The sequence below is a fragment of the Lactuca saligna genome, chromosome 8 (genome assembly GCF_052625555.1).
Source record: "Lactuca saligna cultivar CGN05327 chromosome 8, ASM5262555v1, whole genome shotgun sequence".
NCBI classification, from domain to species: domain Eukaryota; kingdom Viridiplantae; phylum Streptophyta; class Magnoliopsida; order Asterales; family Asteraceae; genus Lactuca; species Lactuca saligna.
In genome coordinates this window covers 6152582-6224670 of record NC_136424.1, presented here as the reverse complement: position 1 = coordinate 6224670, position 72089 = coordinate 6152582, and the positions used below count along the sequence as shown (strand labels likewise).

At 34.4% G+C, this 72089-nt stretch overlaps 2 protein-coding genes and 1 pseudogene across 3 annotated transcripts; 2 read left to right on the top strand and 1 right to left on the bottom strand.

Annotated features, from left to right (window-relative positions):
• Positions 1-48638: 48638 nt before the first annotated feature.
• LOC145009362 (uncharacterized) lies at positions 48639-49442 on the bottom strand. Its single transcript, XM_078968072.1, has one exon. The coding sequence runs from the start codon at positions 49440-49442 to the stop codon at positions 48639-48641; it is 804 nt and encodes a 267-aa protein (XP_078824198.1).
• A 3719-nt stretch (positions 49443-53161) lies between these two features.
• On the top strand, positions 53162-55841 carry LOC145010393 (S-type anion channel SLAH2-like). Of its 2 annotated transcripts, none has more exons than XM_078968940.1 (5): positions 53162-53294; positions 53541-53659; positions 53747-54217; positions 54308-55078; positions 55173-55841. In XM_078968940.1, exons 2-5 carry the CDS (start codon positions 53555-53557, stop codon positions 55596-55598), a joined length of 1773 nt encoding a protein of 590 aa, XP_078825066.1. In that variant the 5' UTR covers positions 53162-53294; positions 53541-53554; the 3' UTR covers positions 55599-55841. The 2 variants fall into 2 exon arrangements, with proteins under 2 accessions (XP_078825066.1, XP_078825067.1); XM_078968941.1 differs by having other exon boundaries at positions 53538-53659.
• Positions 55842-60211: 4370 nt separating this feature from the next.
• LOC145012541 (uncharacterized) lies at positions 60212-61766 on the top strand (annotated as a pseudogene).
• Positions 61767-72089: the final 10323 nt, after the last annotated feature.

Sequence of the window (72089 nt, the reverse complement as noted above, 5' to 3'; positions counted from 1 at the left end):
AAGGTCCAAGAATTGACCTTAACATGAGTTTACGGCCAAAGGACCATTCATCCACGAGTTTACGGCTGAAAACTCATGGTATTGTGTACTAACTCGAATTTTAATGTCCCTAGTTCATTGGTGGAGGGTTCTAATCCAAGTTTTAAGCATAAGGAAGGAAGTTAGGGAATCAATGCACCCTTATAGGGAGTTTACGTCCTTGGGAGATCCTTGGGCATAAACTCTCATCCAAACCTTAAATCTTGATGCTTCGAAGGCCTAAACATGTTTAATCTAGTACATAACAAGTTAGAACAAGAGTACTTACGATATAGGAGCTTGAAATGGTCGGGTTTGGCCGAGAACACTAGTGTGTGTTCTTGGTGAAACTTGAAGATCTATGAAAACATGATTTTCATGGATGAAATCATGAGAGAATGCTAGATTAAGAGATGTATCAATAATTAAAGGAAGAATACTTACTAGTTTTAAAGATCTAGGGAGAAGATCGGGATGATAGTTGAGAGGATTTGAAGTAAAATCAGCCAAGGAATGGAAAGAATGAGAAAAATGGCCAAGGACCATATATATATATATATATATATATATATATATATATATATATATATATATATATATATATATATATATATACTCTTGAGTTTATGGCCACATGAGTTTAGGACCGTAAAATCATGGTCTTGTGGCCATGAACTCATTTTAAGTGGGTTATGGTCTGATTTGCTACACTGTGGTTCTAGCAGGTACTTTCTAACACTTATTCCTTAGGTGTATTAGGCTCAAAACGCTCAAACAGACTCTAAATTATGCTAAATGATAGCAGGAATGAGTCTGAAATTGAGTTGAGTTGACTAAATGAGCTTTCAAAACATTAGAAAATTTCGGATTGTCACAATTCACAACACCTACAGGTTGCGAGCTTGCTAGTGTTCCACTGGACTGTCTAGAACAGTTCGTGGTTGTCATCCGTACTCTGCTAGATGACGGATCCATCATTTGGGTAAAAGGCTTCTCTCATTGTTCACATCTCACCCTTATCTCATGGTCTATATCACCTCTCATCTCATCATCCGACTCATATCTCATCTACCCATATTTTACCCAACATATTTTGTAGATATAAAATACATATACAATTTAATTCATTTAAAGCATATATAAAATCGTTCATCCAGCATAAACAACAAGTACTCAGATAATATGCACACATAACACGTAATTTATATAAAATACTTCGTATCTATGTGTAAGATAAAATTAACTATGCACTCACCTGATAAGGTGGTGACGCGGTTCACAGACAACACTTCGTTTACTTTAAAACAATTTCCTTCGACAAAACCTAGTACCATTACCACTAGAGTTTAGTCTAACGTTTTACCGAGACGAATTAATAGTCTAGCTATTATTACTATTATATAAGCGTTAAACAATACTCTTCACCCACTATGTACAGATAGGGGCCAGGCATAAAACACCGGAGGCCGGGATCATTTTGGCATATAACACTTCTGAATCCAGTAACCCAAGCGTCCCTCTAAACCAGATTCCCCGTACCGCGAGTGGATAAAAAGAGATTACAACAACACTTATATAACCCATAATAATAGCCTAAATAATTACCATAAGGTCCTAATAATGTTACTATAATTAATTAAAAATTGTATTAAAAATAGCGTAGGCGTAGCTCACTTACAACGGATTTTCTCGAAAACCGGGCTTCGCTTGGAGCACGTTTCCTAACCGAAAGACCCTTTTTCTCGGGACTCCGGGAGCCTCGTGGCTTCCTTCGGGTGCTAGGGGTTTACCTAGGCTTAGGGGGGGGGGGGGGGGGTTAGGGGTCTTAGAGAGAGAAAGTAGAGAGAAAAAAGAGAGAGTGAAAGGTGTGAAAATATGAAGGATTCACCCTTTATTTATAAGGGTTTTATCGTAGAGTAGTCTCTAAGTTTCGTCCGTATCTTCCGCATACGAGCTCCGTTTTCTATGTTCTTTATATCTATACGTTGGTATTTACCAAAGTTCTAAATAACGTAAGGCGTGGCTTGGCGGCAAGGTAAAAGTTAAGCCATGACAAGCCTTGGCGAACCATGATGTTTTTCAAGGCGTGACTATATTATATACATTAAAAGATAAAATCATATAATTATTGAATTTTATCAATTATATGAAGTTTTTAGAAGTGTTATATTAATATCTAATAGAAAAAAGTTAACAAAAACTCATTTATCTTAGGCCCGATAAAAAAACAAAAAAAAAAAACCCGCGTCTTGAAGAAAACTCGCGCCATAACGCGATAAGGCGCGCCTTGGACATTTTCGTAACGGCTACACCACGCCTCGCGCCATGGCACGCCTTGAAGCGTGCTTTTTAGAACCATGGTATTTACAAGTACTACAACTTTCATTTAGACCTCGTCGGCTAATTCTCATTGTAGCTCAGATTTACAAAACTGTATCGAATTCGCCGGGCTTGAAGAGTAGAGACTAAGTTTTGTCCATATCTTTCACATACGAGCTTCGTTTTTTACTGTCTTTTTATCGTTTAACTCCTATTAACGATATCTTCATTTCTAGTTTAGATTATTTTGGCTAAAAATCGACCGATCTAAAATTCGAATTTCCAGGTTGTTTACCGTTATGCTAAATCTTAGAGAAATCATAATTTCCTCATACGAAGTCAAATTTGAACGTTCTTTTTTATGCACACTCTCGGTTTAACATATACTATGACTTTCATTTAAATCGCTAAGGCTAGATAGTATTTTATCGTAAATTCACTTTTTACGATTCCCAGTATTGTGTCGGTTTTGCCGTAAAACTTTGACGGCTCATAACTTCTTCGTTATAACTCGGATTTAGGCGTTCTAAATAATCTTCTATTAAAAAGTCATTTTTGATGCTTATTGTCTCTAAATTGACTAGCACGAATTTACGGGCGTTACACATACTCATGTGTACGCCCTACATACTCACACTAAAGCCAACCATTCCATTAAGTGCTTAAAACAGAAATGCATCACATCCATCTATCAGAATTGGTCTAAATAAGTGTTATGAGTGATAAAGTTCCAAATTGTATGCACATGCATGGCTTATCAAGGCTCAAGAACAAACCCTGATCTTATAACAACTTCTAAGGATCTCAAACTCATGCATTGATGTTTGGATAAGGCCATCACACTATTTTTGTGACTTAATACCCTTAAATACTTCTAGAAATGCACTCAACAAAGTCTAGAGTCGTTCATACTCAAATGGATCCAAATAATTGGACAAAAAGGCATAACTTCAACATCTAAACTAGATCTAAAAATGGAAGCATAAAGGTACAAAATTTATACCTTCTAGAGATGAATGAAGGAGAATAACTTCCAGATCCAAGGTTGATTCAAGCTTCCAAGCACCACCACCGCCTTCTTCTACCTTCAAAAGCACCCAAAGAACATTCTTTAAGCTCACGATGCACCAAAATATGGTTAAGATTTCAAGGGAGATGTTTGGGGAAATGGTGTTGGATATAGTGTCTAAGTTCATAACTATATTTGGTATGTACTTGACCCGACCCGGCATGGTCCATTTAGGTTGCATGGCATCATGCACTTGGATAGACTAAATGAGAGAAATAAGACACTTATGGTTTATTAATATATTATAAGTTCTAATATATTAATAATAAGAAGAATAATATTTAGTTAGTATTGATCAATGATTAATTTAGAATTAATTATGTGATCAAAAGAAGACTAATTAAATATATGGGTTGATTGTGTCAATCATCCATAACTTATATAGTGGGCCAAAGCTCCATGGATTATCAAGTTGGGTTAAACCTACAAGATGCTCCATGGATTCTCCATGGAGGTTACATAACCCATGGGTCATGGAAATGAAAAGTCATGACAATTAGGGCTTACATGGTGTAACCCTAATTGTGACACACTATATAAAGGTTATTCTATTCACCAAAATCGGCCACTAGAAAGAAAGAGGAGGGCAAACCGATTTTGCAAGTGTTCTTATTTTCTTAGAGTTTATTCAAAGTGTACTTGGTGTTGTGTGAGACATTTGAGGCATCACACTTGAGGTGTTAGGCTCACAAGGTTTCAAAGGAATCCAAGCTACAAAGAGGTATGTAATTCTTACTAACTATTAGAATAAAAGATCCCCATGTATGCTAGATAGGATTATGAACCTTGGAAAATCATTTTGCATGTATCTTAGTCAAACATAGATCCAAGGTTTCTTGGGTTGCATGTACACCATAGGAGTGTTAGAATGCTCAAAACCCAACAAATGGAGGTTGAGAATGGAAGGGTTTCATGAAGGTTATGGTCCTTAAATATGGCTCAAAACCCCGAAATTAAGGTTTGGACTCGGGCTACATACGCCCTAAGGGCGTACTTAAGATCTACGACCTGCGTAGATCATTAAAGGCCCGTCTCCAAATTTCCATCTATGCAGGGTGTAGAAGGCTATCTATGCCCTGTATAGATCAAAACTCAATACTTACACAAAACAAATATAGAATAGAAATTTACCTGCAAAGATCAGGTGTTACAATACTAATATGTCAATTTGTCTGGAAAAACAAATAAACATGAAGAACGAAACCAAAGACGAGTCTATGAAGTTGGAGATGAGGCATATGCCAATATATAGTTTCATCATCGAAACCCAGGAACGATGAAAGAGACCGAAGACAAGTGGAGAGGAAATCATAGATGAGGTAGATTTCAAGCAAAAAAGGATTTTTTTTTTTTTTTTTTTTTTTAAATTATAGTGGCAGACGAAACTGAAGATAATGTGACGAAACCGCAAATGAGGAGACAAAACTGAAGGCATGTTTTGCTACATATGACGAAACCAAATACGAGGTGACGAAACTGCATATAAGGTAGCCCCATTTGCGGTTTCAGTGGTTATTTTATATTAAAAAAAAGTTACTTTTTGGCTATTAAATGAAAAGGCATTAAAAAAGTTGGCTAAATTTGCAATTCTTTGGAAAATTAATTTGTTTCTAACAGATATTAAAAGAAAAGAAAATAAGCATATGATTTAAAAAAAAAAAAAAAAAGTAAGCATTTTACAATTATAGAGTCATTTCTGAAATATTAATTAATTTGTTTCAAACTAAATTTATATCAATAATATATTTATTAATATGAGAAAAATACATTTTCAATTTAGGATTTCTGAGAAATATTTTTTCTTGAAATTTCAAGAAAATGCCCAAAATACGAATAACAAATATTAAATTTTAGAAGATGATTCGGTTTTTTACAAAAATTAAGAAAAAATCGAACTAGATTACGATAAAATGACATAAAATGTGTCACTTAGTTGTTGAAAAAAAAACTGTGATAATAAACATTTTGTATTCAGTGGTGAGTTTAAAACACAAAACCATGTAATTCACTTTATAATTGAAAACAATAGATAATAGAAAAAATCAATGGATATTAGTTGGGGGTCTAGGACTCGTCCTTGAATGAAAAGAAACCTAATGTATGTCACTAAGGAAGCTGTTGTCGGCGGTGACGGAGGGTCTACAAACGGTTTTGGACGGTAGTAACACTCAACATGTAGTCCATTATGAGTTGAATTGTTGGTCGGTGATTTCCGATTTGTACAATTATGCATATTAATGTATGATGTGAAGCGGGAAAAGAAACGACATGATAAAAACATATTTTTTTCCTTTTTTTCTTTAATTATTTAATTATCTTTAACTTAAGTAATTTCTTATTGTAGAATACCTTAAATGTGGGTATTTGGCATATTAACATATAAGTTGTGAGCATTAAAAATATTAATTTATACATATTTCTTTTGGCAAACAGTAGTTTACTTTAAGGTAGATCACAATTATTATTTTTGTATAACTTTTTATATTAAAACAAAATAGGTAGGTCATGCACTTTCATTATATGTAGTATTCTATAAATCAAGTACATGAAATATAACAAAAGTAAAAAAAAAAACATATAAAGAATCTATGAGTTGAATCGTTGGTCGGTGATTTCCGATTTGTACAATTATGCGTATTAATGTGTGATGTGAAGCGGGAAAAGAAACGACATGATAAAAACATATTTTTTTCATTTTTTTCTTTAATTATTTAATTATATCCTTAACTTGAGTAATTTCTTATTGTAGAATACCTTAAATGTGGGTATTTGGCATATTAAAATATAAGTTGTGAGCATTAAAAATATTAATTTATACATATTTCTTTTGGCAAACAATAGTTTACTTTAAGGTAGGTCACAATTATTATTTTTTGTATAAATTTTTATATTAAAAAAAAATAGGTAGGTCATGCTATTTCATTATATGTAGTATTCTATAAATCAAGTACATGAAATATAACAAAAGTAAAAAAAAAAACATATAAACATAGTAGATTGTTATAAAAATATATCATTTAGTTGAAAACCCGGTGATTGTTAACATTTTGGATTCAAGACAAGAGATATTTTATTGCAAGTATTTTGTATAAATGAAAGTAAAATCCGTCTTTTATGGATCTGAAATCCGAAATTGCCAATTTTAGACTTAGTGATTATTTCAATAAATAAAGAAAAAAAATTAATCAATTTCCATGTATTTCCTAAGATGATACAATTATTTTAGTAATTATCTTTTTGGTACTGAAAAAATGCGTTTAAAACTATGTTTGACAGATTGTAAGCTGATAAAAAGAATGATGTATGTTAAAATTAGCTGATAAGTTAGTGAAATATATAAAATGATATAAAATTGCATGTAGATCAATGAGTTTTTAATAATTAACAAAGAAGATATTATAGAGAATTTTTAAAAATCTCAATAATCTCTTTGAAACACTAGTATGAGTAGCTTCATAAAGAGTTTGTTTATAGTTTTTAAGTTACTTTTTAGTTTTTCAAACATATAAACCTAAAAATCTCAAAAAATAACTAGATTGTAAGCTAGTTATGGCGTGCCAAACATTTCCTAAGAATCAAAGTAAAAATTACACTTATAATCAAAAAAATGTTTAGCTATGGATGAAAAACAAATTTTATTTTATGAAATGATGTTTTATTTGTGTTTAAAAAAAATACATGAATCGTTTATGTGGTTTTAGTTGATCCGGGTATTTCGTCTCTATCGTTTGTTTCACTTGGGTAGTCTGTATGATTTGATTTTGTTGTTGTTTTTAGTCTCGGACCGAATTCAAATAACCATTATGCCCTTATAGGTTTTGTTTTAATAATTTATTAATATTATATGAATTAAATATAAAAAAATCCTAAAGTAAAGTCCCCTCTCCCATGTCTTCGTCCATATCCATGCCTCCCCTCTCATTACTTTCATTCAGTAGTGGTGGTGGTTTTGAAAATCATGAAACGAATGTCTGAAAACTATGAAACAATATATAAAACTCAACATTGATATAGAACTAAGAGCATCTACACTGCAAGTAGTATAATAGTTGAATATCTTGATAATTAGGATTGAATAAGAGTTTAATAGAGTGTGGGTGATGACATGGATAAGAGTTGAATAGAGGAGTTAAATGATCATTGAATGGTTCAATAGAAGGAATAAAATGGTGATTAGGATTGTGTAGGTGTTTAATGGGTTGTGGGTGGTGTTGTATATATGTTTATTTGATGATGTGGCAATCCATTGAACTCCATAGAGTTCAGTGGATTATGGATGACCTTATGTACAACAAAACCCTTATACCCCTTACACCATGATTGATCCAACGCTCGCCAGATTTTCAAAAACATCGATATAAGTGCTTTGCAATTTCAACTTTATTTGTTAGGCCACCAGGTATGGGGGTGTTTTCTGCTCGTAAGGATCTACGTAGGGGATGTCCATGCATGAACAACGCCCCCAGTGGGTGTAATTATGATACGGATTGGAGCCGACATAGGTTGTCACGACCAATAGCTTTCTTTCCCTCTCCCAAACGGTCAAGAACCTTTGCTTTTGATCATCTATACGACATAATAGGAGAATGTTGAACAAAGAAGAAGAAAGAAGCAGTTGGGAAAATCTTAGAACAAAGAAGAAGGAGAAGTAGGCATGGTTGAAAGCTGCAAATGAAACATAAGATATGCACAAGTAAAAACCTAATTTTTAACATTGGTTTAAAAGTTAGGCTAAGAAAAAAACTTGATGGGCTAGTAAAAATTTGATACTAGTAATATATATATATATATATATATATATATATATATATATATATATATAAAGTTTTATTAGTAAAATATTTTTTATGTTTAATAAGTAAGCTTTTTATTTAATCTAATATCAACATAAATAAAATAAAAAAGTAAAAGAATAAATAATGTGGAGTAGTGACCATTTTCAAGAAATATTAATATAATAGTGAACATGTAGTAAAGATGACGTGATGTAGATGTGACAACAATTTTTTAGTGAGGATGTAGTGACTATACCTCTAGCCTTATAGGATCTATTAATCGCCATAAACATGTCTACAAATGATGTGCTCTAGCCTTATAGGATCTATTAATCGCCATAAACATGTCTACAAATGATGTTGGGCACGAAATTGTTGCAAATGGAGAAAAAGGGTTCCAGAGAAAGTAGAAGAAATATAAATATCATTTTTCAAAGAGATTAAAAAAATGGAGCCCAACAATTAAATCCCAATTTGAAACATTAAAAGGGTAGTGTCAAGTTTAAAAAACTAAAATTATTTAAATTTCAATGTTAAAAACTCTTTTAAATTTATAAAATCAATTTAATTTAACAGTCTGTAAAAACTAAAAAAATAAATAGTTTTTTTTTTTTTTTTTTTTGCATACTGCAAATATTTAGTCAATCACTTTTTCTATAGATGTTTTCAGATATGATCATAGACTATAAATTTTTTACATTTAAAAAAACAAACAACAATTTGTAGTTATAAGTTATAACCATTTTATGTATGAATAAAACCACAGGAAAATCAAATGAGTTTTATGCGGAAAAATCTCATTATTTTGGATTTTTTTATTTATTTATAAAGTCCTAAAAGTTATTATTATTATTATTATTATTATTATTATTATTTTTAAGCAGAAAAATCTCATTATTTTGAGAAAATAACATAATTTGTCATTTTTTGTTCAAATAGAAAAAAAATGATTTTTTTTGTTAGTTTGAGCAAAATATTAAATAATTTAGATTTTTCTATTAATTTTTTTAAATGATTTTATTAATTTTTTTTCCAAAATAATAAAAATTTTCTGCATAATACCAAAAATCAAACCACTAAAATGATCCCACTCAAATAAAGATATATGAACGAAATGAGATTTGTGCATTAATTTAAACTAGATAGACAAATCATGTAATCTATTCTTAGAAAAATATATCACAAGCCCTTAAAACTTTATTTTGAAGTTATTTACTTTTTACGTCACAACCTAGTAATTTGGATTAGAACTCCATGCATAAAAGAAATTTTATATTTCTTCTAGGACAAAATTTAGAGGTTTATTTAACTTGACGACATAATACAATAGAATTAATTAATCTATGATAAAATCACTATTGTTAACATAAATAAGTTTTATAAATGGATTTTGTTTTTTAGTAATTTAAATAAGGGAATATTATATTTACTTTTTATAGATTGATGATTAAAGCAAGCATATCTAGGAACCATGTGATACTTTGAAATGCGAGTAGCCCCATGCGTACGATTGAAACCACTTGCGTTGCATGGTGATGTTGCGGTTGCCATTAAATCCCCCACAAAGCATTGAAAGTTGATCACATCGTCACTGAATTAGGAGAAAGTTAGGTAAATCTTTTGATATTGATTTGGTCACTTTGCACACAATTGTACGGAATTTAAATTTATCATAGGTTCCACAGATTTGTGATAGTGATTCTAAATTTCTAATTTTGTTTGTAGAGAAAAAAAACATATTAATATTTGATTTTTTTTATCATGCTTATTTTAAAAAAAACTTATTTTCTTTAATGTGCTTATTAATTTATTCGGTGTAAAATTGAGTTTTATAACACCCCCTCTATTACGTTGTTATTTACTATATAACGTATAACGTCGTTGATTCTGTCACATCCATGCAATATGAAGAAGAAATCCAAATATATCGTATGATAAATTTATTTTGTTTTCTTTTATGTGTTTGAATATTTGTGGAAAACATATTTCAAGATAAAAGTAGGTAAGAGAATATAGATATTATGTTTACAAAACTTCAAAGTATAAAAAATAAACATCGCAATTACAAAACAATGAAAATTTTGAGATGTTTATTACAAACACGATCTGGTTAAGGATGTTCTTTTCGATATATTTAGGCGAGCTGAGATTTCTGCCAAGAAAGAGGCCCCTGTGAACTTTTTAACCAACCCATTGGAAGGAAGATCAACACTTAGACCGGCTAATGTTTTAGTGTTTGGATGAGTCGGAGGAAAACATGCATGCGCGGATCTAACAGGGGTTTCCCCTCTTGTGGGCTTGGGGAGTGGAGTTTTACCGTGAGGAAAGCTGCTTTAAAAGTTGCATCAAGCAAAGTGGCAAAACATGAGAAAACGTACATGAAAAATCAATACACGTTTATACTCTTTGCATTTGATACTTTCGGTTTCCTTGCCCCAGAAGTTGTGGAGCTACTCAATAGAGTCCAATGGGTCATGCATAGTAATGTTATGACTCCTAGATCAATAGATATTATTTTTAAAAGAATTAGTTTTGTCATCCAAAAAAAGATTGCGGCACAGCTTATTGATCGTTTACCCACACTTCTATGTAAATATTTCTTATGAATTTTGTAATTCTATCATTAATTGTTAAAAATTATAATCCACTAAATTATCTTTATATTGGAAATACTTTGGTTGTTTATTATTATTATTATTATTATTATTATTATTATTATTATTATTATTATTATGGAACCGGCAAGAAATATCATTAAAACCCAAAGCCTAGCAAGACACTAGGCCATGGCAAAGTACAAGAGAGGAATAAAGAGGTGTTTATACACAATTAAATGGAGAGCTACACTAGCGCCTTGTTTCCGAATTTTACTTAAGGAGGAAAATGGAAGGATACAGAGAGAAAGTGAGGGGTATCGAAGAAAAATCGTGTTCCCGAGTTTCATTAATGGAAGGAAAGTGAAGGGAGGGGAAAGATTTTGGAGTCATATTTTCCTTCCAAATTGGGCGGATTTGGGAAGAAAGTGAGGGAAACGAAAATTTCAAGTTTTATTTTCTTTGTCCTCCTAACTCGGGAACACGAAAACATAAAATTTTCCTCTTATTTCTTTTCATTTCCTTCGAGCTCGGGAACACGGTATAATGAATATTTTCCTTCTCCTCCTTTTCTTTAGGTCAAAATTTTCCTTCCCTTTCCTTTGATGAATTTACAAAAAAAACTGTGGAACAAGGCGTAGTGGTCCGATGAATTTGGACATTTTTTTACCCCTTTATTTTCTCCAAACATAAATTGTAGAGACAATGCTATCGACAATATTAGAAATAAAGACACGTTTCCTATTTAATACTTTGGTTGGTTAGTTGTGTTATTGGAAAACAGTAGCGTTAATTTTAATTACTATTTTTAGAAAATGTCGGGTGTTATACTGTTGTGAAGTTATATAAACGATTTCAATGAATTGATAAGGAGTCTCTCTACTCAAATCGTGTAAACCACATTAATTATTGTTTTCTTTGTTTTTTTGGCATCTTTAAAATATGTGTTTGTCATGAATAACAATAATATTATATGATATAGAGCGACAAGACGTGTATGGCAACGGGCTTTCAAAAGATTATAAAAATTATTTTTTAAAAACACAAATTAATGGGAAAAGAAATCATTGGCACGAGTTTTTTGCTTTTATTTTTAAACAAAATCTTCATGATCTAAAAGCTACTCCAAATGGTTTTTAGTGTCTTTTTGGAATTTTTAGCTTTAAGCTTTTATGTTTTATGTAATTTAAACATTTAAAAAAAAACTAACAATTAATTTTTTCAAACATAATTAAAAGTTACAACTTTCGGCTATTATCTATTTATACCAAACATACATATCATCTATACGAAAAGAAGTGATCATTGTTCACTCGGCATCACATAGTGTCCAATCCAAGTATTGTCAAAGCTATAGTGTTTAATAGAATTTTAGGTAATTAAAACGGACCCGTTTAATAAAAGCTTATATTTGTTCGGATAATTTTTTATAACCTTATAAATCAAATCACACGATTTACATACAACATGATTTGATTGGATACAAGAAAGTGAATGAGAATAATGGAAGATCGAGTAGACAATCTAGTGGCACTACTTAGGTACAATATGTACATCATCATTCATTCCTTGGATCCACCCACGACTTCTTAACAATTCCAATTACTTATAAAGTGACCTACTTAGGTACATATTTGGCCCTATTATCCCACTCTTCGCCTCCAAACACACCCCCACCAAATTTTCATTTTCACTTTTTATCTCATACTAAATATCATAAGATAATGCATATGTATATCATGAACCAAAGTTTAAACAAACTTCCAACTTTGAAATATAATATCTAATTAACTAAGGCATGTTTGTTTTTCTACAAAGGCGGGTAGACGTTTCTCAAAGGCAAGTCTTCTTTCGCAAACATGAAAAAAAAAAAAAAAAAAACATTTAACCACTTTCAAAACAAATAACATCTAAATATGTCAAAATTGTCACGGTTTATCACTTTATCTATTCTTACCAAAAAAGAAGGTATGCTAATGGTAGTATGCTACATAATACATATGTACGTGTATTCCAGAAGGAAGCAGATGTGCTGTACAATATACACGTTTCCATATTTTACTAACAATGCATGTATAATTTTTTTACAAAAAATGTGCAATTTGAGAGTGGGCGCAGGTGTGAACGAAGCTTCTTGATAAACGATGAGCGTGTGAAAAAGCTATGGCAATTGGCCAATGGAATACAGCTGGGAATGGGATTTGTGCATGCACATATTAAAATTTATTTTATATATATATATATATATATATATATATATATATATATATATATATATATATATATATATATATATATATATATATATATATAGAGAGAGAGAGAGAGAGAGAGAGAGAGAAGTGGGTTTAATTGAGAAAATAAAAAATATTGAGAGTGGGGGAATCATTCTCAGCCACTCATTTTATCTAAGCATAAAAAGATACGGTGGCAAACTTGTAAATATGATAACAACTTTCAATCTCAAATACGTATGTGTAGAGAATTAGATTACAGTTCAGACTCATTCATCGTTCATCATCAAAATTTGTTCTCCAACTTTCAACAATCATCAAGATTTCTTCAATTAAACCATTATCAACATCATCCAGTGCTAATCAATCATTGATCTTCGTCAATAATCAACACGATTCAACAGTTAACAACAAAAATTCGTTTTTGGTTCTTTTAATTCAACATTCAATTGTGCTTGAACACGATCAGATCTTCAACATCTATGATTAATTATACTCCCAACGTTATTAGATCAACATCATCGATAATCAACAAAAATCCACTTCATATCATTCATTCATCATCGATTATCAAATAAAACTTCAAAATTGAGGTTAGAAAAAGATCAAATCGTTTTTTTTTTTTGAAAAATTTCATATAATTCTCTATCAATCTACTCTTTTGTAAGATTTAAATAGTCAATATATCATGTTTTTAACATTTTTAAAAAAAGTTAAATTGTATACACTCTAACTGTTTGATGAGATGCATAAACTAAATTACCACGTTATATTCATATATGAATATGTTTTCTCAGTATATGATTATTAAAACAAAATAATAAATATGCAAGTCTGTATGTTATTCATATGTGAATAACATATAAAAATTATATATATTTTGTGAAAATACCTTGTAATATTCATATATGAATATATTGTGTAATATTCATATGTGAATATACTGTGTAATATTCATAAGTGAATATATCATCTAATATTCACAAATGAATATACTATGTAATATCCACATGTGATATACCATATAATACTATGTAATATTCTGATATGAAAATATTATCTAATATTCATAAGTGAATATACTATCTAATATTCACAAGTGAATTAGTATGGAATATTCATAAGTGAATGCATCGTCTAATATTTAAATATGAATATACTATGTTTATTATATGCTATATTCATATATAAATGATACTTAAATTGTAAAAGAAAATTAATCATAGTTTTTACTCATAACTGAATAACGAATATACTGTAGTAAAAACCTTATTCCTTTTTATTCACTTATGAATAACGATAGCTGAAAATATAAAAAAAATATATTTTTTATTTTATCTTAAAACTATATCAATATGGATGTGTATTTGTAGAGAATAAAAAATCATGAATTTTGGTATATTTAAAATCATTTTTCGATAAAAATAGCTTCTTAAAAATTAAAAAAAAAAAAGCCGAAAAAACTATGTTTTTGTATATATTAAGATAATGATTAACATAGTTTAAGGAAACATGTTTTGTTGGAAAACACATGTCTATTCTTTTCCCATTTCTGATGTACGATGGAGGCTTTTACGGCAAAAATAAATTAATATGATGTCACTTGTCATTCTATTAATTCTCTATTTTAAATTCATTAAACCTCCTAATTAATGTGATGTTAGTTGTTAATCTATTTATTCTTTACTAGTTTATAACCCGTGGGAACCACGGTTATAAAATTAATCAAACTTTTATAGTAAAAAGTCAAAATTATTAATAACTTATTTTATATAAATTATTAATTTAAGAGATATTTTTACTAGTTATGTGAAATTATAATCATTGATTCAAATAAATATATAAAATTAATTTTTAATATATATTAGATATTTTTTATTTGTGAATTAATGAAAACAATAATTTAAAATTTAAAATAGAACCACATTAATTAGGATGTCTAATAAATTTAAAATGAAAAAATAATAAATTGACAAGTGGCAACACGTTAATTAAAATATCTAATATGATGACAAATGGTAAAATAGCTACTCTTTTATTAGTATAAGGATTTTAAATTTTAAATTTTATATTATTGTTTTCATTAATTCACAAATAAAAAGAGTCTAATATATATGATAAATTAATTCTACATATTTATTTGAATCAATAATTATAATTTTACATAAGTAATAAAAAAATCTCTTAATTAATAATGTATTTAAAATTTTATATAAAATAATTAATAATTTTGCATTTTTTACTATGAATATTTAATTAGTTTTGTAACCGTGGTTTCCACGGTTATAAACTAATATATATATATATATATATATATATATATATATATATATATATATATATATATATATATATATAAACGGTTTTATTGTCATGGTAAATGAATACTCTAATTTATTTTGTTTCTATGATCATAAAGAGAATGTCCCTGTTTAGTTTTCATTGTTACTCCAGCTTGCATCATAACTCTCCAAATCTAATACTTTATACGTCTACTATTAGGTCGAGGTAATTGGTTCACTTTTGAAACAGATTGTCACTTAAGACTATTTTTATTAGCCGAAAAGATATGAAAAGATAATTGATAGCTGATAACTAAAAATGCTAACTGATAATAAATATATTATGAAAAACTATTTGAATAACTTTTTAAAAAACTAGTTTATAATTTTTTTTTTATTTTCAAACATAATAACTTAAAAAAAAAATCAAAAACAAATTAGTACAGCCTAATTATCTTAACCTAATCTACTTTTAGTTACATATTCTTTAAGAAAGTATTTCATATTTAACTGTAGTTTACTTTTTATTACATATTCTTTACGACAGTATTTATTTTAAAATTATATTTAATACATCTTTTTACTCACGAAGTAGAAAGTTTGAAATAGACGTTGTTTAAGCTGTCTAACCTAATCATGACCCACCATTATTGTTCTTAAATCTTTAACTGACATTCTAAAGTCGTACACTGGGGAAACGTCGTCGCATCATTATTTACCAAAGCAATTTATTTACCAAAAACTTTATGAATATATATGAATTTTATCATATGTAAAGGTGAGGTTGCTTAAGATGGTATAGCCTTAAAACATGGTTTTTCTGGTCTGCAATAGTACGAAATATTAAACTTTTAAGGAATAAAAGTTTTGGATTTTATTAAAAATATTTTACAATATTATATTAATTTATGTAAAGAAATACATGTATACGGGGATGTTCCATGTGGTCTCAACCAACACGCATACGATTATAAATTTAAATTGAGAAATCAAATCAAAATTCCTCACCAAATATGCATACTGGGTATGACCTGGATCTTAAAAATCAATAGAATACGATGTATCTTCCAGCAATGCAGTCAAACGTTTGACTTTTCTATTATTTTTTGTTTCGTGTTTTTTAAGTTTGTCATTAGTCATAACTATTTTGATTAACAATAATATATATAAGGCAAAATTAACTATTAGTTGAAAATATCTTTTACTATAATAAATAAAAATAATTTTTAGTAAATATCAGTTTCTTATTGAATTTTACATGTCATTTTTTGAAAATTTTGGAATTACTTTTTCCAATTGCATTTTTGTGTTTTTCTTATTCTAATTTCACCTATTAAATTTCATCACATATTAATTAATTTTTATTAATATTATAATTAATGTATATAAATGTAGATAATAATATTCTATTTTTGAATTCCATATTTTAGGTTTAGAACAAAAATGAAAAAGTGTACTACAAAATACATATTTGAACTAGAATAAAAGAAAATAATGTCGATTTTAAAATCAAAATTATAATATAAACGAGTTAAATTCTAAAGTTGAAATTATTATTATTATTATTATTATTATTATTATTATTATTATTATTATCAAGGTTCTAATCGAAACTTGTGTCCATCAATATTAGAGATGCAAATGGGGGCGGACATAGGCGGAACTGCAATACTCGTCCTCGTACCCGAACTCCAATTCGCAAACCTATACTCGCCCCCATCCTGCCTAATCCCCAACGGATTCGCGTGAAAACATAATCTTCGGATACGGTGAACCCGATAGATACTCATTTACTAAATAAAGCACAAAAAGAGTAATAATCTTTTAATATATGAAAGCTATAAATAATTATCATTTAATGTGCTGCCATGAACAAACAAAATAATGTTAAATCAGAAGTGTAGCCAAAATTTACACAACCACCAAAAAATTCATAAAGAATTACACAACAAATACAAACTTTGATTATACACATTCGGACACAAGTATACAACCAATACAAACTTCACATATACACAATCAGAAATAACCAATTGTTTATACATTATACATACACTCAAAAGAAATATTGTAAAGAAACATGAATAGGTAATTCAATTATAAAGTTTTATAAATTTTTATATTTATACATTTTGATTATATATAATGATATTTTGTTTGAATCAAATAAATTAAGCATTTATATAATGTTAGTTTATTTAATTTAAAAACTAAATAACAGTTATGTAACATCCCAAATAAAAAAAGTAAAATTTTTATTTTTCAGAACCAAATAAAAAACCATAAATGTTTACAAAACATAGTTTCCTAAGGTCAAATCATAAATCAGAGTGTCCCAAATTAAATCTCATAAAAACTGAAGGATGTACATGATCAAGCATCCATCTTGCCCCGATCATCTGAAATGCCCGAAACATAAAACTTAAACTGTAAGTCAAAGCTTAGTGAGTTCTCCCAAAATACGACACACAACCAAACAAATATACATATTGTATGTTGGGTCCACAGTCTCCCGACTGGATTACCCTGGCCCATAATCTCCCGATTGGATTGCCACTCTGGCCCACAATCTCCCGAGTGGATTGTCACTGGCCCATAATATCCCAATTGGATTGCTCGGGTTTGTTTGCCGACAACACAAAGCAGTATAACCTCAACTCATCCACACTATGTCGATATATGTAACATATAAACATATAACTAGCAAATTCAACTAATCATACAGATCTACCGATCTAACATATAATCAACATAGCATCATCCTATATACCAGGATACATAACCTAGTAAGTCGGTATTGGTGCCTTCGACCCACAAGTACAGTGATGAGAAACTCACCTCACAGTCTAAAATATAGCTGAACAGATCATGTGACAACCGTTAATTTCCAGTCAAGTCAAAGTTAAATAAAGTCAACAAGTCAAACCGATCAACTCATCTAACCCTTGTATATTAGGGTTTACATTATGTTGCTATTGTACAACTCGCTATTTTAATAAGAAGTTATCACTTGGAAAGTTCGTATATTCAGAAATTCTAAGCCACTAATCGGGTAAGTGATGAAACTATTCGATAAAACATTATTCCATACCCCTCGGGGACGTATAACAATCATAACGAGGCTTAACGGGGTGTACGAACCTTGCGTTGTGATGCTAAACATCCATAAAGGTCACAAACGAAGTCTCCCTCAATCTCTCTTTATCTCTCTCTCTCTCTCTCTCTCAAATCTCTCTCATAACATCCCTCAACTTTTTATAATCATTTGGGGGCATCCTGACCCTTAACTTAGCCAAAAACCGCGCAAAACGGAGAGTTTATGCGAAAAACAACTTTATAGGGCCGAAACCCAAAGAAGCGAAAACCCTAAGAGGCGAGACTAAGGAACCGAAGCCGAAACCATGAAGAACCGAAAGTAATAGGACCGAAGTCGAAGACCACGGAACTGAAAGCTGCTTAGGACCAAACCTCGCCTGGACCGGAACCGAGCTTCGCTTTCGCTTCTTTCCCGACTCTCGCCTTCGCACCTTCCCTGCTCGCCTGCGAGATTTCCCGGAACCGAACCTCCTCTCGGTCCTCAACCTTCCAAGGCCGAACCTACCTTCGGTTCCCAACCCCTGAAGACCGAACCCTCGACTCCCATTTCCGAACTTCGCAAATTTCGCTTTTTTTCCCGGTTTTCGACCACTTTCGCATTTTAAGCCCGTTTTTCATGATTTTGACGTGGGATTTTCACCCAAACGCATATTTTGACATATAAGACCCCAAATATTCATAATTTAAATACATTTTAAGGGAAATATTTGCCTAAGAATAAAATCTAGTGGGTAAGATATTGAGGTGGAGTGTTGACTTTACCTTTAAGTCATGACACAAGCAACCCTCCACACCCACTCCAGAGCCATACTCAGTCACTATTCCCCCATACTTAGTCAACTAGTTGTACTTTCACCCCCTTTCACTAGCCATAATCAGATCAAAGGGCTGGAAATCTTACTTCTCCTCCCCATATTCTTCACACTTTCACCAAGAATCAAACTCATTTCTCTCTCTAAAAACTCAAATTTGAAGGCTATTCTTGAGAACTTCCATTAAATTTTGGTATCTAAATTCATCTTACATTTGATTATCTTTCATCATTTCACTCAAATCAAGGATTCCTTACACAAATATCATCATAATTGTTACCAGATCTTCAAATCCTCAAGTATCTCCCAAGTGTTCTTGACTTGGAAACTCCTTTTCTTCATCATCCATCTACTGAAATCACTCAAGGTGAGTTCATATCCCCACATTTTCATGTTTTCTCCAAGTTTTAGGGGGAGAATACAAGTTAAAACACCAACAACATAACTAAACTCAAACATTAGCTTTCAACAGAAAAGTTAATGTTCATTCATGAACTCTTTTAAACATCTTAAACTTTTTAGTTTTCAAATATGAATTAGGTGCAAATATTTGAGTTTTATACCTTTAAAATTACTACTTTCACATGTCCATACTATTTTTCTACAATTTATGGTGATTTTTACAAAACTGCGTATCACTGTAGCTAGGAATTCGGTCCTGTCTGTGAATATGAACATTTTCACACTAGTTAGGGGATTCTAAAAATCATAATAAAATTTGTGAACAAACTAGACACATTTTATAGACTCTCAGAGTTTACGAATCTAGTTTTCGATTTCGTATGATTTTTCTGTGATTTTTCTAAATCAGTGCAGAAATGGTAAAAACGAATTTACAGATTACAACTTTAATAACACTTTGTAACATGTTGAGCAAAGTATAAATCTTTTATGGCTTCATATTTTGCATGTGCATGTTTTCTGTTGGGATATAACTATATTACAGAAAAATGTTCACTAAATTGTAAGAACTCTTTATTGTTACAATTAATGCATGAGGAGGCATAGTAAACATAGTTATGTTTTGCTACATATATATATATATATATATATATATATATATATATATATATATATATATATATATATATATATATATACTACTTACATAGAAAAAGAATACTACACATTACAAACATTTTGATAAACTATAATAGGTATAGTTTATGTTACATATACATTACGAAAGAGTACATTCCTACAAAAAGGGGTTTTCAATTTCATACTATGTAAATCTGTTAATGAATAAGTTTCTGAGACATTCGCTTCACGTTACTTCCAAAGTAGCGCAACAAAAGTCCTGTAATTATAACCAGAATCTCTTGTAGGGAGAACTTGATAGTTGTGTATAAATCTATATTGGGTCTGACAAACCCACACCTTAGCTGCATGCAACAGCTAGACCGACAGGTCTGGGGTGACAAATGCCATTAACATTCCGACGCCTGAATAACGTCGTATACAAGGCCAACTACGTTATAGTAGGGTTATAATAACTCACATGGGGTATTAACAAAACATAAGATTTACGGGATTTCCATTTAAATTAACAAGTTTATGTCGATTTAAACTTGCATGATTTACAATTTTATGTGGAAAAATAGTAGTACATTATTAGTCTTGACATTTAAGACTACAATACGTTTTAAAAAGGAAAAATATTGGATTTTTCTGGAACAAAAATTACTTTTACAAGAAAGGATTTCAATATTTCATTCAAAAGCTTATGAACTCACCAACTAAATTGTTGACACTTTTTCAAAATTACTTGTATTTTCAGGGAATCAGTAAAATAGGTAATCGGCCGCTTTTGAGGAAGGAACGCTAAGGCGTTAAACATTGTATTTTTGTCAAAATAATGTAATTGATTTAGAAACATGTAAACTTATACTATTATGTAACCTTTTCAATTATATTTAGGTTGGTTGTTTGTACTTTGAGCATTATTATACTCGTTGTTGTGATACTATACATGAAGTCCTTCACCCCGAACATTTCCGTCATCCTTGGTTTGGGGGTGTGATAGATCACAACCCTAACTGTTGAGTCTACATGTCAGCTATACAACAAACAGTGACCTAGCCTCAAACTTCTACTCAAAATACCTAAAATACTCGTAAGTCAAACTTGCTCAAAATCCTGGTCAAAGTCAAGGACAAAAAGTCAAAGATTCCACCTAGACTGAGTACTCCCTACATACTCCCTACTACACCCAATGTAGAGGGTGTCTTTCCAGCTACGGGCTCCAAACCTGGTACGTGTAGTGTACCAATGTTGAATCCATATTTATATGTTAAGTCCTTATTTCATTAAGCCAAAGCACCAAACTTCAAATCCATGTAAAAAGGGACATCTTAATGGATAAAGTCTCTGACTTTATCCATTTGCATGCATATAAGAGGGTATAAACTCAAATCGTTGGTCCAAAAGTCATCCAAAGCTCCAAAACTCTTGCATGTCTTAATGAGAGTGTCTAAGCTCTCATTTTTATGAATCCATGAGCTCAAAATGTAGAAAATTACAATTCAAGGACCCGAAGTAGCTCATATTCCACTATAACAAAACTACAGGACCAAAAATACACACAAACTCTAGACTACCAAGATCTTAGCAAATAACTCATCAAGATCCAAACTTTATACCTCCAAAGAATGCTTGAGGGTGAGATACTTCTGGATCTACGTTGCCTTGAGCTTCCAAGATGATTCCACTATCTTCTCCTTCCTTCAAGAACACCAAATACACACTCTCAAGCTCAAAATGCTCACACAATGGATTAAGGTTAGCAATGGACGATTTGGGAGATGGAGGTTGATGAGGGAAAGGATTTTGAGGGGATAAGCATGCTTAAATAGTGCTCAAACCCTAAAAATTAGGGTTTGCTCACCTGACGCATATGCTCAGTGTACCAAAGAGTACGACCAACAAATGTACTTAAATACACGTCCCACTAAAAAGGGCTACGCCAAGCGTAGGGACCATCTTTAACAACAAAGTCAATATTTGGGGTCAAAATGGAAAATACATGATGGCTGGGTGTTACAAGTTACTCAATCAAGAAGCATAGAAATATAGTTTTACTTTAAAAACTAAAGAATAACTACTATAAAGTTACGAGAATGGAATTTCTTAAAGTGCAATGTGTGTGTATGTATGTGTATATATATATATATATATATATATATATATATATATATATATAGAGAGAGAGAGAGAGAGAGAGAGAGATCTTTGAAAGCTTTTAGTTGTATTTATGGTTCCTGGATTGCTGTTGGTGTATTTTTAAAAATTCATGGATCCTGGTGGATGCTTTGTTGTTAGATTTATTAATGTTTAATTATTTTCTTGAGGCTAGTGCCACAAGACGATGTTCAAGAATTTTCCAAACCGATCAAGAAGACAATGGAACTAGTAAGGATGATCCGAAAGATCCTCGAACGTCATAGAATTCTCTAGGATGCAAAAGAGTAGTATAAAACTTATAGCATTTTGTAACTAGATAAAATATCTTGTGAGAACGATCTAGAATACTTGGCAATGTTTGAAACCTAGAAACTTCCCTTGAGGAGGTGTAAGGTTCCTATAAATATGGGAGGGCTCATTTGCCCAAACCATTGAGAAATTCTCTTGTAAAGAAGTTGAGTTATATAGATGAAGCTTTCTTTAAAGTGTTTGTTATCACATCTCTTGTTTTATTGAGTTGTTAGTACATACTAAGAGTTAAAGTTAGCCTAACTTAGTCGGAGATAAGGTAAGTGGCTTACGAGATAGACTAGTCGCAAGAATCATCCCATGACACTAGGTTGTTGTACTATTATGTATTAGAAAGATGAATTAAGTTCATCATAAGTTGTCTCAACAGGTGGTGTGAGTTCCTTGAGCTTTAGCTGCACCAAATTTGGCCCCTTTTGTTGCATTGTGTTTAAGGGTATAAATGTCATTATGATCAATAATGGTTTTGAGTAAGAATTGCTTTGTCCACTGTATAGATTGAATTATTTACTTATTCTTCATTTTGTTTGTATTTATTTTAAAATTTTACTTTAAAAATGCATAATGTTTACACCTTCATGTTTAATTTTTTTAATCAACCTGTATAGTATACGGGTCTCACACCTAGTTAATAAAATTTTGATTATGTTTTATTTTCAAATAGGTGTAAAGGAGATGGATCGGGAGCATTAGATAGACTGAAAATACTTAGGTTCTTTTAAAAATTAGTTATAATAAAAGGGAGCTGATTTGTACACGATAAATTTTTACCATCCATGACATTTTTTATACATAGACAATATTACTCTTTCTTCTATTTTACCAAGCTTACACTTTATCCCTTGACTATATAAATATATTTATGTATACCATATATAACATTTTTTTGCAAAGCTTCAATTTTACAATTTTATCTATTTTACCAAACTTTATATTTTACACCTATCACTAAAAAGGTATGTTTTTGTAACATCCCAAGTTCATGGTAAAAGTTTTCATTTTTGAAATTAAGAGAAATCATCGTTTTCAAACAAAACCCTTATCAAAACCAAGTATCAACTACAAATATCCAAGATCATTGTACTAGAAAATCATCCAGAAACATGTTATCGAAGGATGTGTATGATCAAACCTTTGCTTTTCCCAGATCATCTGAAGTGCCTGAAACTATAACAATCAAATTGTAAGCACGAAACTTAGCAAGTTTCCCCAAAATACCCCCACACAAACATATAACAACATGCATATTGGGTGCATATCTAACAAATTGGATTACCCCTGAGCCCACAACATGATTATGGCTTACCTTCCGACCCATATCTCATGTATGGCTTGCTCCCGAGCCCACAACATGAGTCTGGCTTGCCTTCCGACCCACAACTTATGTCTGCCTTGCTCCCAGGTTTGTTGGATTCCGCATAGAGTAGGATTCCCTCAACCCAACCATACTATGTTGGCATATACATAGAAAATAACATATATCTAACATACAAATAATCATATAACCAATCAGAAAAATAGGCAGATATACAGATCACTACCACATAGCAACATCCTATATACCAGGACACAAATCTAATAGATCATTACAACATAGCAACATCCTCTATACCAGGATACATAAGCTAGTGGGTAGATATTGGTGCCTTCGACCTACAAGTACAGTGAGGAAAAACTCACATTAATCGAAGAACTCTGAAACACTGCGATAAGATCCCTTTTTCTGCACCTCTTGTGTAACATGTCGTTTAAAATAAAATAAATAAAATAAAACTAGTAAATAAATAAGATAGATAAATAAATAAATAATAAACCCTAAAACCGAAGATGTATTTTATATATTTATATTATTTTAGCCCTAAATCCATAATAATTAATCAGAGTATTAGTGTAAGGAGTTAAATGCTATAAATTTTGGAAATCGGGGTTAAAATGTAACCTTCAGACTAGTTATGAATAGATTTGTGGATGTTGGGGGATGTTTGGTGATTTTGGACTTGAATTGAAAGGATTTTTGGAATCAGAGGGCTATAGGTTAAACTGTAGCGTTAATTTGAATAAGATTGGGGAATGAGGGACTAGAAGTGGAAATTTGGCATAAGATTGAAGTTGGACGCGGGTTAAGACCCTTCACCCCCTCTTGGACTTCATGTAGACACCTCCTCAAACCCTAACCCTAAAACTTATAGTCGCCACCCTTATCACTCCACCTCTCCAAACGACACCTCTTTGTCGCCATCGAAGAACTACTGAAGCAGCCATCGTCGTTGCTTCCACTACCGATGAAATCAAAAATCGCGAAGTCGACATCAATCCATGGGCAGTTGAAAGGTCGAATTAGCGTGGATGGTTGTAGTTGTTCTCATTTACGGACACAACCACCACCTTCCCATCATAATCACTCTTTCTCCATTTGCTTTCTTCCATTCCCGATGCTAGTTGTCGCGACCGTCACTTAAACGACTCCTTTTTTCATTGCTCCGATCGTCGTCCACCACCCCCGAAGGAGGCTGGTGTGTGTGCTCGTGTGTGTGTGTGTGTTTCGCATGTATGTGTGTGTTATACTATAGTTACTTGTCGTGAGCATCTTCTTAGCGGGAAAGCGAGAAGAACCAGCATGGCAACCAACCATGGTGGATGCCGCCCTTACTGCCTTTTTCTGCCAGCACCAGCCACTGTGTGAGGTGGTTGTGAGTGTAATATGGTGTGTGTGCATGTTTTAATGATGAGATGTTGTATGAACCTTTATTGGCTGAAAAAATCAAATAAAACCCACCACCACCATGAGGTAGTGGCTGCCACCTCCTGCCGCCGTCTGCCACCCCTGTTGGTGGCTGTATTGGGCAATTTGGTATTATTTTGGTTCTAGTGTATGTATGAATGGTGTAGTAACTTTTATGTGTGTTTGGATTGTTGAATTTATCACTCGAGATAGCCACCCCTGCCGTGGGTGGGAGGCTGCCGCCATGGACCGCCACCGACCACCACTGACCGAAGTGGCAGTGGCTGGTGCCCGACTTATTAAACATTAAACGAGTTAAAAATTCAACTGTTGACGGGTCAAGTCAACTCGAGTTTGGCCACCAAAAAATCACAGAAACTCAGTTTTGAATGATTTCCAAGTTGTTGTCAAGTCCAAAATAACCACAAATACATGTAATTTGACCTTAAGAACACAAAATCCACAAGTGAAGAATAGGAAAGATTGTACCGAATCGCTAGTGGATATGTGTTCTTGTTGGTGAGAAATTGCTCTTTAACCTCCCCATGCTTGCCTACATAAAGATTTGAGCACAAAAAACACCAAAATCTTTAGTGATTTTCGGACCTAGGGTTTGTCAAAACCCCCAAATCCACCATGAAAATGCAAGAACATGGTGTGTGAGATGTAGGAGATGAAGTGTAAAAGAAGAAAATCAAACCTCTTTGAAGATTTAAGCAAAACTTGATGGAGAATCAATATATTTTTGAAGAAAATCGGACCTTGGAGGTTCTTGGGAGAAAGGGGCTATTTTGGGAAGTGTTTGTGGGCAAATGAGGTGAAACACCCGATTTTAAACTTAAAACCCACATGGTCTGCTGCGCGAACATGGCCCGTGTCAATATAGTGTAAATCCAAACGGGTCGTGTTGGGTGAAATAATTGTTGAGAATAGCTGAACACGACCCGTGTTATGTGTAAGACAAAAATGAACATGGGTCGTGTACCTCTTTGACTCTGAAAAATGTTAGCCTCACATGGACACGACCCGTGTCAATATAAAGCAAAAATCAACACGAGCCGTGTACCTCTCTGAATTTGAATATTTTTAACTCCTCATGAGCACGACCCATGTTCTATATAAAGAAGAATGAATATGAGTCATGTACAACTCTGTTTGCCAATTCCCACTTTTTGAACCCAAAAATACCATCTCATTCAAACGAAATGGTTTTGCATCCCGAGGTCCGTTTGGTGATTTAAAAACATGATTAAATACATTTGGGACATTAAAAGCAAAAATTCAAAGAAATGGAAATGTTTTTAAAGAAAACGACAAATAACCCCCGGGATGCATCCTAGTTAGCCGCCCTTGTTTTCAGTTGTTACCTCGACATGGCCCCTGATAATGCTTTAGTCTTAGTACTTGGAGTTCCCAACTATTTCTATCTTTTCATCCTTCACCTTGAATCCCTTGTAAAACGGCTTCAATCTATGACCATTGACTTTGAATGTTTTTCCAGTTTGTTGGCTTGTGATTTCCACCGCACCATGGTCGAATATCTTTGTGACCACGAAAGGACCAACCTATTTTGATCTTAACTTCCCTGACATAATCTTGAACCTTGAGTGGTAAAGAAGCACTTTTTTTCCTTGTGCAAAAGTCTTTCGGAAGATCATTTTGTCATGATACGCATTTGTCTTCTCTTTGTAAATCTTGTCACTTTCATACACATCATTTATGATCTCCTCTAACTCTTGAATGTCTAACTTCCTTTTGTATCCCGCCTCATCTTTATTAAATTTGAATTTCTTTACAGCCGAAAAAGCTTTGTGTTCGAGCTCAACTGGAAGGCGACATGGTTTTCCAAACACTAGCTGGTATGGGGACACGCCAATTGGGGTTTTGAAGGCAGTACGGTATGCTCATAAGGCATCATCCAACCTTATACTCCAGTCTTTTCGGTTTGGATTGACTGTTTTCTCTAAAATGCTTTTGATTTGCCTATTTAAAACCTCTGCTTTCCCATTGGTTTGGGGGTGATAGGCTATTGAGACTTTATGAGTCACGCCATACTTTTTTCAGAACGGCTTCAAACATCCGGTTGCAAAAATGAGTCCCATGATCACTTATGAGAGACTTTGGAGTGCCAAACCGGTAGAAAATCTGTGCCTTAAGAAAATCCACCATAATTTTGGAATCATTAGTACGGGTGGCTTTGGCCTCCACCCATTTAGACACATAGTCCACCGTCAACAAGATATCTGAACAACCAAAAGAGGGTGGAAATGTTCCCATAAAGTCAATACCCTATACATAAAAGATCTCACACACTAAAATGGGAGTAAAGGGCATTTGATTCCTAGAGCTTAAGGACCCGTATCTTTGGCACTTATCACAATGTACACATAACACATAAGAATCGTGAAAAATGGTAGACCAATAAAATCCGTTATCTAAGACTTTTCTAACTGTCCTTTGGGGTCCAAAATGACCTCCACAAGCATAGGAATGACAAAAGTTAAGGATGGATTGTACCTCTTTTTGATCAACACACATTCGGATCATTTTGTATGCACAATACTTCCAAAGGTAAGGCTCATCTCATACATACCACTTGGCCTCCTTCTTGATTTTATCCTTTTGCCAATGTGTGGACTCCAGGGGAAACTGATTTGCGACCAAATAATTAACAATATCCGCATACCATGGGGCTTCCTTGATAACGAACAAATGCTCATTTGGCAATGTGTCACGGATTGGTGTGGTTTCTTCGGGTGGCACAATACGACTAAGATGATCCGCAACCAAATTCTCTTTCCCACTTTTAACTTTGATTTCTATATCGAACTCTTTCAGAAGCAACATCCACCGTATTAAGCTCGACTTCAAATCTTTCTTGAGTAGTAAATGCTTTATAGTTGCATGGTGCGAATAGACAATCACTTTGGTTCCGAGGAGGTACTGTTGGAATTTCTCCAATGCAAAGACAATAGCTAACAACTCCTTGTCTGTTGTGGTGTAGTTGGTTTGAGCATTATCTAAAGTCGTGTATGCATAGTAAATTACATGGTGAGCATGATCTACTTTTTGTCCCAACACCACCCTAACCGCGGTGTTGCTCGCTTCGTACATGATCTCAAATGGGAGATCCCAATTGGGTGGTTAGATGATTGGAGCGGAAGTGCGTAAAACCTTCAAACGTTCAAAATCTTCTTTGCATGGTTGAGTAAACTCAAATTCAGCATCTTTTTGGAGTAATTGACACATCGACACCGTAATCTTTGAGAAATCTTTTATGAACCGCCGATAGAAACCTACATTACTAAGAAACAAACGAACTTCCCGAACATTTGTCGGGTAAGGGAGACTTTTGATGATATCAATCTTGGCTTTGTCAAATTCCAAGCCTTTTTGGGACACTATATGACCTAAAATCAATCCCTTATCCACCATGAAATGACATTTTTCATAGTTAAGCATAAGATCTGTATCAATGCACATTTGCAGAATTTTTGTTAAATTGTTCAAACATTCATCAAAGGAGTTTCCATTATTCCATAAACTATGAAATCATCCATGAAAACTTCAATGATGTTTTCAACATATTCAGAAAAAATGCTCACCATGCATCTCTGAAATGTTGCGGGTGCATTGCATAGACCGACAGGCATACACCTATAAGCAAATGTGCCTAAGGGACAAGTGAATGTAGTTTTCTCTCGATCGTTCGGGGCTACCGAAATTTGGTGAAATCCAGAAAAACCATCTAAACAACAATAATGGGATTTACCTGCCAATCTCTCTAATATTTGGTCAATAGTGGTAGTGGAAATGGTCCTTTCTCGTTGAAGAATTCAAATTCCTATAGTTAATATAAACTCGTCACTTGTTTTGCACACGTGTTGGCACCAATTTTCCCTCATCATTTTTGACAAATGTGACCCCAACATTTTTTGGGACTACCTGAACGGGGATCACCCATTTGCTGTCAGAGATAGGGTAGATCATACCTGCATCCAAAAGCTTCATGATTTATTTATTTACTACCTCCATCATTAGGGAACTCAATCTTCTTTGTTCCTCCCGGGTTGGTTTGAAGTCTTCCTCCATGAGAATCTTATGCATGTATAAAGAGGGACTCAACCCTTTATGTCAACAATTGTCCACCCAATAGCCTTTTTATACTCTTTCAGCAAATTCACCAACTTATTTTCTTGTTCTTTGTACAATTTATTGGAGATAATGATAGGCAATGTCTCCTCTCCTCCCAGATGTGCATACTTCAAATGCTCATGAAGAGTCTTCAATTCTAGCTTTGGTGCTTTCACAACAGAAGGAAGAAGTTTTGTGTTAGAAATAGGTAGTTTGAAATTGGTATTATCATACCTTATTTTCTTCCTCTCTTCTATGAACTCCAAAATTTCTAGTAATTCCTCATCAAGCTTGAAATTTGCTGCAATTTCTTTGACTAAATTGTTATTAAAATTTCTACTCAAAAGTAACTCGAAAGAATCATGGTTATTCAACTCAAAACACTTTTCGGTCAAAGGTTGGATTACATCAACAAAATTTATACAATGAACATCACTTGGATACCTAATTGCTTCATATATATTAAAGTTAATGACTTCCCCATATTATTCCATAGTTAATGTACCATTGTAGACATCAATTTTTGTTCATGCTGTTTTTAAAAATGGTCTACCTAAAAGTATGGAACTTGAGGTTTGGTCATCATCTCCCATATCAGGCACATAAAAATCACCAGGAAACACAAGTTCATTGAATTGCACTAATACGTCCTCTAATACACCTTTTGGGTGTACCAAAGATCGATTGACAAGTTGATTTATGACTCCGATTTCGACTAGTGGTCTAATTCTCATTATTTTATAGATTGAGTAGGATAAAACAGTAATTGATGCTCCAAGATCAAGCATCGCATGTGGCACAAAAAGGTTATCCATTTTACAAGGAACCGTGAATACAACCAGATCCTTGCATTTCTTTGGTACCGTTTTTGTAACATGGCTGAAACATTTTCCCCAACTTTCACAGTTAGATTTCCTTTAAGCTTTTTCTTAGATGTGAAAAGTTCCTTAAGGAACTTAGAATATCTAGGAATATGTGTAATAGCATATAAAAGGGGAATGTTGATTTCAACCTTCCGGAACATGGCCATGATCTCATCATCTCCGCGTTCTCTCTTTGTGCTTGTTAATTTTGAAGGAAATGGTATTGGAGTTACTTTCACTTTGGTATCTATTGGCTTCTTTGACCTTGAAATATTTTTACTTTCCTCTTATTTGACATCTTCTTCCACCTCAATATCCCTTTTCTTCCTCTTCTTCATTCGGAATCCTTGGGCCTTCATAGCTTTTTCATCCTCTCAAAGTAATGGCACATGCATTATGTTTCGGGTTCTTCTCGGTTTGGGAAAGTAGCTTGCATTTTGATTCCATCCTACTTACGAATTGAAGGAAATGGTATTGGAGTTACTTTCACTTTGGTATCTATTGGCTTCTTTGACCTTGAAATATTTTTACTTTCCTCTTATTTGACATCTTCTTCCACCTCAATATCCCTTTTCTTCCTCTTCTTCATTCGCAATCCTTGGGCCTTCATAGCTTTTTCATCCTCTCAAAGTAATGGCACATGCATTATGTTTCTGGTTCTTCTCGGTTTGGGAAGGTAGCTTGCATTGTCATTCCATCCTACTTACGAATTGAGCAAGTTGTGACACCTGTTGCTCTAAGCTTTTTATGATAGCCTTGGTTTCTTGTTGGAAAATTTGAGTGATAGTGGCAAGACTTTTTACAATATCCTCCAATGAAATATTTAATGAACCCGCTTGTGGAGGTTGTTATGGTGGTAGCCTAGGATGGAAATTTTGAGGTTGAAAGGGCGGACTTTGTTGATGTTGAGGAAATGGTGGTCTTTGTTGATAAAATCCATGTTAATTTCCTCCCCATCCGTGATTACTGTTCCATCTCTGATCACCCCGTGGTTGTTCATACCCTCTCTAATTTGACCTATCCTCTCTGATTTGACCCAGAATACCCTCCCAAAGCATTTTCTTCTTCATAATCCCCATCTTGAAGTTGAGGGCACATGTCAGTTGGGTGCCCCGCTTGAGTACAAATACCACAAAGGCGGGGAGTGGGCTGCACAACCTTGTCTTTAGCCAACATCATTACCACTTCCATAAACTCGAACAATTGATATTCAATTTGAGGAGTTTCGACTTCCTTTACACCTCGGGGTACATCCGTGTACAATTCTTCATCATGACTTGAATGTTTAGAATCTTCATCCATGTTTTTGATTAAGTTGTGGATTTTGGTTGGAGTCTTGTCGGGTAGAGATCCGCCACTGGAGGCATTAAGAAGCCTTATTTCCATTGGAGTCATGCCTTTAATGAAGTATTGGAGGAGCTGATATTTGGTGATTCTGTGTTTTGGACATCGGGCACAAAGTTTCTTAAATATCTCCCAATATGTGTGAAAGGCTTTTCTTTTATGCTGTTTGATTCCAATGATTTCCCTCCATAGTACTGAAGCTTTCATCTTCGGAAAGTATTTTTCTAGAAAAAGTCGTGCAAGATCTACCCAAGTGGTAATTATCCTCGGTGGGAGGTCATAGAGTCAGTTTTTTGCTGTGTCTTGCACCACGAAGGGGAATTCCCTAAGATTTATTTGATCCTCTATGACATTGTGTTGCTTAATACCCACACATACAACATTAAATTCTGTCAGAAACTTGTGGGGATCTTCATTTACCAAGCCTCTAAAGGTAGGGAGTAGGCGGATGAGCCCAAACTTTAGTTCTAAGTTGGTGGCTACCGGATATGTGATTCAAAGAGGTTGTTGAGTAACCTCTTGCCTAGACCATTAATGAACGGTTTGCTTGGGTGGTGGATTTGGAGGTGGATTCCCTCCGTGATTTTCTCCTATGATGTGAGTAGTGGTTAAAGTTTCTATGGGTGTAGTGTTTGAGATATTATAAGTAGGTGAAGATGGTGGAGTGGTATTTTTGGGTGAGGATGGTTGAGATGAGAGTGATAGGCTTTCTGTTTCGGATGCGGACACACTTGAGAGGGGTATGCCCTCCCAAATGTTGATTATTTGACGGTTAGATGATGAAGAAGTCCCGAAGCCCGGTTGCTTCTTACGAAGCTTAGCTTGCTTCCTTAACTTCTTTGCAGTTTTCTCTATCTCCGAATCAGTTAGCAGTGGAGTATGACCTGTGAGCGGGTATTGACTCAAGTATATTCTTGTAGGTGATTGGAAGCGAGTTGAAGCTAGTAGTGTTCTCCGTTGCTACGTTGGTTATCTATGCACATATCAAGGTGAGTTTCGCCTCACTGTACCTGCAGGTCGAAGGCACCGATGTCGGCTCACTAGTTCTGATTATAAGTTAGTAGAGGGATGCCTTAGGGGATATATATATAGTCATAGAGGATAGACTGAGGACTGTTGTTCTAAGCTCCTTACCTATTCCTTATGCTTGTTGTGGTTCTAGAGTAGGATCACCTGTCCGGGTGACTATCTCACCTTTGAGTATATACGACCATGCATTCCTTGAATTGTTGATATTTAGTATGTTGCTATGCTGTAGTGATCTGTTAGATCTGTGTTCTGGTATCGAGTATAACGCTATGCTATAGTGATCTATTAGATATGTGTTCTTGTATCAAGTATGTTGCTTTGCTGAATTGTGTGTTATATGTGCTTACTGGTTATCATCTATGGAGTGCCCCTTAGGGACTTTCTATGTTTATGCAGGATAGCTTGAGAACTCTTGGTCCAGGATCTTTTGCCTGTTTCTTGTTTGGTTGTGGCTCTACAGTAGGATCATCTGTTCGGGTGGCTATCCTACCTTTGGTTACTTATGGTTACACATTTTATGGAGGTTATTAGGTAGCAGGACTGTATGATGTGAGAGGACTAGTAGGTGGCAGTGAGTTGTATGATTTTTTTGCCTGTATTATGTGCTTACTTGATCGTGATTGTTTATACGTCAACATGTTGTTATTGGTTTGGGTTGAGGCGGTCCTGCTTTGTGTTGTACGCCAAGATACCCGGTGCGGGTCGGCTGTAAGCCGTAGCCTTGGAGGCTCGGGAGGAGCGTTTGGTTTGAGGGGGTAGGCCAACAAACCCTGGTATTCTGGCCCGGATAAACTGAAGGCTTGGAAGGCGGTCCATTCAGACCAAAGGCCTGATGAGTAGCCGATATGCACGCTTCTATGATTATTGATATGATGTATTTTGGGGGGAAATCACTAAGCTTTGTGCTTATACAACTTTTTATGATTTCAGGTATTATCGGTGGCCATGGGAAGGCGAAGGTGAGACTATACACACTCATCATCAATATTGAGGATTTTGCGTTTTCTATAATACTCTGATTTTTAATAAATGTAATTTGGAATAAACGGTTTTTCTTGATAATGAGTCTATAAATTGGGAAATTTTAACTTAATAAAAATGAAAAATTTTGGTTGTGAAAAATGGGACGTTACAACTTGCACCAGCAAATCCACTAACACTAGAACCAAATAAAATCTTAATAAATAGTCCAAAATCCTAAAGTTTGACCGAAAGACAAACTTAGTAAAAAAATCAACGTTAACGGAAGTCAACAAAAGTCAAAGTCCAAGGCAACTCCGTACGCCCCACGTACTCCACGTACGCCCAATGTACGTAATTCTGAGCCAATACGTGCAACGTACTCTCGGATATCCCCGACGTACATACGTCCAAGATAATTACTTCCTTTAGTGCTTAATCCCTTAACACCTTTTGTCCGGTGCTCAAATCTAGACTTAAAACATCGACTTAAGTCACAAAGTTTCCACCTTTATGACTTTCCATGGCTAGAAAAGGTTCAAAATATAAAACCCTAACTTATTTGTCCATTAAGATACCTTAACTCTTGCATGGAAGAGATAGAAGGACCAAGATCATAATTTTATGGTTTCTAAAAGATCCATAATGGATAAAGTTTCCAACTTTATCCATTAGAATGGTCCAAGCAATGGATATTTAGTCTTTTAAGTTTCAAAGGGACCAAAAGTGCATCTTTTTTTAACATAATTCATAAAGTCCAAGTCTCCAACCATAACATCTAAATCAATATGGTGTTTAGATGGATAAAGTTTTCGACTTTATCCATGACAAGGTCACCAACTTTCAAGATCTAAACATTATGCACTTAAAGTGAACAAAAACTCATAACACCCAAAACTAGCTAGATTTTACTAATGCATCATCAATATTCAAACTTTATCCCTTTATAAGAAAGATCAAGGTCAACAAGGTCTAGATCTACAAGCTCGAATGCAACCAACACCTCTCCAATGAACTCTTTCTTCTCTAAGACGCACCAAGAACACTCCAAAGCACTTAAAAACACCTTCTTTTGCTCACAAGGCTGAAAATAAGATTAGGGTTTCAAGGGAGAACATTTAAGGGGTGGAGGTCGATTGTAACGCCCGTAGATCCGGGCTAGTCAATTAGAGACGTTAAGCATCAAAAATGACTTTTTGATGGAAGATTATTTTGAAGGAATAATCTTAACTAGGTTATATTATATGTTACAAGGATTCCGTACATATAAAGAACGCCAAAATCCGAGTTATAACGAAGAAGTTATGACCTGTCGAAGTTTCGCGACAGAACCGGCACGACGCTGAATGACGTAAAAAGTGAATTTACATTAGAGTGATATTTAGCCTTAGCGATCTAAACGAAAGTCGTAGAGTTCATTAAACCATGAGCGCGCAAAAAAAGAACGCCCAAATCTGACTTCGTATGAGGAAGTTATGATTTCGAAGTCTCGACTTAGCGGTATGCAGCCCGAATGCTCGATTTGAGATCGATCGGTTTTTAGCCGAAACAATCTAAATGAGAATCGAATATCTCATTAATTTTAGTAAAACGATAAAAAGATAGGCGAAAACGGACGTCGGATGAAGAAGTTATGAATTTATAACGGAATTTTCCTGTCCCAGCCTACTAAAAATAAATAATAAAAATAAAATCAAAATTAGCCGACGGAGTCTAAACAAAAGTTATAGAGCGTAGTCTCACCTACACGGGGATATAAATAACGTCAAAAACGGAGTTCGTATGAGGAAGATATGAATTTTTGAAGTTTATTAAATATTTTCGATATTTAATTTAATTATAAATTAACCGATATTATCCATGGGGGGAGTCAGCGATCTGATCCACGTTACGCCCAGCGTAATGTGAAGTTACGCCCAGCGTAAATGGGCTTCCAGCCCCCTATAAAAGGATATCGAGGGCAACCGACTTCTTTGCTCATTTCTTCCCGTTTTATCGCGTTTTTGCATCGTTTTTCGTGCAAGAAACATCCCGAAGCTCCGGTATCATTCCCGAGCCCCGAAACAAGTCCCGAGGCCCTGAAGATCCCGAGAAGTGTGGTTCCCGAGCCGAAGCTCTGCCCGCGAGGAGCCCAGTTTTTGTGAAGATCTTCCAGATCTACCGAAGAATATTGCTTCTACAAGTCGTAGTGCTATCCGATCATCTTCTAATCAAGTGAGTGTGTAGTTACTTTCTTCTAACACATAAATATTAAGTACTTACTATAAAATACGTGCTATGTGTATAATATAAAGTTGTTTATATGTGTGGGTGTATAGTCCCTTTCATAAACACGGGTATAATACAAGTATTGTTTGAATGTATTAAGTATATGTTTGGGTGAGTGTGTGGTTACTTTCTCCTAACGCTTAATTATTAAGTATTTAATATAAAATACGTGTTATGTGTATATTTTCTTGTTATATGCGTGAATGTATATTCATTTTCTTCTATCTCATAGATCTGATTTATTCTCTATGAAATACGTGTTATGTGAGTGTGTCTCATCTGTTATGTGGAATAGGTATTGAATGAGAATGCTATACAGGTTTTAAACTATGTATAATATATATATATATATATATATATATATATATATATATATGTGTATATATATATATATATATATATTTATATCTACAAATATGTTGGGTAGAACATGGGTAGATGAGATAGTTGGTGTGTGATAAAAGGATGAGTTGGATAATGAGATCAAGAGGCTAGTTTTAGATCCGTGAGTATGGATTAGACCAAGAGGTTAATTTTAGATCCGGAAGTATGGATCAGGTAAAGAGATAAAACTTGTTATTAGTCCGGGAGTATGGATTAAGACTAAGTTAATTGTCCCTAGTTCGGGAGTATGGATTAGGCACAGTTATTGATCCGGGAGTATGGATCAGATCAGGATTAAGGTATAGTTAATTGTCCCTATTCCTGGAGTATGGATTGGGTACAGTTATTGATCTGGGAGTATGGATCAGATCTGGAGGTTAGTTTTAGATCCGTGAGTATGGATCAGGGGAAAAGGTTAGTTTTAGATCCGTGAGTATGGATCAGGTGAAAAGGTTAGTTTTAGATATGTGAGTATGGATCGGGTGAAGATAATAATTTTAGATCCGTGAGTAGGGATCAGGTAAAGAGGAAAATTTTAGATACGAGAGTTTAGATCGTGTCGTTGTGAGGATCGATGGGGGTGGGATAAGAGTTGCCTTTATATGGTGAAATTGTACAAGTTTGAATGTTCTATATTTATAAATATATGATATAACATTGTGGGATGAAAACCCTATATGTTCACCCGGCTCCCAAGCCTGACCCACTCAGTTTTCTTTGTATCACATCTATCGATACGAAGACATATTTCACAGAGAGATTTAAAGGAGATATAAATCAATTGTGTAATTAAATGTAAGTTCTGTTTATGCTTATATGTCTGTATCGGAACATGACATCCCGAGGTTTTTTTTATTAAATGAAAATACATTCTCTTCGAGAAATGTTTTGATAAGTTATTATCATATCTTGTTTTGGGAACAAATTCCGCAACTGTTTTCTTTAAAAGAGTACTCTGATTTTAAAAACAAGCATAAACAAATCGGTTTTTTCTGGCCGTGAAAATGGGGATGTCACAGTTGGTATCAGAGCATTAGTTTAAGCGAACTAGGAATTTGTAGGAAATTTCTAGACTTAAACTTAGAATAATAAGTAATGATTGTGAGGAGTGTGTCTAAAATATGTTAGGTAGTACACCTAAATTGACACAAGCACTAGTTTATTTTAGGAATGATGCCTAAAAAGCTTTTATGTGCTAAATGTTTTGTGTGATACTATATTGATGTTATTATTTGTTCGGATCTATGGTCTGTTGCCGACCGGATCTGGAAACCTTATGTGTTTAGGATTCTAAGAGTATGGCTACGATATTAGAAATAGCATGTAAACGTTTCGAGGTGATAAGGAGATTTATACGTTTATCGTAATTAAAGCTTTCTTATCTTAAAATTTTCGCTTGGTACACCGAATGTCTGCTTGGATGTACAAGGGTGATGGTGAAGACTCATAGAGAAATTGAGTAAATGGAGGAAATGAAGAAGGATTATGATAGTGGATGACACCTATCAGAAGATGTCGTAAGAGTGGTATCTTGCCTTTAGAGTATGTCTTATGAAATAAAAGTACGTTTAGAGGACTACGGTACGTCTAAAGTACACCTTCGATTGGCAGGATGATGGAACGATTGGTGAAATTCTTGAAGTTGTCTCATCGTCTGATATTTTCATCACTAATCGAGTTGAAGTAGAGTTGATGATTGAAGATTGAGCAATGAAGAAGTCCTAGTAGAGTCTAGGGAAATTGTTTATGATTACTTGGACACATTCGTATGTGTTAAACTGTTTTGTGATTTTCTTGTATGGTGACTTGGTCGACTGCGGGACAATACTTGGGACGAGTATGAGTAGGTGTGAAAGGTCGTAGATGCATATACTACCGGAAGCACAGGACTCGCACTTGGATCAGGGAAAGTCACAAGGTTACCAAGAAGCTAGTAATTGATTCCACTTTATTCTGGTATGTCATTACCATTGTTTCGGTAATGTCTAGTAATATGGTTCTTGTTCCAACCCTAGTGGTCATATTTAAATTTGAGTTCGACTACAATGAGTATGTTACGTGGTCTAAAGGACCAAGTTAGATGTAACATCTGACTTAAGTTAGAAGGTTGAAGTTAATGCTATTAATAGTGTCGCGCTCGTTGTTAAAAGAAGTTTGTAGGTAGAAATGCTACATGCTGAAATGTGATTATATCACATTAGAATATGAAGAAAGGTATATTCCATCCTGGACTTCATTAAAGACCAAGTCTAAGCGTCGCATCGTGCGATGAGAGATCAATAGAGCACGACCCATTGGTTTGTTACAATAGATAAATGAAAGTAATTATCCTGAGAAGAAGAAGGAGTCCACAATAAGGACTTATTTGGTAACTTGAAGGTTACGATTGAAAGTACAACATAGTACGATAAGCAGATGCAAGATTGGGCATCTTCTGCGATCAAGAAAGCCATAGAGTTAAATACTCTTTCGAGGAAACATAGAAGTTACAGTTGTTACCTAGGATGAATAAATAACGTGTGGAATCATATGCAAGTCCTATTTCGTTGATGATTCTGGGACGCTAGTCAAATAGAGCACGACCCATTGGTTTGTTACAATAGATAAATCAAAAGTAATTATCCTGAGAAGAAGAAGGAGTCCACAATAAGGACTTATTTGGTAACTTGAAGGTTACGATTAAAAGTACAACATAGTACGATAAGCAGATGCAAGATTGGGCATCTTCTGCGATCAAGAAAGCCATAGAGTTAAATACTCTTTCGAGGAAACATAGAAGTTACAGTTGTTACCTAGGATGAATAAATAACGTGTGGAATCATTATGCAAGTCCTATTTCGTTGATGATTCTGGGACGTAATCATCCTAAGGGGGAGATAAATGTAACGCCCGTAGATCCGAGCTAGTCAATTAGAGAAGTTAAGCGTCAAAAATGACTTTTTGATGGAAGATTATTTTGAAGGAATAATCTTAACTAAGTTATAGTATATGTTACAAGGATTTCGTAAGTATAAAGAACGCCAAAATCCGAGTTATAACGAAGAAGTTATGACCTATCGAAGTTTCGCGACAAAACCGGTACGACGCTGAATGACGTAAAAACTGAATTTGTGTTAGAGTGATATTTAGCCTTAGCGATCTAAACGAAAGTCGTAGAGTTTGTTAAACCATGAGCGTGCATAAAAAGAACGCCCAAATCTGACTTCGTATGAGGAAGTTATGATTTTTCGAAGTCTCGACTTAGCGGTATGCAGCCCGAATGCTCGATTTGAGACCAAGCGATTTTTAGCCGAAACAATCTAAATGAGAATCTAAGATCTCATTAATTGTAGTAAAACGATAAAAATATAGGCGAAAACGGACGTTGGATGAAGAAGTTATGAATCTATAACGGAATTTTCCTATCCCAGCCTACTAAAAATAAATAATAAAAATAAAGTCAAAATTAGCCGACGGAGTCTAAACGAAAGTTGTAGAGCGTAGTCTCACCTACGCGGGGATATAAATAACGTCGAAAACAGAGTTCGTATGAGGAAGATATGAATTTTTGAAGTTTATTAAATATTTTCGATATTTAATTTAAATATAAATTAACCGATATTATCCATGGGGGGAGTCAGCGATCTGATCCACGTTACGCCCAGCGTAAATGGGCTTCCAGCCCCCTATAAAAGGGTGTCGAGGGCAACCGACTTCTTTGCTCATTTCTTCCTGTTTTATCGCGTTTTTGCATCGTTTTTCGTGCAAGAACCATCCTGAAGTCCCGGTATCATTCCCGAGCCCCGAAGCAAGTCCCGAGGCCCCGAAGATCCCGAGAAGTGTGATTCCCGAGCCGAAGCTCTGCCCGCGAGGAGCCCGGTTTTTGTGAAGATCTTCCAGATCTACCGAAAAATACTACTTCTACAAGTCGTAGTGTTGTCTGATTATCTTCTAATCAAGTGAGTGTGTAGTTACTTTCTTCTAACACATAAATATTAAGTATTTGCTATAAAATACGTGCTATGTGTATAATATAAAGTTGTTTATATGTGTGGGTGTATAGTCCCTTTCATAAACACGGGTATAATACAAGTATTGTTTGAATGTATTAAGTATATGTTTGGGTGAGTGTGTGGTTACTTTCTCCTAACGCATAATTATTAAGTATTTAATATAAAATACGTGTTATGTGTATATTTTGTTGTTATATGCGTGAATGTATATTCATTTCCTTCTATCTCATAGATCTGATTTATTCTCTATGAAATACGTGTTATGTGAGTGTGTCTCATCTGTTATGTGGAATAGGTATTGAATGAGAATGCTATACAGGTTTTAAACTATGTATACAATATATATATATATATATATATTTATATCTACAAATATGTTGGGTAGAACATGGGTAGATGAGATAGTTGGTGTATGATAAAATGAGGAGTTGGATAATGAGATCAAGAGGCTAGTTTTAGATCCGTGAGTATGGATTAGACCAAGAGGTTACTTTTAGATCCGGGAGTATGGATCAGGTAAAGAGATAAAACTTGTTATTAGTCCGGGAGTATGGATTAAGACTAAGTTAATTGTCCCTAGTCCGGGAGTATGGATTAGGCACAGTTATTGATTCGGGAGTATGGATCAGATCAGGATTAAGGTATAGTTAATTGTCCCTATTCTGAGAGTATGGATTGGGTACAATTATTGATCCGGGAGTATGGATCAGATCAGGAGGTTGGTTTTAGATCCGTGAGTATGGATCAGGGGAAAAGGTTAGTTTTAGATCCGTGAGTATGGATCAGGTGAAAAGGTTAGTTTTAGATCCGTGAGTATGGATCAGGTGAAAAGGTTAGTTTTAGATATGTGAGTATGGATCGGGTGAAGATAATAATTTTAGATCCGTGAGTAGGGATCAGGTAAAGAGGAAAATTTTAGATATGAGAGTTTAGATCGTGTCGTTGTGAGTATCGATGGGGGTGGGATAAGAGTTGCCTTTATATGGTGAAATTGTACAAGTTTGAATGTTTTATATTTATAAATATATGATATAACATTGTGGGATGAAAACCCTATATGCTCACCAGGCTCCCAAGCCTGACCCACTCAGTTTTCTTTGTATCACAGGTATTGATACGAAGACATATTTCACAGAGAGATTTAAAGGAGATATAAATCAATTGTGTAATTAAATGTAAGTTCTGTTTATGCTTATATGTCTGTATCGGAACATGACATCCCGAGGTTTTTTTTATTAAATGAAAATACATTCTCTTCGAGAAATGTTTTGATAAGTTATTATCATATCTTGTTTTGGGAACAAATTCCGCAACTGTTTTCCTTAAAAGAGTACTCTGATTTTAAAAACAAGCGTAAACAAATCGGTCTTTTCTGGCCGTGAAAATGGGGATGTCACATCGATAAAGGAAAGGGTTTGGGGGACTTAAGGAGTTTAAATAGGGCTCAAAACCCTCAAATTAGGGTTTGACATCTGATCGCGTACGCCCACTGTACTAGGTTGGGATTCCTCGATTGGTCATGACTAGTACGCCCAATGTACACCCTTTACGCTGAACATACTAGACTAAACCCAAACCTTCCTATCTTTGAACGAACATAACTTATTCGATCTAACTCCGATTTCAACGATCTTTATATCCATGGAAAGGTGTTGAAGATCCCCACTACTATATCTAAATATCTTGGATTAAAAACTTCTCGAATAAAAATCCATATTTCATGAAAAAACTCGGCCTAGGATTTTATAGCAGACTTGGCTCATTAGGGATACCATGGCTTATCAAGGAACCAAAATGGCCCATCTTTCACCATGATGCCGCAACATGTGCAAGGATGGCACAACAGTCTTCAAGTGTGGTGCAAGAACTTCTAGGTTGGAGCAACATCACCACCTTGGCGCAACAAGGACCATCTTGGCACAACAAGGACATGTTTTGAGCAACAAGGCTTCTTCATGGCGCAAGAGGGCTCTCCATCACGTAAGAAGGATATGCTTGGCACAAGTAGGAATGCCCTTGGCGCACCAACATCCTTCTTGATGCAACACTTCATCATTTGGCGCAACAAGCTCCTTTGTTGCTCCATATCACTCCTAAGTGCTCCAAACCTCTTCCAGGTGCTCTAAACCCCCTTCTACATGATCCGTTCTTTTTGCACTTGATATGTTCCTTTGTCAGACTCTTCATTCTCTTCTCATAAGATCCGTCCCTTTGTCACATGCTCCATGAACTTCAAGTGCTCCAAATGATCAACGAGAATGCTCCATTAGGAATACGAATAATATTGTTGTTTTTTTACTTGTTTGTGTTGATGATATAGTTATAACTGGTAATTATGAAATTGAAGTAAATAAAGTAAAGGATTTTTTGAAATCTTAATGTTGGATTAAAGATTTGGGGAAGCTAAAATTCTTTTTAGGTATTGAGGTTATTGATAAATATAATGGAATTTGTTTAACTCAACACAAGTATTGTTGGAATTAATTCACGAGTTTGGGAAATTAGGATGCAAACCTGTAAAAACTCCTTTGTATTTGAATTTTTTATTTATGAAAAAGGGATTGATGATAAAGATGATTTGTTAAATACTGTAACAAAATACCAAAAGCTTACATGCAAGTTATTTTACTTAACTATAACTAGACCTGATATTTTTGTTACTATTCAAACACTTAGTCAATTTATGCATTCTCCAAGAAAGTCTCGTTTGAATAGTCATATGCGTGTTTTGAGGTATTTAAAACAAAATCTTGGTATAGCTATTAAAATTTCTAAAAGTCAAATTCCTCTGTTATGTGCTTATGTGGATGTTGATTGGGAGAAATGTGTTTCCTCTAAGAGGTCTGTTACATACTATTATGTTTATTTTGGTAACTCATTAATCTCTTGGAAAAGTAAAAATAGACACCGTATCCAGATCATCTACTGAGTCTAAATACAGGCTCTTGAGTACTGTTACGCGTGAGATCATGTGGATTCTTAAACTTTACTTTGATTTAGGTTTTAAAGGTCTATTTTCTTGTTAATGTCTATTGTGATAATGATTATGCAATTAAGCTTACGCTTAATCACGTTTTTCACGAGAAAACCAAACACTTCGAAGTGGATGTTCATTTTGTGAGAGATAGAGTTTCAAAAGGAATTTTGAGGATTGTTAAAATTGCATTAGAAAAGCAAATGGCAGATATTTTTACAAAATCTTTAACTTCAAACAATATGATTTCTTATGTTCTGAATTGGGTTTATATGATCCATTTAAGGTTGAGTAAGTTTGTTTCCTCTCTCAATGTTCATCTTGAGAGGGGTGTTAAAAATATAAGATATTTATTACAAAACTGACATTAAGAGTAATTCTGAATCTTGGGTATAATATCTAAATGTGGAAAAGTTAAGTTCTGAGTATAGTGTGAGATTTTTGTTGTATTAGGTGTGTTTTGTATTATTGTTATTTTGCAGGGACTGGGGCTCATTTTTGTTAAATGTAGAAAGCACATGGATTTGTCTAGATGGGTTTGAGTCGGATAAAGTCCGACTTTGATGCAGGGTTCTTGACCCGATGTATATATTGTTTGATTCAAGTCCTGAGAGATCATTATTCAGATCAACCCACACTCACACGCTCTTTAGTCTCACATGTTCTCTCGTCTTCTTCATTTTTAGGGTTTCGGTCCTGATTAGGGTTTCTCTATTTGTTCTGTGAATCTTGTTCATAGTTCTGTACTTATTTTTTGTTTGAGTGAGAGTGATTTCTTGTCGATGATGTTTCTGTTGTAAGTATATGAAAACCAACTAGATCTTGTTGTTCATAATAAAATGTATGTTGATGTTGTCTTTTGATATTTTGATATGTTCTTTACCATTTTAAAAGGAAGCAAATAATAAAAAGAGGAACACATCTTGGGAGGAATATGTTAAAAGGGAACACTATTCTTTAACAACCACTCCATTCACCCCTTGTAACATATTTTAGGTTTTTTAAATTCTCTATGTATGTTAATGCTATTTTTTGAACTACAAAATACAAATATACATATGAAAAGTTTCATATAGAAAAATTATATAACATATTTTTCTTTACATATATTATTTTTAGTTTTCCATTATACTTATATTTCACATATTTGAGATCCAATATAAATAAGTTATAAATCAATATATTTTTATTTAGGTTTGCAAAGTAAGTTGACATAATTATAATTCATATTTTTTTATTAAGTTGATGCAAAAAGGAAAAAAATAAACAAATAAAATAAAAAATAAAAGAAGTGATTCCACTCTTTTTAAAACAAAGTAAAAAAATGCAACATAAATGATATATCTAATTAGCTTTTTTTTAACCGACAATTTTATTAAATAAGCCCACCGCCTCGCAAGTTACTAGACGGTGGACAGGAGAACATCATAAGTTACAACTTATATTTCATACATAATAACTATCTCACCCACAACTTAGTGGACATGAACACCATTCAGTCCACCCATAATTACAACTGGTTCTCCTATGCTTTAGCCAAGAGTGCACTATGGATTTAACTCCATCAAGGATCCTGAGTGGGGAGGTGCGTACATCCTTGAACATCAGGTCACATCTCGCTTTCCATAGTAGTCATATCGTACCATAGCATACATTAATAAGATTGTTCCTCCTTTTCTTACTTCTGACCCACTTTTTAGCAAAACTGATGAGATCTCCAATAACATGAAACTGAGGGCGAGGGATCGCACACCATTTAAACACTAGCTCCCAAACATTAGCTACCATAGGACAGTGGAGCAAAATATGTGCAACATCTTCAGTTTCCTGTGAACACCACGAACATCTATCTTCTATCCCTGGCACCCCCCCCCCCCCCCACCGTTTAATGCATTGTTGGACAGAATTCAGCCAAGATTAGCACTCCAAACAAAAGTTGAAACCTTTATTGGGATTTCGTGTATACAAGGAATAATCACTTCATTAATCGTCGGTTCCATGTTGTCTAATTTGGATCTGATAACGCCTACATGGTAGTTACCATCATCAGTCAATGCACACTTCCATATATTAGCACCAGCAGTCGGGCGAAATCCTCTTATGACATTTGATAGCATATGAAAGCTTCTTATTTGTTCATCTGTTGTAAGGGTTGACGTCCAGTCCTACTTTTGACCTGCATTGTGTATCCTCTCCTTGACTGTACATGTTTTTTCGTCTCTCTTATTGGTACAATTCTGGGAATCTGTCTCTAAAGGGTTCACCATCACACCATGAATCCATCCAGAAAAGAGTATCTTCGCCTTTTCTGACCTGTTTCTTAAAAATATCATCAAAGGTGATTCCTGCCTTATTTAATTCCTGTATTACCCCTGCAATGTTACTCCAAATGCCTGGGATAGCTTTCTTTGAGAGTGTCATGGCTGGTTTATTATATAGATTATGAATTCCCATTATTACCCTTCTCCATAATGCTGATTTGCTAATCTTCAATCCCACCACCATTTAACTATCATCGCAAGGTTAAAAGCACGGAGAGACCCTAATCCCAAGCCCCCATTCTCCTTCGATGTAACAACTTTTCCCCATGATACCCATGGTATTTTGTACTTATTTTCACCTCCCCCCCCCCCCCCCCTCCGCCCCCGAAATTGCCTTCGAATTTTTTCCAACCTTTCCAAGACTCCCGTAGGAGTCACAAATATAGACATGAAATACGAAGGAAGGCTACCAAGGACAGCCTTAGTGAGGGTTAATCTGCCCCCAAAAGAAAGTGTTTTTGCTTTCCATGGAGAAAGTTTTGCATAAAATCGATCAATTACAGGTTTCCAATGCTTCTTAAACTTCGTGTTAGCCCCCACAGGCACTCCGAGATACGTGAAAGGTAGTGAAGCCGGTTTGCATCCTAGTGACGCTGCTCCTCGTGAGACCTCATGCATATCAACTCCAATGCCAAAAACCCTTTGATTTATTAAAATTGACTTTCAATCCCGATGCCACTTGAAAACATCTCTAACACTCTTGCTAGATTCTTTATATTATCTTGACTCCACTTACCCACAAAGAGGGCATCATCGGCATATAACAGATGCAAAATGGTTGTTTCCGAGTTTGGTACTCTGATCTGGCAAGCCGCCTTCATAGCAATATTTAGGCCTTCCATTGTTATTATAAACAGAAACGGAGACAATGGGTCTCCCTGCCTTACGCCTTTTTCATTTCGAATTCTTTCGTAGGAGAACCATTAACTAGAACTGATAGTCTAGCTGAATGAAGACACCCTCTGATCTACATCCTCCACTTCTCTTCATATCCAAGTTGAGTAAGGATCAATTCTAGATATTCCCAATTCACAGAGTCGAAAGCTTTCTTAAAGTTCACCTTGAATAGTAGAACTTGTTTTTTAACTTTCTTTGCCCAAGCACATGACTCATTAATTATCAATGGCCCATCTAATATATTTTGTCCCTCTATATATGTTGATTGAGTTTCCCCGATATTCTGGTTTATTACCCTTTTAAGTCTGTTCGCTAAAATTTTTGAGATTATCTTGTATTGACAACCAATTAGACTAATTGGTCTATAATCTCGGAGATGTAAAGGGCCTTTTATCTTTGGGATTATAGTAATAAAGGACGAATTGCAACCCCTTTCCTGTTTACCATATCTCTCAAAATGCTTTACAAACTTCAGAATATCATGCAGTAATATATCCCAAAACCTTTTAATAAAACTAAACGTAAATCCATCCGGTCCAGGTGTCTTTTCCATACAGTTCTCTTGATTTCATCTATCGTGATCAGCTCTTCAATTTCTGATATACTACTTGGGCTAAGTCTACTGAAACTGTCACCGATAAATTTTGGCGTTGACGGCCACCGTTCATGAAATTTCTCCTGATCTATCTAATTAGCTGACGTCTAATGGGACAATTGGGAGTCATTTTCACATAAAGCAGCTGTGGCTTTCTTGCATTTAAATTCCAAGAGCCGTAACTCTTGTCAATGAGTTGTATATATTTATTATATGCATTAATGGGTTCTTTTTTTTTTCAATAATTTAGTTATATTATTACCTTATCATCAAACCGATTGCTATTTGTCAGATTAAGTTAGAATTATTTTCTACCTTATAAAATTAAATTTAGAGATAAGTTAATCATAATATAAAGTAAGATTGATTTTGGTTTATTAAGGTTTACTTATTTTTTTTCTTTGTTAAATATTTAATCATAATATAAAGTAAGATTGATTTTAGTTTATTAAGGTTTAATTATTATTTTCTTTGTTAAATAGTATTGAAATACGTGATTAGTAATTAAAATATCTCTGTCAAATCAAACTTACTAATAAAATATTGTTTTAAGAAAATTGATAAGATTAAAAAGAATAGGGTAGTTGTCATAAACATTATTTTATCACTAAGGTATGGACTACTTGGGAGGTAAGAATGGAACGACTAAATACAATACCAACAACTGAATTTTTTTTATATCGTTGGGCAAATAATAATTTGACAATAAGAATGAAATTCTCTAGAATATTGGAAAGAAACCTGACATTACATCTAATTAATCATATATTTAAACGAAATTGACACTTATACTTTTGTGTGCCATGATGACATTCAACGTTAAATCAGTGTTTCGAATATAGGAAAAAGTGTCTAATTTGAGAGAGGAGCATATTTATTGAACCCCAGCGTAAGTGCTAAAGCAAGTGTTGTTTGCTTTCAATATAATGATCCAATGGTGATATTTAATAAAACACCCTTTAAACACCCTATCTTCATTTTTATAAAAAGTCAACTTATAATCAACTACTTGTAATCAGTTTTTTCGGAAAACAATGCAATTTCAACCAATAAAAGTATTTAAAAAATTAATTAGGGTTATCTAAATGGTAAAATAAGATGTCTTTTTAATCAACCCCTTTAATTTATTAGAAGTTATTAGGTTATAACCAGTGGACATCATAGATTAGAATTTAATTTTTTTAATTAAATTGTATTTATTTAATAAGATAACAACATAACTATTGGTTAATAATACGAACTAGTAGTGGTTTGAATATGCAATTAACATTTTGTATGTGTAGATATGCAAAGAAATTATAATTTTATGAAATGAAATATAAAACTAACAAATAACAAATAATGAAATTTAAATGAATAATAAAATTGTAGAAATTTTTTTACAAATTTCTAAAAAAACTTCTTTATACACAACATTAGAAGTTTTATTTGTCAGTCTATCATCCTTATCTAAAATCAACAATTTTAATCATTCTCTATTTTGAACTCTGGATAAAACAACATACAATTGACCATGTTTGAAAACAGGCTCTTTGAGGAACAAACCAAAAATTCGATAAATACTTGTCCTTGGTTCTTATTAATTGTCATTGCAAAACACACAGCCAATGAAAATTGTCTTCTTTGGGATTTGAACGGGATCTTGTCTTCAGAAGGAGTTAAAGACATTCTTAGAATAAAAATCTGGTTTCCAATATTACTTCCAAATAAGATAACTGTCTCAATAACACGTTTGCCCAAAGATTTAACATGTAGTTTAGTCTCATTACATAAACCATTTTTCTGATCAATGTTTATCAATAACATAACTGAGACACCGACTTTTAAAATGAGCTTATGGTTTGGAAGACCTGAGACTTTAAGACCATTTAAAACATCAGGTGAGTATAAATTTGCATCAAACTCATCATGAACAAAATCGGATCGGCATAGGCTATCTGAACTTAAGTATTCTTTTTGTTCTCCTAGAAACAACGACAACAAACGATCGTTTTTTTCTTGGACAACTTCATTATTGGGAGCTAGTATTGCTCTTTCTTGAAAATAATCAGCAATGTTGAAGTTTTCCAATATAGAAGGATATACAAAACTGATTAATGAACCTATAGGATCATGTGGATTAGTAATAACAATATCTCGTGGAATATCAACAATCGCTTCACCGTCATTCGGACCACCAAGATTACCTTCTCCTATGTCCAAAAGCCAAGCTGCAAAATCCCTTATTTTTTCAATAGCAGATGGATCGCTTCCAACAGTTAACCTCATGTTTTTTGTTAATTTATGAACTTTGCATTGTTGCAATAAATAAGAAGAACTTAAAGAAGCATTAATAATGTTTTGTTTACTGCTACCTGGAAAATAGGTAGAATTTATCTGAAATCACCTCCAAAAACAATCACTTTCTCTCTAAATGGAATATTTGAATTCGTAGGATTGGCACTTTAATATATCCTTCAAAGTTCGATCTAAAGCTTCGAATGCATGTTTATGTACCATGGGTGCTTTATCCCAAATGATCAATGAAGTTTTTCTTACTAAACTAGCAAAATCACTTTTTTGATTTATTGAACAAAAAGAATCCTCGGTGAGATTTATGGGAATTATAAACCGAGAGTGTGCTATCTTGCCACCAGTCAATAATAATGAAGCTATCCCACTTGAAGCAACATTTAAAACAATTTGACCTTGAGCTCTAATTGCTGCATCATAGTTTTATTTTTATTTTCATTTATGCTTTACTTTTATGCAAAGAAAAATTAAAAACTATACATGAGTAATTATTTACACATAGGGACCATTTATGTAAATATATTTAAATAATGATCATTCACGCAAGCAGGTTAGTACTTATTGTCTTTTTTAGATAAACAAAATAGTCAATACAGAAAAATAATAACAGAATAGGGCAGCCCCTATCTCTTTCATGAATATTTATTTTCCTACCATTAGTTTGCAAGGTATATATGAATATTATAAGAATCACACTCACTTCAAAATGGTATATGGAAGTGAGTGTTTAGTTTAGTTTAATGTCACTTGTAATTAACAACACATATTTGTGATAGTTTAGTTTAATGGTATATGGAAGTAGATAATTTTTTTTACAGAAATGGTGTAATTACAGATGCATAAACAAAATACTCAATGCAGAAAAACAATATCAATTTATTAAAGATAAACAATATCAATTCTTTGATGTGTATATAGTTCAATGATCGACATGTTTTGGTTACGATAATCACAGCAACACTCAAAATCAGTAAACTTTTTGTTGCAATTAGGTATCAACAGGGCATAATCGTCAATAACATAGACATCAACAATGAAAGTATGAACAGATTATTGTCAATAACCTTCCGTACACAACAGGGAACAATCGTCAATATATTAAAGATTAAAGAGAAACAATATACAATATAATTTTTTTGATGCGTATATAGTTCAATGATAAATAGGTTTTTGTTAAGAAGAAAAAAGTATACGCATACCAGGAGGAGAAGGAGAACTATAAACAGAAGAACAATACTTAATTCAACAGAAGAAAAAATATACATGAGAATGAATTACCAAAGTAGCAGTGAAGAAGACATACAGAGAACGAAATTATGAAAGACGCAAAGGTAAACAAATCATTTAATATTTAGATAAAGATGTATATGTAAATGTGATAAATGATAAAACAAATGCAATTAGTTCCTATTATAATGCATATATAATGGGTAAAAGATAAATCAAACCAATTCAAAAATATTCAAAATTGCTAATAATATGGCAACATAGTTGCTAATTAGTAGGAAAATTCAGAAAATATCATTTCATTTAAATGTGATTTATAGGGAAAGATTTTGTATTTAAATTTTGTAATTTTGTAATTGGTTTTGGTAGTTAATGTAGTGGGCGGGATTTTTTTTTTCTGCACAAATCTGAGAAAAAGACACGTGGAAGGATGGTGTGTAATGAGGTGACATGTGGCATTTAGGGGAGATAATTATTAGGAATGAAGATATGTAAATATTTTCTTTATTTAATGCATTCCAATCAATTAATAGAGAAAACTAGAAAATTATGCATTTTTTATTTTTCCATATAACTTTATCTTTTAATTCATACAATCTATTACTCTACAAAGATTAATGTAGCATATTTTTGAAAATACACATATTTCAACCATTATTATTAAGAGCGAAATCTTGGTTGTTGGATTATACATCCTAAAAATAAAAAATGATCTAAATTGCAATATGATCATTTTGTAGCAAAATCAGGACCTAGGATCTGACAGAAATAACGGGTGCTAAACAGGAAAGTGGACAATCAAGAATTTGGGTTTCTCAATAATCGTGTCAGTTCACTTTAGGTATCGATAGTTTTCCTTATGTTAATTTAATTTGGTATAGTCCCTAAGAACATATAATATTTTTGGCATAAGCAAAAATGTTTTGGAGAAAATCAGAATTATTCAAATTTATTAGTTAACACCAAAAGTGGAGAAATATGAAAATTGTGAACTGCAATTGAAAAATAGTTCTCGGAAAAACTATCCAAAGTGTTTAAGCTCAGGCTGCTATATCCCGAAAAAAAACTATCCAATTGAAAATTTATATAATAGGCAGCTTGACAGTTAATATAACTTCGACTACAAGATTGGATGTCAATAGTTTCTTCAATGATCCTTCATTTTGATCATGTTTTTTTCATTACATCTTAAGTCCAGAATTATATAGTGGTTATGGGGCATTGACTCAAACCCAAGAGGTTGCGCTCCCTTATGGGTTCAAGGGACCACAACAAGGACCTCCGCATCTTGGATAACGCAATAGGCGCTTCACATTGACCTCTCATAAGGAGGCAAACTCCTCGACCTCATATTTTGTTGTGTTCGATATTAAACTTGTCTTATATTCAAGTGAACGCTTCACCATCTAACTTGTATTAAACCACAATTTACATTCCCATTGATACTCATGTTTATTCCAATTACACTAAATGATCCATGACACTAAAATCACTAATATGATTGTAAGATTGTATAATGACCTGATCCCGTTTTTTGTATATGTGTGTTTTTTTTAGTGTATAAAAATGTAAATTCAATAAGTCTTCACTAACGGTAGAAAATTAATTTCACATAATAATTCAATAAACCAACATCTAGCCATAAATATTGTCCTTTTGACTCGAAATCAAGCCTTAAATTGTGTCCTCAAAGTTGAAAATTGGACATTACATATCACATAAAGCCACTTACAGCCTCTTAACTTCGCGAGTTATTTATTTATTCTATGATTTTATGATTCTTTACAAATATATATTTTTTTATGTATCATGTATTGATTTCATTGCACTTGATAAAAAAAAGTTTTATGAGAAAAAATAATTGTACTACATAAAGGCAAAATGATATGAGCGCATCATTTGTAATGCATAACCCTATGATGTAATGTTTTTGTTCATTTCTATCTAACACCTAGCTAGCTTTAATATTATTTCAACCGTTCAAGAAAAATATTATGTATTATGTTGCAAAATGAAAACGATCTTATATATTTGATAACATTGATTTCAATGGGCAGCAAACTTCAAATCTAGAGTATGTTGATTGGCATCGCAATACAATTGGATTTAATTTATTCCAAGTCAACTGAACATTTTACCTCATTTAACATAAATTATGGAGGTTGTTTGTTTTCTACTATTTTGTTTATCTATTTTTATTTTTTATTCCAAATATACCGTTGTTTTTGAAATAAATGACACTACTGCTGGTGGAGGAAAAAGAAACAACATCCAAGATGGCCTAAAGATATAATTTTGAGTGTTGGGGGAAAATAGTTACTTGTAATGGTCCCACTTCTCACTTTGTTTATTCATTGTTCCAAATTTATATTAAAAAATATATATATTGCATTTTGGAAGTTTATGAGAAAGAAGGGAGTGAGCGTAGTATATATAAAGCTTCACATACAACCACATGAGATGTGTGCTTCTTCTTCTTCTTTCCTTCTCCCAATTTCTTTGACCTTCTTGTCTCTTTGACCTGCAACCATATTAGACAATTTGATTTTGATTTTGATTTTGAAATCATCCCCGTCTAATTGTTCTTGGTGAAAGCTAAAGGTACAACTCTTTTATACACATTTTACCGCAAATGTACAATCCTAATTAAGTTTCAAATCTAGCTCCATAGACTGCATCAGAACACTGATCTGATCTGTCAAAGTTATCGTCTTTTATGAGCAAAGAAACAGGAACATGACATCGGAGTCCTGTACCACTTAATAAAACAAGAAATCTTTAATTTAACTTTTAGTTTCGAGTTGATTCTTGATGAATCATGACGAATGAAGTTTTGCTTTGTAGCAGGAGATTTTTCTGCCATGGAAGTCGCTCAAGATATTGGAATGAAGAAAGAGGAAGTAATCCCATCGCTAATCAGATCCATTGATGCTAACGAAATTGCTGGATTTGATTTTGCACTTATGGTATGTTTTTTTTTATTTGAATCGTTTGAGAGATGTGTTCATTAATGTTCTTGAAAATTTACTGAATTTGTTATTTGATTTTGTTAGGATTCTGTGGGAAATAATAACGAAGGGGAATGCTCGAATCTTCACTTGAACCACCATATAACACCGTCGATTTCAATCAGCATGCCACCGTCTCCGATGAAAACCCACCTGCAAACCCCCAAAAGAGTTGCATTCAGTCCCGACGTTGAACTCGACAGAAAGAGTCAACTACCAACCACTAATCACGCCACCAGATTCCATTCTCAACCCATACCCACCGGCGTCGGTTTTGAAGCAGCTGTAGCCGCCGGAAAATCCCCCAATCTGCCTGTGAGAAACCCCAGAATCGAAAAACTAAAAGACGAAAGATACAACTCATTCAAAACTTGGTCAGGTAAACTCGAGAGAAATCTCTCCACTTTACGAGGAAAACCACCGACTGATCAACCGCCGGTGAACACCCCCCGCGAAAATTTGCCTGTTGATCGGTATTTCGATGCATTGGAAGGACCAGAGTTGGATACTCTCAGGGTACGTAATATGTTCGACTCTCCCCTCCTCCGGTTGAAAGTTTATCAAATTATTTCAGTTTTTAACAGTTTGTGCTGTCTTCTTTAACAGCCATCGGAGGAAATAATTCTTCCCGACGACAAACAATGGCCGTTTCTTCTCCGGTATCCGATCTCATCATTTGGTATATGCCTCGGTGTCAGCAGTCAAGCGATCATGTGGAAGAATTTGGCGTCGACGCCTTCCACACATTTCCTTCATATAAGCCCGAATGTGAACTTAATTCTATGGTGCATATCAGTCGTTCTTTTCGTGGTTGTGGCTTCGACTTACCTTCTGAAAATGGTTCTTTATTTCGAAGCTGTTCGTCGGGAATACTACCATCCCATTCGAGTCAATTTCTTCTTCGCTCCATGGATCGCATTACTGTTTTTGGCCTCCGGAGTTCCACCTTCGGTGACCACAAATCTACCACATTTTCTATGGTATGTTCTTATGACACCCATTTTCATCCTGGAGCTCAAGATTTATGGGCAATGGATGTCCGGAGGGCAGCGGAGGCTATCCAAGGTGGCGAATCCGTCTAATCATTTATCGGTGGTCGGAAACTTCGTCGGGGCGTTGTTGGGTGCGTCGATGGGTTTAAAAGAAGGTCCGATCTTCTTCTTCGCCGTCGGATTAGCTCACTACACGGTGTTGTTCGTGACTCTGTATCAGAGACTTCCGACCAATGAAACTTTACCAAAAGAGCTTCATCCTGTTTTCTTTCTGTTTGTTGCTGCTCCAAGTGTTGCTTCAATGGCGTGGGCGAAAATCAATGGATCCTTCGATTATGGCTCTCGTCTCGCTTACTTCATCGCCATGTTTCTTTACTTCTCACTGGTTCGTTTCATTTTCGAAAAAAGAATCTACAAGTTGATTATAATTTTTTGTTTTTGAGTGGAAATTAATTAAATAACTTTTTTATAATTTACAGGCAGTCCGAGTGAACTTTTTCAGAGGATTCAAGTTCTCGTTGGCATGGTGGGCATATACTTTTCCGATGACCGGAGCTGCAATTGCAACAATTACATACACAAACGAAGTCTCAAACATAGTCACTAAATCTTTATCGACTACTCTCACAGTAGTTGCAACCCTAACAGTCTTCGGCTTACTGATAACCACAATTCTGCATGCTTTTGTGATGAGAGATCTCTTCCCGAATGACATCGCCATTGCAATCAGTGATCGGAAGCCAAAAACTGTTCGGAAATGGTTCCACCGGAGGACCGGCAGCACTGAGAAAGATATTGAACATTACCTTAAATTTGTGACTTCCGATGTGGAGGGTTCTGTGGAACCCTCATCCACAGAGGAAAAGCGCACCAAAGACGTTGAAAGCCAAGTTCCATTGCCATGAAATACATGGAGGATTCGCCGATAAGACAATGGAGGAACTTGGGCCTCCGAGTTCCGATGATGTTGGATGTCAAGAGTGAAAGAGTTGTGTGTGAAAGGAATAGTAGATTAAGAATGTTGATGAGTTGTAAATTTGGTGTAATAATGTTACGATATTATTAGTTGTAAATTTGGTGTAATGATGTTATGATATTATTAGTTGTACGTTTCCATTCTATTCAATGATTGAGCATCACTTAATTCATTGTACCTACTTGATCGCTTTGATTTTTGGTTGACCCTATCATATATTTTTAGATGAATTTTGTTCTCGGATTATTTGTTTTTGATCATCTGAAGATGTTATGAGTACCGAGGATTGGTCTCATAGGTTTTCGTACAACTCACGCTACTCGTGTTTCTGAAAGAACATTAAGAAAGAAATAAAGTCCCCCTAACTTTACATCATTGTTGATATGAACTCAAATTACCACGTGTTTCGTTATCCATCCACAATTATAAATCGTATTTCAACCTCTGAGTGCCGTGGAATACAAACCGCAACCGGAATCCATATTAATCTGGACAACTACTCAGCTTCCAAACCATCATTTGTGTGTGATATATTCGACCCACGTGACCCAGGCCCATTCTCAGGCAAGTAAAGCCCATTCCCCTGCAAATGAACACCTCTCGTATGGCTATGGCTAGTTGAATTTGTCATTAAACAATGAATGTCCCATTTGTTTCAAAAAAACAATACTCTTTGTAAGAAAAAATCAAGTTGCGGAATTAGGTCCTAAACGGTCAAAATCATGATTTTTGAAAGTTGGTCAAGTCATACGATGATGCAACAAATGAATCAAAACCTATACCTAAGTAAATAATTTGCATACAATTAATAATAAAATTACAAGGTCCTCTAAATATTCAAGTGTTAACCTTTCACTAATGTTCATTAATCCTTCAACCATTTCAAAATAGCAACGTTAGACACGGGAAGTCTAATATGTAAAGTTGGAGTTTGACTTCTGAATGGAATTCGATAATGACAATAATCTAATTTCAAAGACAAACTCTAAAAATATTTTCAAACCCATTTTATATTTACTAGGTATATTGGGATAAAAAGAAATGTGTAATTACTAATAACCAATTCAAAATCAAACCCAAGTAATGCAATCCACTTATTTTTAAATTCTCAACCTAAGTTTCTACACTCAAAACAAGTTAGTAGCATCACATCCAAAGCCTATTTAAAGGCCCAACAACCAATACCGACATTTTGGAAACATGTAACCATCACACATGAAACCATGAAATGGATTACAAAGTCCATCACTGAGAGTTATAGTTTAACCGTCCATGAAGAACGGAAATGGAGTTAAACTCAAAAGTGCACGAGAAACACTCAGGTTTTAAAATGTTTTAAAACATGTTTCATGTATGCAACAATAATATATAAAGTCATACGAACACTTTAAAAATGCATATAAAGGATGCTTAAAACATGTTTTAAAATACAATATAACATTCCTCAAACGAACACTTTAAAAATATGTTTCATGTATGCAACAATAATATATAAAGTCACATAGCAATCAAGAATACTATAATATTGAATTATGCCAAAATATTTACCAAAAAATTAGCAATAGAGACATTTACTCTTGATATTTACTCAATTTCACTTTCTAATACTTACTGGAGAGTTAAAAATCACCTTATAAAATATTCTTAGTTATAATCACTAATATAATTCTATGTGTAATTTCAACTTATTTAGCCCAATTCAACCCTAAACATGCATTTCTTATCCCTAAGGCAACAATGAATATGATCGAATGCCTTTATGAATCCCGATGTCCTAAGATCAAGTTACAAAGTTCTTTAGTATGTAAACAAGGAGAATACACGGGCCATGTCATTTTCCAAAGGATTTCATGTTGTCATTATGACGTTGAGGTCATATAAAGATGTGGTTTAGGAGTAAGATTTAAAATGTGTTTGTTAATTGTTCTTAGAAAACAATAAGACAATCCAAAACATATATAACTCTAACATACCTTGATCTTTATTTTCAAGAAAAATCTCTTATTTTTTATTTTTTATATTTTGATTAATTTAAAAATAAAAGATTTTTCTGAAATTAAACAAATAATTACACAATTATCACAAATAAAAATAAAACTAAAACATTTCTATAATTGTTTTTTATTTGTTATAGCTGTTGCGGATAAATTACCTTCTATTGTTTAAGAAGATTGTTGTTCACATGCCACATAAAATATTCTTGTATTTTTTTTTATCCCATTATCTTCTTACATACTTAAGCTTATGTATTTGTCACATTTAATAAAATTAATATATTTTTAAAAATATTTTTCATCATCTAAAAATAATAGGAGGATATGTATGAAGAATAAGTAGGAGAATATTAAATTTCTCAATTAATTTTAATTAATTTTAATTAATTTTAACTAATTTACCTAACTTTTAATTTAACTGTGTCTTTGTTTATATGGTTGTTGTATACTTGTAAATTGTAATATCTTAAATATATTTTTTGATATACATCAAGTATGATTTTTTTTTTTTTTTTTTTGGTAAATTAGTAAAATATTGTTACTCGAAATTAAAATTTTGTTACGAATAAGTGTACAACCGTTTTTGTAAAGTACTATCGCTTGGGCTTGGGCTTGGGTTTGTGTTTGGTCTCTGTCGAATAACACCCAAAAAAAATGACTCATACTGAACCATTAACGTTACGGGCTTACGGGCATACACACAAGCAGATGGGTTTCGATACATGGCCACATGGGGATTTACTTTTCTTAAAAATTCAAGTGTCATATCCTAACTATTTTATAAAGTCTACTCATCTATTTCTTTTGGTAAAAAGCTAGACAAATTGCAAAAATGGTCCTCGTGGTATGTCAAAACTAGCAAGTTTGGATCAAAACGGTTTTGGCTTGCATCAATGGTCAAAAAGTTTCATTTTTTTGAAAGTTTGGTCCAATTTGATTTGAATTTTTTTAATCCACGTGTCCTCCTATAAATTAACCATTAGATTTTTTAGGATAAAATCATATATTTAATAAAATTTAACATTATCCACTTCAAAAAAAAATAATACTGAAAATTGTAATTTTTATTACCTATAAAAAGAGTATGAAATCATATATCTTCATATCCAATCCTCACTTTGTATTTTAATCCATTTTTATATGTATTTTCTAAATATGGATGGTGAGTTTCCAAAATTTCATATAAATTTTGGAGACTCTCAAAATCGTTCTAATGCTCAGTATTTTGAAAATTCTTCGTTTTTTTCAAATCCTAACCAAAATCCTGTCACAAATAATCTTCAAACATCACAAAATACTGAAAAACAACCACGAGGAAATAATTGGGATGCTGCAGAAGATGTCGCTATAATGTCAGCATGGTGTTTTACTAGTGAAGATAAGGAGCGTGGAAAAAACCAAAAAAAAAAAGCATCATTGTGGGCACAAATAAAGCAACTGTATGATGCCGCTCGGGTTGAAAATACAGAAAAACTAAATAGCAGGAACGAAGATCAAACGAGAGGTCGTTTTAAACGACTTAGTGAAAATGCACAAAAGTGGGTTGATGTGTATCGGGAAGCATGACGTCGAAGAAGAAGTGGAATGAGTCAAAAAGATATTGAAAACGAAGCTCATAAACTTTATGAGGCGAGTGGGACTAAGTTCAACAACATTATTGTTTTTAATGAAGTTATATGTAAACATGAGAGGTGGCCTTTAGAGTTAGATCGTGACACAACACGTTCCCGTCCTGAATGTGAAGTGGGTAATGAAGAAAGTGGTGGTAGCTCGAAAAGATCAAAGACTACTGAAGAATGGGAGTTTTGTTTCTATTCCAACCCAGAAACGCAAACTAGTGATGGTTCAACGGTTAAACGTCTAACAGGCAGAGATGCAGCAAAAAAAAAAAGGGAAAGGTAAGGCTTCTAACGAAATTGTTACAAAACTTCGTGGAATGAGGCTTGCTAGAGAAAGTGAACTTGAAGTCATGAAAAAAAAAGAATCCACTTGTATAAAGAAATGCAGCAACAAAGAATCGGCTTAGACAAGGAAAGGGGGAAAAAAACAGATGAAAGGAAACTCGTCAAGATGCAACTTGTGCATTTGAACACATTGCTACAAAAGGAGCATTTATTGCTTGAAGAAGAAAACATGAAACACTTTCTAATGTTGAAGTTTTATAGAAACTAATTATCGGTCATCATGTGTTTTATATTTCCAGATTATCTTTTAATTAACTTGTAAAATATTTTATTATGTAGTTTTGTGTGTTATGTATTTGTAAGATATTGTAATTTTGTATTTCACGTATTTGTTATATATTTATTAAGTAATGTTGTTTATAAATCTGTTTTGCACATGGAGTTGTCAGTAGGCCTGTAGCACACTTTGTCATCTACCAAATCAAATATTATCTTTATTTCTATGTGTCACTTTCGTATTGGATGCTTAGATTTTATTTAGATAAACTAATAGAATATTATTTTTGTTTTTTATCATTATCTTTTTAGTATAAATAGGTATATCACTGGCATACTTTGATATCCAACACTAACTCTTCATTTCTTATCTCTTTGAAAAATGACTCATAATGAAAACTCATCGAGTTCAAATGAATATTCAGAACGGGAAACACGGGTTGTTCAAAATAATCGACAACTCGATGAAATCATCACTGAATTATTCATACAAGATCATCCTCCCAGAGCAAGAAGGAGGTATTGCGATCGAGAACATGATCAGGGTGAGGCACATTTAATGGAAGACTACTTTGATATCCAACACTAACTCTTCATTTCTTATCTTTTTGAAAAATGACTCATAATGAAAACTCATCGAGTTCAAATGAATATTCAGAACGGGAAACACGGGTTGTTCAAAATAATCGACAACTCGATGAAATCATCACTGAATTATTCATACAAGATCATCCTCCCAGAGCAAGAAGGAGGTATTGCGATCGAGAACATGATCAGGGTGAGGCACATTTAATGGAAGACTACTTTGTTGACAGCCCAACATATGATCAAGCAACCTTTCAGCGTAGATTTCGTATGCAAAGACCATTATTTATCCATATAGTGACAGCTGTTACAGCCAATGACCTATATTTTCAACAAAGGCGTGATGCCACAGGTACACAAGGTCTTTCACCATTGCAGAAATGTACGGCAGCTATCCAGGTCTTGGCGTATGGGACATCAGCAGATGCACAAGATGAATATATGAGAATGAGTGAAACTGTAACAAGGGATGTTGTAATAAAGTTCTTAGAAGGTGTCATTGCATGTTTCGGTGAAAAGTATCTTAGAAGGCCAAATGAAGTTGATTTTGCAAGACTACTTCATGTGGGGGAGGAACGTGGATTTCCAGGTATGATAGAAAGCATTGATTGTATGCAGTAGACATGGAAAAATTGTTCCACTGCTTGGGCTGGACAATATGCAGGTAGAAGCGGTAAACCAACAATCATTTTGGAAGACGTTGCATCGTATGACTTATGGATATGACATGCATTCTTTCGAGCACCAGGTACATGCAATGACATTAACGTCCTCTATCGGTCTCCAATTTTTGATGAGGTCTTAGCAGGTCGGGCACCAAATGTGAGTTATGTTATGAATGGTCATTAAATAATATGGCATATTATCTCACTGACGGCATATATCCCTCATGGGTTGCTTTTGTCAAGTCAATAACTCCCCCCCCCCCCCAACTTCGAAAACACAAGTTGTTTGCTGAACATCAAGAGGCCGCTAGAAAAGATGTTGAACGAGCATTTGGAGTTCTACAAGCTCGTTTTGCATTTCTTCGACACCCATGTCTTTTGTGGGACAAGGATATGATGGGGAAAATTATGATTGCATGTATTATCATTCATAATATGATTGTGGAGGATGAACGTTGCACATACCTTCATTATTATGATCCATCCGAATTTCTAAATGACAGGCCTACAAACCGGAAACGAAGAACCTATATTGAAGATGACGATCAAAATTTAGAATATTTCACTCAACGAATTGTAGACCTATCCAGTTATATGTCTAATAGGGCACAACTTCGTAATAGATAAGCTCATAACATTCTGAAAAACAATTTAATTAAGCATATATGGCAAAAATTTGGCATTGATAGATAATTATGTAGTTTGCATCTTCGTATCTGTAATCTTATATTTCATGTTTTAATTGTAACTTTGTTTATCTATTTTATTAAGTTTGTTTTATAAGTATAAAATATTTTTTTTAGTTTTATATTTAAAATAAATAATTTATTAATAGAACTAAATTAAATATTTTAAAATTTTTCTAATAAATATTAGTAGAGTAAAAAATAATCTTAAAATTTATTATTTATATAATAAAAAAATGGTTTTAGTTGGTTTGCTAATGGGTGTAAGAATTTGGGTTTAGTTGGGTTGGGTATGTGGAAGAGAGAGAAACTATTTAATTAATGGATAGTTTGGTTGATTTTCATTGTGAATGGGAGTAGTCTAAAGGATTGTGTTTGGTTAGATTGTATATGTGGAAGATAGATAAATTAATTTTTTAATAGATAAAATGGTTGGGTTGGGTTACTTGTGTTTGGTGAGATTCTATACGTGGAAGATAGATAAATTAATTTTTTAATAGACAAATTGGTTGGGTTGAGTTGCTAATAAGGATAATCTAATAAAACAAATTAATTAGTCAAAAAGATATCTAGATATAAGACTAAATATAACTAAAATAGTATAATGAAAACTAGACAACAAATTTGATCTTTATAGTTTGAAAAAAAAATATGGATATAGTTCAAAAAGTTTATGATGTGTATGAAAAGTTTAAAATCAGAAATTTTCTTGGAATTTGTTTCCAGATAAACTTAAAAAAGACATTTTTGTCATTCTAATTTCTTTTTTGCTTTTTTGTTTTCATTAACACTTTGTTAATTTAAAAACAAAAGAAAAATAAAAAATGGCCTCTCTCTCTCACACAAACACACATAAACAAACACATATCCATAACGATCATTCATTTCATACATAAACATCCAAATCTCCAAATTAATGTCAAATTGTAATATTCGGACTACTATGTATATTAATTATTTTTTTTATTTTGAGATCTATTGAGAAACTCGACGAGTTCGTGCCTCAACTCGTTGAGTAGAGACTGATTGACCATGTGGGTCTAATATTCGACTCAACGAGTCAGAGAGCCAACTCGCCGAGTTGGCACTGAGAAATGAACCCTAAATCCCCGGGGTTGGGGCCTATTTAAGAGAACTTATGACCTCATTTGTGCCTTACCAGCTACCCAACTTCCCTATGTGAAACCCTAACCGTGTGTAGTGAGCTAAGAGAGTTCCAAGGCTAATCTTTGAGTATTTTAGTGTATCTTTTGAGGAGAATATGGAGGTTGTCCAGCAAGGAACGAGGAGAAACTGTTGGAATCAGTGTTATATTGTCCAGAGCTTTTATGGAAGGTAAAAAGCCTACACCTTTCTCATCTTAATGGTTAAATCTCATGATTAAGGAAGTTTAAGGTTCTTACCACCTTTTTATTGGGACATTGAGTGCATTGAGTCTATCACGAGGTCTAGACTTCAGATCTGGACCTTGTGAGGTCCATAAAGTCCAAAGGTCCCAGTTTTATTCAACCATATAAGAGTTATTGAGCTTAAACATCTTTATTAGAGTTGTATTGGCATTTTGCAGCAAAATATGTCATAGATGAACATAAAGATCGAAGCTTTACGTGACATTCGAGCCTTGGGATCCTAGATCTAGAGTGTGGAGTGGTAGATCTGCCTTAAAATATCTTAACGAGAATTCAGACTGAAGGGACCCCTCGAGTCAACGAGATGACTCGACAAATCGGCTAGGGTTTTCCTCGATGAGTCTGGACATAGGTAACTCGGCAAGTTGACGGGACAACTCGACGAGTTGAGTTGGGTTTTCGCGATGTTCTGAAGAAACAAAGGGGACTCGGCGAGTCACATAGATGCACTCAGTGAGTCTGGTCAACATGAACAGTTGACGCGGGTGTTGACTTTAGGGTTTGGTCAAGGTAGAGAGAATGGGAACCATGGAGGGGTAAAATGGTCTTTTACCCATCCCGAGAGTTTGAGAGAGACAATAACCTAGTTTATTTTGAGTCGTGATTTAGGTGTTAATTAGAGATTAGTATCTTATGTGTTAGGCGGAGGCTAGTACGAGATTTGTGTACGAGATTATTACTTGCTAGCTTACGAGGTGAGTCTTTTCACTATACTTTACCTAGAGTGGTAATCTTAGAGTGACCAGAGGGTCTTATGTGTTATATTGAGTATTGTGATATCCTGCATTATGTCTTTGTGATTTGTGCTATGTATTATTCTGAGCTACTAAGTTAGGAACGGAGGGTCCACCCGAGCTGTGGGACCATAGGGTCCCACTAAGACACATTCACCGGAGGGTCTTATCAAGTTATAGCCTCGAGTGACTAATGATATGTGTGTGGTATTTTGGGGAACTCACTAAGCTTCATGCTTATCGTGTTATATGTTACGTGTTTCAGGTACCTCTCATGATCACGGGAAGGCACCGACTTGATAGTACACACTAGAGCGAGATTATTTTATGATTCTGGGATTGTGATTTTTACTTGTGGATTTCTTGACATTTGAGATACTTGTGGTTTTTGAGAAAATGTACATGAGTTTTATTGTGTTTTAAAATGAAAATTTTGTTTGAAAATTTACGGTGTTACAAGTTGGCATCAGAGCCTTGGTTTGAGGGATTCAGATGCACCTCCAGGTGTGTTTGGATTCCAACTGAGGATTTAAGGACAATTTTCAAAACAAATAATTTTTTTTTAAAATAAGATAGGGTTTTAAGAGAAAATGAGTTAGAGCAATGTGTACAATCAGCCAGAGCCCGAATGGTGATTTCCCAAAATACCCTTACTTTTGTGTTATGATATACTTACGAAATATTGGTTATGCATACTAGAGGATAGGCTAGGTATTTCATATTTTAGGACTAGAGTTGCTTGATTTGTGATGCCTTAGCCAAGAAGCTGCTACTATTTGTTATGTGATTTGAGTATGTGCTGAGTAAGAGTATTTAGCAGGAATCACCTAGAGAGAGAGTCTGAGTCGAGAGATAATCTAGGAGAGATATCTAGATGAGTTTATGAGGGGTCTACCGAGAATGTAGTGTGTTATTTGCGAGAAATAGAGTACTTGTCAATTGGGATCCTAGGAGGAGGACTTAGGGTGACTACAGGTTGGTGAGGAAGGTAGTATTGGGCCAATACTATTGAAAGCACCTGATCTGTAAGCAACCCAAGTAAGAATCTTTAGGAAGATAAGGAGCAAGTAGGGGCGAGTGATCGAGTGTGAGTTTACTCGAGCGAGTCTATGATGATTTTATGTTGTGTTTCAGAGACATCATGGTGGGTACACGCTACAACCCAGGGAGCAGTGGGACTAGCGATGATGAGATTCGTAGGATGATTAACGATGAGGTGGCTGCAGCCATACGAGAGGCGATTTCGGAGATGTTTGGATCTATCAAGACCACCCTGATCCATACATATGATGAGTGGTACGCTATTGTTACCAATGTTGCTGCTGTTGCAGCCACCGCAGCTGTTGCCGCTGACAGGCCACAGGGAGGTGACTCGTTGTTGTTTCAGGAGTTCAGCTACACAAAGCCACCAGAGTTTTATGGGACTCAGGATCTGGTTGATGCAATGAGATGAATCTATGATATCGAGGGGTTTTTTTACACATGTTCATGTCCTGATCATTTGAGGGTTCGGTTTGCGCTGAACCAGCTTCGTTCGGGGGTGAAGGACTAGTGGAAGTTTGGGACTACCAGTTTTACTCTTGCAGATCATGCTGCAGTGACATGGGAGAGGTTCACCCAATTATTCCAAGATGAGTATGTTCCCATGTGGAAAGGGAACGCTTGGCCTATGAGTTTCTATCTCTCAAGAAGAAGACAGAGTTGGTGATTGAGATTACACGGATGTTCCATGAGAGGGCGTCGTTTTTCCCTGAGCACGTGTCTACTGAGCAGGCACGTGTGAGTTGTTATCTGAGCATACTAAGGAGGGATATATAGGAGTTCGTGGCGAATTCATCATACCGGACATTGGCTGAGCTTCATACCAATGCCAAGCGTAGGGAGATTAAGCTAGAGTTATAGACAAAAGAGGAGGAGGAGTCCCGGGGGAGGGACAGGAGACCAGTGCGGTCGTAGCCGACGAAATAGCGGGCTAAGCCCGCTGTTACGAGGACTGGGAGCCAGAAGGGTCACACTTGTGGTAAGTACATAAAGAGTAATGAGGGATTGTGTCGAGTAGGGTTTTGCTACAAATGTGGCAAACAGGAGCATATGGCGAAGGATTGCCCCTAGGGGTTTGTAGTCCGCTTTCACTACAACCAGACCGGCCATCGGAAGGCCAAGTGCCCCCAGCTTCTTCAGGGATCAGCACAAGGATCTGCACTTATTTCTATATGAGCTACTGAGATTCGGCCAACGAAGGTCGAGACACTGAGGGTTCGTGGGAGAGCCTTTCAGCTGACAGCGGAGGAGGTCCGCGCAAGACCTGACTTCGTGGTCGGTACGTATAATTTTATTATATTCTTTTGAGATATGTTGTACTTATATTATACTGTGTAGGTACTTTTCTTGTGAGTTCTGTACATGTTTTGGTGTTATTTGACTCGGGTGTGAGTCGATCTTACTTGTCTTTAACTTTTAGTCATCACGTCAATATCCGGCGTGAGGCGTTGAGTCGACCTCTGAGAGTTTCTATAGCCGAGGAGCATGCAGTTTTTGCTATTGATGTGATCCGGGGTGTGTACTAGAGATCTTTGGTGTTGACTTTCCGATAGACATGGTACTGATCACGATGGGTGGTGTCTGTGTCATAGTGAGCATGGATTGGTTGAGTCGATTTGGAGTTGTGATTGACTATGAGCTACAATTAATGACTATACGAGACCCTAGCGTGGGAGTGCTTATGGTGTATGGCAAGGGTACTAGATCTGGATCAACTTGCTATTCTACTTCAAGAGCGAGACAGAGTCTACAGCAGGGTTATATGGGGTTTTTGGTGTATGTGATGGATACGCGGGTTGCCACAGAGAGGCTGAGTTCTATCGTCGAGGTTCCGATAGTGTGTAAGTTTCTGTATGTTATTCTCAAGGAGTTGTTGGGTGTGCCTCTCGAGAGGCAGGTGGAGTTCCGGATTGATTTGGTTCTAGGAGCGGCGCCTATTACCAAGGCACCTTATCGCCTTGCGCCACCAGAGATGCAGGAGTTATCCTTACAGCTCCAGGGACTGCTCGAGAAGAGTTTTATTAGACCGAGTAGCTCGCCGAGGGGAGCACCGATCCTTTTTGTCAAGAAAAAGGATGGTTCACACCGGATGTGCATTGATTACGGGAGTTGAACAAGCTGACGGTCAAGGACCGTTATCCACTACCGAAGATTGACGATCTGTTCGATCAGTTGCAGGGGGCATCTTGGTTTTCCAAGATTGATTTGAGGTATGGATATCATCAAATGAGAGTCTATAAGGAGGATATCCAGAAGACGTCCTTTAGGACTCGTTATGGCACTACGAGTTTGTGGTGATGCCTTTTGGGCTCATCAATGCACCAACAACGTTCATGGACCTCATGAACCGGGTGTGAAGGCCTATGTTGGATCGATCGGTTATCGTGTTCATCGACGATATCTAATATATTCGAGATCCAGAGAGAAACACAAAGAGCATCTTAGAGAGATTCTTGGAGTTTTAAGGACGAAGAGGCTTTATGCCAAATTCTCCAAGTGTGATTTCTGGTTATGAGAGGTCCAGTTTCTGGGACACCTAGTTAATCAGAATGCGAAATTGGTCGACCCGGCCAAGATCGAGGCAATTCTGAGATGGGAAGTGTCGAGATCCCCGGCCGAGATCAGGATTTTCCTGGGTTTAGCCAGCTACTATCGGAGATTAATTAAAGATTTCTCCAAGATTACTGTTCCTCTCACCAGGTTGACCCGGATGGGTGTTACTTTTACTTGGGGTCCCAAGCAGCAGGCCTTATTTGAGACCCTTCACCAGAGATTATACGAATCCCCAACGTAAGCCCTCCCCGAGGGAGTGGAGGACTTTGTAGTTTATTATGATGCTTCTATATCAAGGATAGGTGCGGTGTTGATACAGAGGGGGCACGTGATAGCCTATGAATTGAGGCAGTTAAAGCCTCATGAGACAAGGTATCCCACCCACGATTAGGAGTTGGGGGCGATGGTGTTCTCCCTGAAGATCTGGCGTCACTATTTGTATGGAGTCTGGTGTACCATATATACGGACCACAAGAGCCTGAAGTACCTCATGGATTAGTCCAACCTAAATATGAGGCAGATGAGGTGGTTGGATGTAGTGAAGGAGTATGAATGTGAGATCTTATATCATCCGGGCAAGGCTAATGTGGTAGTTGATGCTCTGAGACGTAGAGCAGAGAGTCCTCCGATCCGAGATGTCTGCCTGAGGATGACAGTGATGAATCCATTCCTAAAAACCATTTGAGAGACCCAGGTGGAGGCCATGAGACCGAAGAACCGCAAGAGGGAGCGGGTGATTGGGCAGTTTTCTGAGTTTATAATGGACATTCGTGGGCTTATGACTTTCTGAGGGCGGATTTGGGTGCCCTATACAGGCGGAGCTCGCCGTATATTGATGGAGTAGGCGAATAAATTGAGATTCTCGATGCACCTAGGGGCCACTACAATATATTTGGAATTGAAAGAGACTACTGGTGGCCCTGTATGAAGTGGGATGTGGCATGGGTAGTTGAGAGGTGCTTGACCTGTTGTCGGGTTAAGGTGGAGCATCAACGTCCATAGACTTGAAACCGAATTATCTTCATATTGTCTCACATTAGGACCGAAAATAAGAAGAATTAGGTCATATAGGACCAAATTCTCAAAGATAAGTTCATAATTTGGCCGAAAATTTCCATAGTGATCTCTTAGACACATTTACCAAAGCTTACACCGACTTACCTTTTTCCTTCATATTTAAGGAACAAAAAGGATTCATTTAAACACTTACAGTAAACAAAAATTTCTCATCTGCTCTCAAGTATCAAACAGTTACCCAACTAAACTTGAAACACTCAAGAACACATCATACATCTACATATATAATTCCTTCACTGATTAGTAAGTATTTTCTTATAAACTATTGATTAGTTATAATAGTTTACTTAATATTTAATTATTAATCGATATTACATATATAATATTATTAGGATACGTTTGTTAACAAGTATTCTATACCAAGAATCGTCACTACCACCTCATTATCACCCAAGAACACACATACAAGGTGAGTTCACACCCGTGCGTTTTTACTATTTTTCATTGTTTTAGGGGGGGGGGGGATACAAGTTTAACACAAGATTATTGTGTTTACAAATAAATGCTTATAAATGTTTTATAAACTCTTTTTAAAACTTATATTTTACCAAAATCATATATATATATATATATATATATATATATATATATATATATATATATATATATATATATATATATATATATAAGATTTAAAGGGTTTAAGACTAATAATTTGTTTTAATTCCGTTTCCTTGTTAGGATATGGCTTATGGTAGCATTATTTGTCTGATTTCCATTTAAATTTTAATTATATATATATATATATATATGTGTGTGTGTGTGTGTATGTATGTATGTATGTATGTATGTATGTATGTATGTATAAAGTATTTCAATCAGTTTCATTACCCTTTGTAACATGCCGAGCAAATGGGATACATTCAGGAACATTACATGCCAAACAGAACACACATATAAATTATAATATGTATAATTTATGGAACTCACATACTATTTTCATTAGTTAGTTATACAAAGTTTAACAATATATTCTCGTACAAATACTTTACATTCAAGTATACTAGAAAAGGAACATACTATAAGTTCATTTATCTTCAGAAAGACTTTTCATCATTATTCTACACACCAGCATCAATATGGTTTATGTGAGACATTGTTCAGTTGCTTGTCATTTAGACAATACTATTAAAGTCCTGATGTTATAACCAGAATTTTCAGGCAGAGAGCGAGACAAAGGTGTATAGATCTATACGGGACAAACAATCTCGTACTCAGACTGTTCGCTACAGTTAGGCTAGTGTGCCAATGAGTGACAATTATCTTAACAGTTCTAACACCCATAAAGCGTTATAGCAGGCCAGCTAGTCTTAGTATGATTATAATAACTCACAAAAGATATTAAACAATATGTTCAGTGTATGAATAATTAAACCAGAGAGTACGAATACAAAGTACTGGTTTTACAATGATAGGATTTACAGTATTACATTACAGTTTACAATTACAGCCGGTGGAGCCGGACATGTTTACATTTACAGGGTTTTCAAAGAATACAATTATAGAATCTAGAAAACATAAACAATACAGAAAACATTTCATTTTATAGTTTTATTGTGAATTAAAACTATGTTATACTATTTCATAGTACAACAACACTTACACATAACGATTTTATGAGATTAAAACTACTTTTCAGTTACATTAGAAAATATTGGATTTTATGAAACAATAAACATACTCTCTATTTAAAGGAATAGAAAAAAAGCTCTTAAACATAAATAATTATGCACTCACTCAACTTAAATGTTGATACTCTCTTTTCAAAACACATGTATTCTCAGGGAACCAGTAGACAGGTACATCCCCGAGATTTTGAAAAGATGGAGCAATATAGAGTCATGCTTTCTATCTTTTGTGTGTGTATGTGTGTGTGTATTTGTGTGTGCGTGTGTGTGTATATATATATATATATATATATTGGTGTCAATATACAATGATTGAGTACACATGTAAGACTTATACTTTTTAAATGCAATGGTTGTTGTACTTTGATTACATTGATGCATGTGTTGTGATACTTAAATATGATGTCCTTCACCCCCAGACGCTTCTGCCACTTCGGTTTGGGGGTGTGACAATCTTGCATGTGTTATATGTTTATATGTTACCGGGCAAGGCCTGATGTCGGGTGGAGCTCGATGATTATTTTGGAAGCTATTTATCTTTGTGATTATTGCATGTTTTATGTGTTTATCGGTTATATGATTATATGTTTACCGGGCAGGGCTTGATGACGAATGGGTCCCATTATATGTTTGATATGTATGGTATGTGGTATTTTGGGTAACTTACTAATCATTGTGCTTACAGTTTTCAGTTTATGTTTCAGATACTTCTGGTTCAAAGGGGAAGAGCTCGGGATGATTGCAGTGCGCACACTGCCTGTTTTCTGATTATATGATTACTCTAATATTTCATGATGTATTGATACCATTTATTTTACTATGAGTTGACGATGATGTTTTGGGATAATAGTTTTATTAAATTAAAATAGGAAATTTTTGGTCTTATGCATACATGCTAGTACTAATCAGTCAGTGATAGGATGGCTTGTTTAGGTTATGCTTGTTTCGATTACTCGATACTTGAACGCTACTTGCTTTGTGATTTTAGGAGTTTCCATTAACCTCAACTAACTATTAAGTGAGTATATTAAGTTACATATTGTTGAGACTAGAAAATTTTAGATGGTTAGGTTTTAACTCTATTGTGTAACTCCTGTTTGAGTCCAACCGTTGTAGTATGAGACCTTTCATTCGAAGATTTATCTGCTTTCGGAGATATGTAATTTTATTTGTGAGCTAGTTAGAGGATGGTAGGGGGAGTTCCTTGTGCAGTTGATGGCGAGGAAGATAATGGTGGTCTCCCTAGGTACATCAGTCCTTTTCAGGGTTTTGGCCTGGGTGGGTCGGGTTGCTTATTGCATGGATCTTGTCGAGTTGTTTAGTTAGACTTATATCGCGTTTCACGTCTCTCAGTGTTTGGTGGATGGATTGTCCTATGTCACACCCCAAACCGAATTGGCAGAAACATTCGGGAGTGGAGGACGTCATGTACAATATCATAACAATGCATAATTGTAAATCAGGCAACAACAACCATTGCATTAAATAGTATAGTTAATACAAGTGTATTTTTTTAAGTTTAAATGACACCAAAAATGAATGTATATCAAAAGAATAAGACGAGTCTTGATTTACGCTCCGTCTCCTCAAAAGCTGAACGAGTGTACCTGTATTACTGGTTCCCTAAGAATTCAAGTTATTTTGAAAAGAGAACGTCAACATAAAGATGTTGGTGATATCATAAGTATTTTACTTTCATTATGTTGCATTTGTTTTACAGAAATGTTTGTAATTGAATCATGAAAATATTTGTTTACTTTCCCAGAAAATCCTATATTTCTGTTTATAATAAAATGTAGCCTTCTACCAAGACCCGACTGTTTGTATGTTTATTCTCTTGTAATAACGAAAATGAAATGTTTGTACTA

Coding starts and splice junctions, on each gene's coding strand:
- LOC145010393 (XM_078968940.1), top strand. CDS start 53,555: ATGGAAGTCGCTCAAGATATTGGAATGAAGAAAGAGGAAGTAATCCCA. Junction 53,660..53,746: donor GATTTGATTTTGCACTTATG/GTATGTTTTTTT, acceptor TGATTTTGTTAG/GATTCTGTGGGAAATAATAA. Junction 54,218..54,307: donor CAGAGTTGGATACTCTCAGG/GTACGTAATATG, acceptor CTTCTTTAACAG/CCATCGGAGGAAATAATTCT.
- LOC145009362 (XM_078968072.1), bottom strand. CDS start 49,442: ATGAGGTTAACTGTTGGAAGCGATCCATCTGCTATTGAAAAAATAAGG.